Genomic DNA, 67,952 nt, shown 5'->3' on the forward strand with positions numbered 1-67,952 from the left:
GTTAAAAGATTTTTTTCCAGGTCAAAGTGTGAGGGCAGAGTCTATCCAGGGCCACAGGGACACCGAAGAATGAGGATGAGTGACTCCCATGCAGGGAAAAGTGTGGATCACTTGTTTTTTATTTGAGAAGGAGTCTTGCTCTTGTCACCCAGGCTGGAGTGCAATGGCACGATCTCAACTCACTGCAACCTCTGCCTCCCAGGTTCAAACGATTCTCCTGTCTCAGTCTCCTGAGTAGCTGGGATTACAGGCGCCCACCACCACACCTGGCTAATTTTTGTATTTTTGGTAGAGACAGGGTTTCGACATGTTGGTCAGGCTGGCCTTGTGATCCTGGCCTCATGATCCGCCCGCCTAGGCCTCCCAAAGTGCTGGGATTACAGGCGTGAGCCACCTCTCCTCGAGGCCTGGATGGGTTATAAAGCCACAAACAGAGGTGCTGAACAGAAATACATTTCCCATACAAAGGCTAGCATACAGATAGGAGATTAGATTGGCTACTATTGACTATGTCCTAAGGGGGTTGCTTAAACATTCTATTGTAAGGAGGTGACAGTCACAAGAGTCTCTGTCTCCAACAACATTTAGTCTAGGCTTGAATGAAGACTAGGAAGTCTAGTCAATGTGGAATATCTCCCCACAAAGAAAGGTCAGGGGCTGGGCATGGGGTGGCTGCGTGGCTCCCAGTGGTGGTAATCCCAGCATTTAGGGAGGCTGAGATGGGGGCATCGCTGGAGGCCCAGGTGGGGCATTGCTTGAGCCCAGGAGGTCAAGGCTGCAGTGAGCCGTGATGGCGCCACTGCACTCCAGCCTGGGTGACAGAGTGAGATCAGGTCTCAAAAAAAAAAAAAAAGAAAGAAAGAAAAGAAAAAAGAAAAAAGGCTGGGTACGGTGGCTCACCCCTGTAATCCCAGCACTTTAGGAGGTCGAGGTGGGCAGATCACTTGAGGCCAGGAGTTCGAGACCAGCCTGGCCAACAGTGAAACCCCATCTCTTTTTTTTTTTTTTTGAGACGGAGTCTCGCTCTGTCGCCCAGGCTGGAGTGCAGTGGCCGGATCTCAGCTCACTGCAAGCTCCGCCTCCCAGGTTTACGCCATTCTCCTGCCTCAGCCTCCCGAGCAGCTGGGACTACAGGCGCCCACCACCTCGCCCGGCTAGTTTTTTTGTATTTTTTAGTAGAGACAGGGTTTCACCGTATTAGCCAGGATAGTCTCGATCTCCTGACCTCGTGATCCGCCCATCTCGGCCTCCCAAAGTGCTGGGATTACAGGCTTGAGCCACCGTGCCCGGCCGAAACCCCATCTCTACTAAAAATACAGAAGGTGTGGTTGCAGGTGCCTGTAATCCCAGCTACTTGGGAGGCTGAGGCAAGAGAATCTCTTGAACCTGGAAGGCAGAGGTTGCAGTGGGCTGAGACTGTGACATTGCACTCCAGCCTTGGCAACAGAGCAAGACTCCATCTCAAAAAAAAAAAAAAAAAATTAGCTAGGAGTGGTGGCAGGTGCCTGCAATCCCAAGTAGCTGGGATTACAGGCGCCCGCCAGCAAGCCCAACTAATTATTGTATTTTTAGTAGAGAGGAGCTTTCACTGTGTTGGCCAGGCTGGTCTCAAACTCCTGACCTCAGGTGATCCACCTGCCTCAGCATCCCAAAGTGCTGGGATTACAGACGTGACCCATAGCACCCGGCCTACAATTACCTTTTTAATGTCAGGGCCCTAGGAGCTGATCAAAAGGGGGTAGTGTTGGAGAGGGGGACTTTCTGTAGGAGGGGACCTGTCAGCAGAGCAGCAATTAGCCAGGCAGAGGAGGAGAAGGTGTAAAGGCCCTGGGGTGGGAATGCACTTGGAAGAGCGTTGGGGAGGCCACAGGAAGGCGTGAAGAGGAAATGACCATAAAGGTGTAATCAAGTCCTTTGTAGGTGTGAGGAGGGAGAGAAGGGGGAGGGGGAGATAGAGAAGGAGAAACAGGAAGAGGAGGGAGGAGGGAGAGAAGGGGGAGTAGGAGGGAGGAAGGGGAGGGGAGAACTGGTTGTATTCTAAGAGGGAAGGGGAGCCAGAGCCCCATTGTAATCATGTTGTAACATCGCCCCCTGGCGGCCCAGTGGGGAGCAGGCGGGAAGACGGGGCGGTCCACTCTTGTGTCTACCCTCTGGTCCTCTTCACAGCTAGTGTAGCAGCCTAACCCCGGCCAACCGTAAGTCAGTGGCGTGTCCTCCCATCTCCCAACTCGGTTACCCCATCAACAGAATGGGAACCACAGGCTGCATGCGGTGGCTCATGTCTTTAATCCCAGCACCTTGGGAGGCCAAGGTGGGAGGATTGCTTGAGCTCAGGAGTTCAAGACCAGCCTGGGCAACATAGCGAGACTCTCTCAAAAAAACAAACAAGAAACTTAAAATGAGTCAGGCGCAGTGGCTCACGCCTGTAATCTCAGCACTTTGGGAAGCCGAGGTAGGCAGATCATCTGAGGTCAGGAGTTCGAGACCAGCCTGGCCAACATGGTGAAACCTCGTCTCTACTAAAAATACAAAAACTAGCTGGGCGTGATGGCGTGCGCCTGTAATCCCAGCTACTCAGGAGGCTGAGGCAGGAGAATCGCTTCAACCAAAGAGGCGGAGGTTGCAGTGAGCCGAGATCCTGCCATTGTGCTCCAGCTTCGGCAACACATACACACAAACTTAAGATTAAAAAATAATGGAAACAACATATCCCCAAATGATAGCCAAGCACTTCCTTTGCAGATGCGGTCTTTGGCGCTTCCCACAGATGTGCCAGCTTGATTCCTACCAAGCCCTACCGAGCAGGAGTTAATACTCTCCCCATTTCACAGAGGGAGAAATTGAGGCACAGAGGGCAGCACGTGGGATGCAGGAACCCAGGATCCCTCCTCCTTTCTTGAGCTCGACGGGTTGGACCAGTCCCTGGAGGGGGTCCAACCCCTCCCAACGGACTCGGGAAGCCACGGCCAGGCTGGGCGGAACCGTGGGTGTCCCTGGCGCCCCAAGGTGCCAATTAAATATTCGTGGCCGTCTGGGGCCAGAGCTGTGGACCGCGGCATGGCCGAGCCGGGGCCGGAGCCCGGGCGTGCCTGGCGGGTGCTCGCTCTGTGCGGGGTGGCCGTGTTCCTGGCTGCAGCAGCGGCCGGCGGGGCCCTAGTAGCCTGGAATCTGGCCGCCTCGGCTGCTCGGGGATCTCGCTGCCCGGAGCCGGGGGCCAATGCCACGGCGCCGCCCGGGGACCCGCCGCCTGAGGTCGACGAGTTGCGGCGCCTGCTGGCAGAGGCTGCCGAGCGGGAGGAGGCCCTAGCCAGGCAGCTGGACCAGGCAGAAAGTATCCGGCGAGAGGTGGAGAAAGCATTGAAGGCCTGTGAAGGCCGCCAGGTAGGTGGGCCGGGTGGAGGGGGAGCTCGGGAATCCAGAATGTTGGGATAAGAGAGGGCCTGCCCACACATCTCCAGGATTCCCTCCCTGTGCGTCGGTTTCCCCAGTTCCTAGACTTGAGAAGGCATTGAGAAGAGCGCCCTAATGCCTTCCAACCCTTAGATGTCAGTTCACCATGGAGTCTACCTTCTGATCAGAAAAGTGGATCACCTGAGGTCAGGAGTTTGAGACAAGCCTGGCCAACATGGCGAAACCCTGTCTCCACTAAAAATACAAACATTAGCCTGGCGTGATAGTGAACGCCTGTAATCCCAGCTACTCAGGAGGCTGATGCAGGAGAATCGCTTGAACCCGGGAAGTGGAGGTTGCAGTGTTCTGAGATTGTGCCACTGCACTCCAGCCTGGGAGACAGAGCAAGACTCCATCTGAGAAAATAAAAAAGTCTCATTGTCCTTTGCTATTTGCCAGATAAATGGTGTCTGGAGAAACCCCAGACCACTGGAGGCCCTCCCCCATGTGCCCACTCAGCCCCACTCCAGCCAGTTTCCAGCAGCCCTATTTAGAGAGAGGAACACACATGTCACCTGTAATTAGGAGGCTAAAGTTGGCCTCTTGGGGGAGGTACCTGCTAGGTTCTCCTTTTCCTCTGACTAACCCTTCAGACTTTTTTTTTAACCCTTTCCAGCCCTGAGCCTTTCAAAAGAACTGTCCTCAAAATCCCAGCCATTTCCATTTATGGAGTGACTACTGTCTACCTCTGGGCACACCCCCCATTCCACCCCAACCTCCCAGCCCAGCCGAGGTAGTGCAACATCTGAATATTAAAAATCAAAATGCGGCCGGGCGCGGTGGCTCACGCCTGTAATTCTAGCACTTTCGGAAGCCAGGGTGAGTGTATTAGTTGAGGTCAAGTGTTCCAGACCAGCCTGGCCAACCTGGTGAAAACCCATCTCTACTAAAAAATACAAAAATTAGCCAGGTGTGATGGCACATGCTTGTAATCCCAGGCGGAGGTTGCAGTGAGCTGAGATCCCACCACTGCACTCCCGCCTGGCTGACAGAGCAAGACCCCATTTCAAAATAAATAAATAAATAAATAAATAAAATCAATCCAAATAAATCCCTACCCCTTTTCTGCCCCCACCAAGAGAAGGGACTGGGGCAGTCGAGGTTAAGAGCAGCCTACTCTGAGTTCAAATTCTGGCTCTGGGCCGGGCGCGGTGGCTCAAGCCTGTAATCCCAGCACTTTGGGAGGCCGAGACGGGCGGATCACAAGGTCAGGAGATCGAGACCATCCTGGCTAACACGGCGAAACCCCGTCTCTACTAAAAAAACACAAAAAATTAGCCGGGCGAGGTGGCGGCGCCTGTGGTCCCAGCTACTCGGGAGGCTGAGGCAGGAGAATGGCGGGAACCCGGGAGGCGGAGCTTGCAGTGAGCTGACATCTGGCCACTGCACTCCAGCCTGGGCGACAGAGCGAGACTCCGTCTCAAAAAAAAAAAAAAAAAAAAAAAAAAAAAAAAAAAAAAAAAAAACAAATTCTGGCTCTGCCCCCTTACTGTAAGATACACTGAGGAAGCCGGACCAGTAATTTTGCAGAATGTCCAGAGGAAACCTACGCATACCCCAGAAATTCAATCGTTGTCAACCATCAAATTGCCCCCTGTTGGTTTTTGTTGTTGCTTGGTTTTGTGTTGTTTAGTTTTGTTTTGAGACGGAGTCATGCTCTGTTGCCCAGGCTGGAGTGCAGTGGCGCGATAGCTCACTACAACCTCCACCTCCTAGGTTCAAGCGATTCTCCTGTCTCAGTCTCCTAAGGAGCTGGGATTACAGGCGCCCACCACCACACCCGGCTATTTTTTTTTTTTTTTTTTTTTTTTTAGGAGAGGTGGGTTTTTCACCATGTTGGCCAGGCTAGTCTCAAACTCCTGGCCTCAAGTGATCTGCCCGCCTCGGCCTCCCAAAGTGTTGAGATTACAGGTGTGAGCCACGATGCCCGGCTCACTGTGTTGGTTTGAAATCCCGTCAGTGAGTCCCAGATGGAGCTGAAAGTGGAACTTGAATCTGACAGCAGAGCTAAGCACTCTCCACTATCCAGTGGCTTAGGGTTGGTGGCACTGGACCTGGGCAGAGATCTCCCCCCAGGCAGGCAGCTGTTACCACTCGGTGCCCCAGGCTTCAGAAGCCACTTCTGTGTTTTACAACTACAAGGCCCCAAAGGACGTTCCACACAGCTGAGGACACAGGGTTGCAGGTGGCTTCTCACTCTCCCCAAAAGGGCCAGGCCGATTCACTCCTCCCCTCCTCCGCCTACACCCCCTCCCACTTCCCCTCCACTCTTCAGAGCCGGCTTCAGACCCAACTAACGACACTGAAGATTGAGATGGACGAAGCCAAGGCACAGGAGACCCAGATGGGGGCCGAGAACGGGGCACTGACAGGTGCGTTGTGGTATAAGGGAGTGGGCAGGGATAGAGGTGGGAGGAGCCTAGGTGAATCCTAGTTATCCAAACCAGCATAATTGCAAACGTAATGCAAATAACACAGAAATAAACGCAAAAACTTATGAAACGAATGCAAACAACATGCAGAGGCCATGCAAATGTCACAAAAACAACGCAAACATTACAAAACATGCAAACGCCTTGTAAACGACTCACAAAAGCAATGCAAACCTATGAAAAGCTATGCAAATGGCACGTGGAAGCCAAGCAATGGTACGCACAAATTTAATTCAAATAAAGGAAAGCGTGCAAACGGCATGCAGACTATCAACTTGGATTCCGGCGTGCGTGGGGCGGGTGGGCGCCGGCTCTCTAGCCTGACCCCGACCCCTGCGCCCGCAGAGGCCCTGGCGCGCTGGGAGGCGGCGGCCACGGAGTCTGCGCGGCGGCTGGACGAGGCTCTGCGGCGCGCAGGCGTGGCGGAGGCTGAGGGCGAAGCCTGTGCGGCCCGGGAGGCTGTGCTGCGCGAACGCTTGTGAGTGAGGGGCGGGCCCGAGGGCGGGGGCGGATGGACGGGGAGGGCGCGACCAATGGCTGCGCAGGGCTACATTCTTTAGGCCAATCATTAATTTGGGCGTGGCATTGTGGGCGGGGCATTGTTATTTAATAGGAGGTTCCTGGAGTTGGAACCTAAAGATGGAGAGGAGAGCGGTCTCTCTTGGGATTCCAGGCTGGGGCGAACATTCTAGAAACTTAGGTCTCCAGGATCCAGCGTCGGTGGGAGCCCCGAGAGGGACGGGGAACGGAAGAGGAGGGTGCAAAGAAAAGGAAGTATCGAGGGAGAGGCTGGTGGTCTGGAGATAGAGCTTCTGGGGATGTAGCTGGGAGTCTCTAGGGAGGCGTCCCGGTAATGACTGGTGGTGGCGAACGGATGCCGGATCCTGGAGAGCGGGAACCCTGGGAGATGGGGATCTCTGGGGATGGAGTTCCCAGCAAAGGGACGCTCGGGCGGATGAGGGCTGGCGATGTCTGGGGACAGGGGACCAGAGGCTGACAGCCCCCTTCCCCCTTCCCGGCAGTAACGCCCTGGCAGCCGAGATGAGCCCCCAGCGCAGATCGCCTCGGCCGCGTCCCCGTTCGGGGTCCCGACCCCGGCCCAGCCCTCGCTCGCGCTCTCGCTCCGGACCCTCCGGGGGCTGCCGGCGGCCGGCGCGGCGCGCACGAGAGTGAGTCGACCCCCAGCCGGAAGGGGGCTTCGGCCAGGAGGACAGACATGGTGGGGGGGTGTCTGCGGGGACGTGTATAGAGGCGCCCCACGCTGGATGCGACGCTCACCTTTAGACCGTGGAGACGCCCTGAACGGAAACTTCACAGAAAGGAGCCTCAGCCCTCTCTCCCCGACCATGTAAAGTGCTTATTCTACAGACAGGGAAACTGAGGCCCAAGTGATCATGCAGTGAGCTAGTGCTTAGCTGGGATTTGAAGTCCCCTTTAACAACAATGTTACCGACATCCCACAGATACGAAGACTGGAGGTCTAGCCCTGGCTCAGGAGTAACCGGAAAGGGTCACTTTCCCTCTCTGGGTCTCAGTTTACCCTATCTGTAAAATGGGTGATTGGACTCTTGATAGGGAGTTGATTTGAAAACAAAAGCTGACAAAGGTGGCACAATAGGAAAACCGCAAATCCCTCACCCTGTGAGAAGGGTACAAAACTCCCAGATGGAATTTAAACAAAAAGAACCAAGTAACATGTTTGTTTGTTTTTGGTTTGGTTTTGAGATGGAGTTTTGCTCTTGTTGCCCAGGCTGGAGTGCAGTGGCACAATTTGGGCTCACTACAACCTTCATCTCCCAGGTTCAAGCAATTCTTCTGCATCAATCTCCCAGGTACCTGGGATTACAGGCCCCCACCACTACGCCCAGCTAATTTTTATATTTTTAGTAGAGATGGGGGTTACACCATGTTGCCCAGGCTAGTTTTGAACTCCTGAGCTTAGGTGATCCTCCTGCCTCAGCCTCCCAAAGTGCTGGGATTACAGGCATGAGCCACTGCTCACGGCCCATGTTTTTAACCTATACTGCAACAAAGGTGACTTATGCCTGAGATGGAGCAATGGTTCAATATTCCCAAGTCTGTTAATTGCTATACTAATAGATCAAATGAGGAAATTTATAAATTGTAGAGAAAAAAAAACACATCAAAATCAGTGCCAAGATGAGGACGTCCACTGTCAAGTAGTTTTTCCTCTGGGAGTACTAGCCAATGCAATCACACAAGAAAAATAAAAGCTACAACTAAAAGGAAGAGAATCTATAGGTTGAATCACAAGAAAGTGCTGTTTATATGGGTAAAAAACATTGAAATATGGACACTTTTATATTGCTCAATTTCACATGAATGTATTAGTGGGTTTTCTTGTTTTTCTAACCTTTAAACATTTTTAGCTTGTTATCTAAATTTAACCTTTATGTTTGGCATAACTTCAGACTTACAGAAAAATTGGTAGATTATTCTCCAACTTCTGAACAACACGAAGGTTATGGACGCCAGTCCCCCATGCAGTTGAAAATTCACACATAACTTTGACTCCTCCAGACTCAAGGCTGGCCAGGTGTGGTGGCTCATGCCTGTAATCCCAACATTTTGGAGGCCATGGCAAGAGAATCACTTAAGCCCAGGAGTTTGGGACCAGCCTGGGCACCACAGCAAGAACCTGTCTCTACAAAGAATATCAATAATTCGCTGAGCATGGTGACATGCATCTGTAGCCCCAGCTACTTGGGAGGCTGAGGCAGGTGGATCACATGAGCCCAGGATGTCAAGTTTGCAGTGAGCCATGATCACACCACTGCACGTCAGTGGTCTGAGTGACAGAGCAAGACCCTGTCTCAAAAATTAAAAATGAAAAATTAGGCCGGGCGCGGTGGCTCATGCCTGTAATCCCAGCACTTTGGGAGGCCGAGACGGGCAGATCACGAGGTCAGGAGATCGAGACCACCCTGGCTAACACGGTGAAACCCCGTCTTTACTACACAATACAAAATTCTAGCCAGGCCAGGTGGCGGGCGCCTGTAGTCCCAGCTATTCGGGAGGCTGAGGCAGGAGAATGGTGTGAACCCGGGAAGCGGAGCTTGCAGTGAGTGGAGATCACACCAGTGCACTCCAGCCTGGGCGACAGAGCAAGACTCCGTCTCAGAAAAAAAAAAAAAAAGAAAGAAAAATTAAAGTTAGAAAAAAATTATTAAGAAAATCATGCTGGGCACGGTGGTTCATGCCTGTAAGTCCAACACTTTGGGAGGCTAAGACAGGAGGATCTCTTGAGCCCTGAAGTTCAAGACCAGTCTAGGCAACATAGGGAGACCCTGTCTCTACAAATAATTGTTTTAAAATTCTTTGGGAGGCTGAGGCGGGTGGATCACTTGAGCTCAGGTGTTTGAGACCAGCCTGGGCAACATGGTGAAACCCATTCTCTACCAAAACACTAAAAATTAGCTGGGCATGGTGACATGCACCTGTGGTCCCATCTACTCAGGAGACTGAGGTGGGAAGATCACTTGAGCCTGAGAGGCAGAGGCTGCAGTGAGCCAAGATCATGCTACTGCACTCCAGCCTGGGTGACTGGAGCAAAACACCTTCAAGAAAAGAAAGAAAGAGAGAGAGAGGGAAAGAAAGAAAGAAGGAAGGGAGGGAGGGAGGGAGGGAGGGAGGGAGGGAAAGAAAGAAGAAAGTAGCCAGGCTTGGTGGCATGCACCTGTGGTCCCAGCTACTTGGGAGGCTGAAGCAGGAGGATCACTTAAGCCCAGGAGGTGGAAGCTGCAATGAGCCGTGATCATGCCACTGCACTCCAGACTAGGTGACTGAGTGAGACCCTGTCTCAAAAAGAAAGGAAAGAAAGAAAGAAAGAAAGAAAGAAAGAAAGAAAGAAAGAAAGAAAGAAAGAAAGAAAGAAAGAAAGAAAGAGAAAGAAAGAGAGAGAGAGAGAGAGAGAGAGAGAGAGAGGGAGGGAGGGAGGGAGGGAGGGAGGGAGGGAAGGAAGGAAGGAAGCAAAAGAAAGAAAGAGAAAGAAGGAAGAGAAAGAAAGAAAGAAAGAAGGAAAGAGAAAGAAGGAAGGAAGGAAAGAAGGAAGGAAGGAAGGAAGGAAGGAAAAAGAAAAAAGAGGCAGGGCACGGTGGCTCACGCCTGTAATCCCAGCACTTTGGGAGGCCGAGGCAGGTGGATCACAAGGTCAGGAGTTCAAGACCAGCCTGGCCAAGATGGTGAAGCCCGTCTCTACTAAAAATACAAAAAAATTAGCTGGGCGTAGTTTTTTTTTTTTTTTTTTTTGAGACAAAGTCTTGCTCTGTCGCCCAGGCTGGGGTACAGTGGCCGGATCTCAGCTCACTGCAAGCTCCCTGGGCGTAGTTTTTTGTATTTTTTAGTAAAGACGGGGTTTCACCATGTTGGCCAGGCTGGTCTCGAATTCCTGACCTCATGATCCACCCTCCTTGGCCTCCCAAAGTTCTAGGATTACAGGCGTGAGCCACAGTGCCCGGTCCCCCCGCTTTTTTTTTTTTTTTTTTTAAATGCAGGGCTTGGGGAGGTGACTTTTATCCAAATATCTCTGAAGGAGACACTGGTCACAGCCTCCCTCTCTGGGGAGCAAACCAGGGCTCTGGTAATTGGCGGGGGACATACTCTCATGTTTCTCTATGTACCCTTTGTAAAAATTGCATTTTTAAAAACCATGAACATGTATTACTTACTAAAAATTAAAAATAGTTTTTAAAAGTGTCTGGGCTGAGTGTGGTGGCTCGTATCTATAATCCCAGCACACTGGGAGGCTGAAGCAGGAGGATCACTTGAGCCAAGGAGCCAGAGACAAGTCTGAATAATGTAGGGAGACCACTATCTTTACGAAAAGTTTTAAAATTAGCCAGGTGTAGTGGTGCGCACCTGTAGTCCCAGCTACTTGGGAGGCTGAGGCAGGAGAATCGCTTGAACCCTGGAGATAGAGGTTGCAGTAAACCAAGATCACGCCACTGCACTCCAGCCTGGGCGACAGAGTGAGACCCTGTCTCGAAAACTAAATAAATAGGCTGGGCACGGTGGCTCACACCTGTAATCCCAGCACCTTGGGAGGCCGAGGCAGGTGGATCATCTGAGGTCAAGAGTTTGAGACCAGCCTGGTCAAATGGTGAAACCCCATCTCTACTAAAAACACAAAAATTAGCGGGGTGAGGTGGTGAGCGCCTGTAATCCCAGCTGCTCGGGAGGATGAGGCAAGAGAATCACTTGAACCTGGGAGGCAGAGGTTGTAGTAAGCCCAGATTGTGCCACTGCACTCCAGCCTGGGTGACAGAGCAAGACTCCATTTCAAAAAAATAAGTAAATACAAATAAAAATTAGTTGGGCGTGGTGGTGCACACCTGTAATTCCAGCTACACAGGAGGTTGTGCCAGGAGAATTGCTTAGAGAACCCTGAAGGTGGAGGTTACAGTGAGCCGAGGTCATAGCCACTGCACTCCAGTCTGGGCGACAGAGTGAGACCCCTGACTCAAAAACTAAGTGAATAAAAATAAATTTAAAACATTCCTAAGAGGCTGGTGTAGAGAGGGGATTGGAAGCTCTTGGAACTCTGTCAGAGTTCCACCCCCTTTAGCCAGTCCTGCTCATGATCCTCCCACATACCTGGGGTTTGTAGGTGCCTGATCAGGACCTTCACCTGAGAGGGGGCTCACCTGGACGCTCTGCCTATGGGGAAACTGAGGCTGCGGGAAGAGGAGATCTAGCTGTTGTGTTCCGCTAATGGCCACCAGGGGCCGCCCCAGCCAGCAGATCCGGTTGCCGCCTCCTGAGGGCCCAGAGTTTTGAGAGTCGGACAGGGTGGGTCTGAAACCCCCTCCCCCGGCCCTGGCGTCAATCCAGAAGCCGGCAGGAAATGGTTCCTCCTTCTGGAGTCAGCCAGAGCTGGAAGCCTGGAGACTGGCCTCACTCCAGCCAGGACCCTAGGGACTCAAGACCCCCTCACCACAGGACTGTGTGGTCCAAGAATTGGCCCGTGTAAAGGGCAGGGCACAGGGCTGTCCACAGGAACCAAGTCATTGTCACCATTATGCATTTATTTATTTCCCCTGCTGGCTCCATCTTGGCCATACCTGAGGGACTCCTGAACATGAGTTCTGAGCCAGCCGTGGTGGCTCACTCCTGTAATCCCAACACTTTGGGAGGCCAAGGCGTGCTGATCACTTGAGATCAGGAGTTCGAGACCAGCCCGGCCAACATGGTGAAACCCCATCTCTACTAAAAATACAAAAAATTAGCTGGGTGTGGTGGTAGGCGTCTGTAATCCCAACTACTCAGGAGGCTGAGGCTGGAGAATTGCTCGAACCCGGGAGACAGAGGTTTCAGTGAGCCGAGATCGCGCCACTGCCCTCCAGCCTGGGTGACAGAGCAAGACTCCGTCTCCAAAAAAAAAAAAAAAAAAAAAAAATCAGTTCTGGGGATGGAGGGTGACAGGGAGCCGTGGCAGATGTGTGAGTAGGAGGGGCACAAGTAGAATTAGTGTCAAAGAATGTTGGGAAGCGGGGAATTTGAGGCTGGAGGCTTTGAACCCCAGGGAAGTCATAAGACAGAGAGTCGGTGAGTATTCGAGGTGACTTGAGAAGGACAGGCCGAGAACTAGGTCTGCATTGAGGCTCCCCAGATGCCCAGAGAGGCAAACAGCACTTCTCAGTGACAACTGCCTCCCACCCTACAGAGCCAGCCACTGAGCTGTCCTTGTTCTATCTCCCTGTCTCCACCTGTCTAATGATCCCTCTTGGTTTCTGTTGGTCATCTCTCTCTCTCTCTCTCTCTCTCTCTCTCTCTCTCTTTTCTTTCTTTTTTTTTTTTTTTTTTGAGACAGAGTTTCACTCTTTTTGCACAGGCTGGAATGCATTGGTGCGATTTCGGCTCACTGCGACCTCCACACCCGAGTTCAAGTGATTCTCCTGCCTCAGCCTCCTGAGTAACTGGGATTACAGGTGTGCACAACCACACCCGGCAAATTTTTGTATTTTTTTTAGTAGAGATGGGGTTTCACCTTGCTGGCCAGGCTGGTCTTGAACCCCTGACTTTGTGATCTGCCCGCCTCGGCCTCCCAAAGTGCTGGGATTACAGGTGTGAGTCACCGCACCCCGCCAATTTTTGTATTTTTAGTAGAGACAGGATTTCACCATGTTGGGCCAGGCTGGTTTCGAACTCCTGACCTCAAGCGATTCACCTGTGTCGGCCTCCCAAAGTGCTGGGATTACAGGCGTGAGCAACAGCACCTGGCCTCTGCTGGTCATCTCTTTAAGTGTCTTTCTGTCTCTGGTTATCTCTGTCTGTCTACCTCTGTCTCCAGGGTACCATCCTGGGTAATCCCTACCCATGGCCACACTGCAGCTCCCCTCCCATAGCTGGAGGAATAGGGGTAGGGGACAAAAATGGAAAGTCCATAGTAGCCATGGCAGGAGGGGACATGGGCTAGCTGCAACCTGACCTTTCCAGCCCCCCAATCACAGGCAAGGAAGTGGGTCCCTGTTTTTCTTTTGCTATTTATTTTATTTTTATTTTTTATTTATTTATTTATTTTTTTGAGACGGAGTCTTGCTCTATCACCCAGGCTGGAGTGCAGTGGCCGGATCTCAGCTCACTGCAAGCTCCGCCTCCTGGGTGCACGCCATTCTCCTGCCTCAGCCTCCTGAGTAGCTGGGACTACATGCGCCCGCCATCTCGCCCGGCTAGTTTTTTGTATTTTTTAGTAGAGTGGGGTTTCACCGGGTTAGCCAGGATGGTCTCGATCTCCTGACCTCGTGATCCGCCCGTCTCAGCCTCCCAAAGTGCTGGGATTACAGGCTTGAGCCACCGCGTCCGGCCTTTTTATTTATTTTTTATTTTTTGAGATGGAGTTTTGCTCATGTTGCCCTGGCTGGAGTGCAATGGTGCAATCTCAGCTAACTGCAACCTCCATCTCCTGGGTTCAAGCGATTCTCCTGCCTCCTCCTCCCCAGTATCTTGGATTACACGCATGTGCCACCACACCTGGCTAACTTTGTATTTTTAGTAAAGATGTTGGTCACGGTGGTCTCGAACTCCTGGCCTCAGGTGATCCACCCACCTCAGCCTCCCAAAGTGCTGGGATTACAGGTGTGAGCCACTGTGCCCGGCCTAGGTCCCTATTTTTCAACAGGGAACACAGAGTCCCAGAGATCACAGGTTTCCCCCACCCCACAGAAGGACTCTCTTTGCCGCCTCTGTCACCTCCAAAAGCACAAAACTTAATTTCACTTCCATTAACCAAAAACCAAACACGTGCACGTAAAAGTGGAGGGTTGGCCGGGTGCAGTGACTCATGCCTATAAAGCCAGCATTTTGGGAGGCCGAGGCGAGAGGATCACTTGAGGTCAGGAGTTCAAGCCCAGCCTGGCCAATACGGTGAAACCCAGTCTCTATTAAAAATACAAAAATTGGCCGGGCGCGGTGGCTCAAGCCTGTAATCCCAGCACTTTGGGAGGCCGAGATGGGCGGATCACGAGGTCAGGAGATCGAGACCATCCTGGCTAACACATGAAACCCCGTCTCTACTAAAAAAATACAAAAAACTAGCCGGGCGAGGTGACGGGCACCTGTAGTCCCAGCTACTCGGGAGGCTGAGGCAGGAGAATGGCATGAACCCGGGAGGCGGAGGCAGTTAGCTGATCCGCCACTGCACTCCCCTGGGGAGCAAGACTCCGTCTCAAAAAAAAAAGCAAAAAACAGGGGCCGGGAGCTTGGCAGCCTGTTAGCACTTTGGGAGATCCGCCACTACTAAAAATACAAAAAATTACTCCCAGCTACTCAGGAGCTGAGGCTGGGCGACAAAGCAAGACTCCCTGCCCTCCAGGGCAACAGCGTGAGAAAAAAAAAAAAAAAAAAAAAAAAAAAAAAAAAAAAAAAAAAAAAAAAAAAAAAAAGCAAAAAACAAAAAAACCAAAACAAACAAACAAACAAAATACAAAAATTAACCGGGGGTGGTAGTGTGTACCTGTAGTCCCAGCTACTCAGGAGGCTGAGCCAGAATTGCTCTAACCTGAGAGACAGAGGTTGCAGTGAGCCGAAATGGCGCCACTGCACTCTAGCCTGGGCGAAAGAGCGAGACTCCGTATCAAAAAAAAAAGAGAGAAAGAAAGTCAGGCGCGGTGGCTCACGCCTGTAATCCCAGTACTTTGGGAGGCTGAGGCAGGCGGATCATGAGGTCAGGAGATCAAGACCATCTTGGCTAACACGGTGAAACACCATCTCTACTATAGGCACAAAAAACTAGACAGGCGAGGTGGCGGGCGCCTGTAGTCCCAGCTACTCAGGAGGCTGAGGCAGGAGAATGGCATGAACCCGGGAGGTGGAGGTTGCAGTGAACCGAGATTGTGCCACTGCACTCCAGCCTGGGCAACAGTGCAAGAATCTGTCTCCAAAAAAAAAAAAAAAAAATAGTGGAGGGTTTTCTGAACTTCACCGAAATCTTTCTTCACCAGAAATATCACTTCCTCAAGGACCTTCCTGAAGTTCTGAGTGATTTTTTTTTTTTTAACTCGTGTCTCTATGAAGACTTCAGTGTCAGTTTTCAGGGAGTGACTCGGAGCTGACTTCCTCATGACAGTTTTTCCTTCTCCACTCAAACAAACAAATGAAACCAAATCAATTGTTTTCTGTTTAGAAAAACAAAAGGGTTTAAAAAGCAAGCCTGATTGTCTGGTGCCCCTCCAAGGGAATTTGAAGGGATTCATTTGCAAAATTTCCTGTGAACATGACAAATTGTTTTCAGGAAAAAACCCAACACTCACGTCAGGGCCGATGCATTTGACTTCATGTAGATTCTCGATCAGGCGCTCACGTTCTCCCTCCAGATTTTTCTGGCCAAGGACACAAACAGAACATTTTCATAAAGTCCATGTTGGAGATTTCAGACCTTGCAGGCAAGTATGTCAATGAAAACAACCTCTTTGAAGGACAAATTGGTGACAACTATCAAAATGTAAAAATGTGCCCGCTTTGAGACCCAGTAATTTCATTCATTTCTGGAAATTTGATTTTCTTTTTTTCTTCATTTTTTTTTTGAGACCATCTCACGCTGTCACCCAGGCTGGAGTGCAGTGGTGTGATCTCGGCTCACTGCAACCTCTGCCTCCTGGATTCAAGCAATTCTCCTGCCTCAGTCTCCCAAGTAGCTGGGATTACAGGCGCCCACCACCACGCCCGGCTAATTTTTGTATTTTTTATAGAGACGGGATTTCAACATGTTGCCCAGGCTTGTCTTGAACTCTTGGACTCAAGCGATCCGCCTGCCTTGGCTTCCCAAAACGCTTTGCATTACAGATGTGAGCCACTGCACATAGCCAGGAAATTTGATTTTAAATCTTCTTTTATTTACTGAAACAAAAAACTCAGCAACAATCTCAGTGCCCATGCGTAATTTTATTGTAATGTATCTGGTGAAAACCTAAACAGCCGGCCAAAGGAGTCAGTGAATCTCAAAGACATAATACTGTGCAAAAAGAGGAAAGTCTATCTTTACCTTTTTTTTTTTTTTGAGATGGAGTCTTGCTTTGTCGCCCAGGTTGGAGTGCAATGGCGTGATCTCCGCTCACTGCAACCTCCGCCTCCCTGGTTCAAGCGATTCTTCTGTTCTCAGCCTCCTGTGTAGGTGGGAGTACAGGCACCCACCACCACATCCAGCTAATTTTTGTATTTTTAGTAGAGATGGGGTTTCACCACATTGGCCAGGCTGGTCTCGAACTCCTGACCTCGTGATCCACCCGCCTCAACCTCCCAAAGTGCTGGGATTACGGGTGTGAGCCCCTGCGCCCGGCCTACCTTTTTTGTTAGGGGGGAAAAAAAAAAAATCAGGCCTGGCGCAGTGGCTCACACCTGTAATCCCAGCACTTTGGGAGGCCGAGGTGGGTGGATCATGAGGTCAGGAGTTCAAGACCAACATGGTGGAACCCTGTCTCTACTAAAAATACAAAAAATTAGCCGGGCATGGTGGCGTGTTCCTGTAGTCCCGGCTACTCAGGAGGCTGAGGCAGGAGAATCGCTTGAACCCGGGAGGCGGAGGTTGCGGTGAGCCGAGATGGCGCCACTGCACTCCAGCCTGGGCGACAGTACCAGATTCTGTCTCAAAAAAGAAAACTGGCTATGTTGTCTTCACTTGATTTTTGTTCTGTGTTTGTTTTTGGGGGGTTTTTTTTTTGAACAGGCTCTCAAACTTGTGGGCTCAGCGATTGATTCTCCCACCTCTGGCTCCCTAATTGCTGGGATTACAGGTGTGATCCACTGCGCCTGGCTATCTCCACTTCGGACAGGAGAAAACTGAGGCCCAGGGAGGGAAAGTCACTTCTCCAAGGTCACAAAAGCTGGTAGGTGACACAGTCAGAACTCAACTCCAAAACTCTAAATTGTAATGCTGGGTTCACTCAGACTATGTTGCCCCCATTACGGAGGATGTTCTCCTCCTGCCCAGCTCTGGGGGGCTCTGGGTGGGGCTGGCCAACCTGGAGAAATGACTGGTTGGGCATCCATGGCAACCCCCAGCCCTCCTTCCCCCACTAGCAGCCGCCCACGACGCCGCTGGGAAGGGTCCGGAATCAGAATCAGGAACCACCGGGTAGCTGCAAAGGTCAAAGGTCAGACATGGATTTCCTGCCCACCCCTGGGAACTTCCTTCTTCTCAACTCTACTCTTGCCTCACTGAGCACCACCCTGGAATACCCCTCTGCTCTGTCAACGACCCCTCCCCACTCTGTTACCCTGGCTAATGGGAGGACGGGTCTACACGCCCCAGCCTTCACACTCCCCTACAGAGAACAGCAATTGCACGATTGTGACCTGTCCGGAGTCCAGTCTCCTTTCCAGCTCCCTGCTCCTGTCCCTCTAGCCCACCCTGACTCCACGGGGTGGGAGGGTACCTGTCCCAGTCTGTCTCCCAAGACTGGGAGTTGCTTGTGGCTGGGCTTGGGAATGATGCGTCTTGGAGGGGCCTGGCATCACCCAGCGTGGAGCAAACAAAGAAGGGACTCCAGGGAGCGTTTTGCTGGAGCTCCTGATTCTGGGAGATAGGCAGGACACACAGAATCCTTTGCTTCCTGGTCCCCAAGACCACTCCGGGCCCAACTGTGGGGGTGACCCACAGCGACGCCAGAAAATTCCCATGGTTTTTTGGTTTGTTTGTTTTTGTTTTTGAGACAGAGTTTCTCTCTTATCTCCCAGGCTGGAGTGCAGTGGTCTGATCTCGCCTCACTGCAACCTCCGCCTCCTGAGTTCAAGTGGTTCTCCTGCCTCAGCGTCCCAAGCAGCTGGTATTACAGGTGTCCGCCACCACACCCGGCTAATTTTTGTATTTTTAGTAGAGATGGGGTTTCACCATATTGGCCAGGCTGGTCTGGAACTCCTGACCTCAGGTGATCTGCCTGCCTTGGCCTCCCAAAATGCTGGGATTGCAGGCGTGAGCCACTGTGCCCAGCCCCGCCATAGGGTTTTGAGTGTCGAGGGAGGAATCTCGGTCCCACCTATCCACCACTTCTCATTCACCATCTCACAGAGCCCCCAGCAGTGCCTCCAGCAGGAAATGATCCTAATCATAACAACAGCCACAGAGTGACCAGGCACCGGTATACCCTGTCTCACAAAGGGGAAAAGTGAGGCACAGTCATGTGAGACCTCTCGCCCAAGCTCTCATGGGGAAAGCCAGCTCTTCCCAGCTCTAAGTTCATTATTCCTTGTGCTGCAGTTTCCTGGAGCATTTATTGAGCACCTAAGTGAACAGGGCTTTGTGGGCAATGACAGAGCTTAGGGAGCCAGCGCCACCACCATCCATGGCTCAGCCCTCCGTGATGCCCTCCTGTGCAATTACTGATCACCTACTGCTTGTCCATCCCTAGGCTAGCTAAGCGTTTCACACTTTTTTTTTTTTTTTTTTTTTTTTTTCGAGACGGAGTCTCACTCTGCCGCCCAGGCTGGGGTGCAGTGGCCGGATCTCAGCTCACTGCAAGCTCCGCCTCCCGGGTTTACGTCATTCTCCTGCCTCAGCCTCCCGAGTAGCTGGGACTACAGGCGCCTGCCACCTCGCCCGGCTAGTTTTTTGTAATTTTTAGTAGAGACGGGGTTTCACCGTGTTAGCCAGGATGGTCTCGATCTCCTGACCTCGTGATCCGCCCGTCTCGGCCTCCCAAAGTGCTGGGATTATAGGCTTGAGCCACCGCGCCCGGCCTTTTTTTGTTTTTTTGAAACACAGTCTTGCTCTGTACTCCAGGCTGGAGTGCAATGGCACGATCTCTGTTCACTGCAACCTCCACCTCCTGGGTTCAAGCAACTATTCTGCCTCAGCCTCCTGGGTAGCTGGAATTACAGGCATGCGCCACCACACCCAGCTAATTTTTGTATTTTTGGTAGAGACAGGGGTTTCACCATAGTGGCCAGGTTGGTCTCGAACTCCTGACCTCAGGTGATCCGTCCACCTCGGCCTCCCAAAGTGCTGGGATTATAGGTGTGAGCCACCGCGCCCGGCACATTTCCCACGTTTTGTGGCATTTAATCAGCACCGCCCCAGTGAAGTGGGTGCATGTCTGTAGCCAGCCTGTCTCCAGGTAAGTCAAGCCCCCTGAACTAACCGCGTGAGACCCCAAGGCAGCCCCTTCGCCTCCCTGTGCCTCAGTTTCCTCTGCCACCCAAGGGCGACAGCAACACACCTGGCATGATTCGGTGATCTAATCACAGCAGGGACTGAGAACAGCACCGGCCACCAAGTAAAGGCGAACGCGAGGCTCAAAGAGGCCGAGAATGCCTGACCAGCCAGCCAGCGCCCCACCCAGCATTAATCAGAGGGGTCCAGCCGGTGCCCTGGCTCTGCGCCCCCAGCCCCACCCCCTGCCCTCTCACAGCCAGAGTGGGAGTGTTGTGATAACCCGCAGCCCCCGTTTCCTCCGGGCCAGGAAGGAGCCAGGCAGAGGAAGTATTAAGAGGAGTAATATAAGCACTCCCCCCTGCGAGGCGGAGGCCAGAGCAGGCCGGGTGGCAAGCAGGGACGGTGCACTAGACGGCAGGAGTGAGCAAATGGGTCTGGCCATGGAGCATGGAGGGTCCTACGCTCGGGCCGGGAGCAGCTCTCGGGGCTGCTGGTATTACCTGCGCTACTTCTTCCTCTTCGTCTCCCTCATCCAATTCCTCATCATCCTGGGGCTTGTGCTCTTCATGGTCTATGGCAACGTGCACGTGAGCACGGAGTCCAACCTGCAGGCCACTGAGCGCCGAGCCGAGGGCCTGTACAGCCAGGTCCTGGGGCTCACGGCCTCCCAGACCAACCTGACCAAGGAACTCAACCTCACCACCCGCGCCAAGGATGCCATCATGCAGATGTTGCTGAGTGCCCGCCGCGACCTGGACCGCATCAATGCCAGCTTCCGCCAGTGCCAGGGTGACCGGGTAAGGCTGTGGGCAGGACACTTGTCCTGGGGACCCTGGGCAAGCCCCCTCACCTCTCTGAGCCTGAGTTTCCTCATCCAAGAGAGGGGGACAATCACAGGACAAATATTCTATTTTCTTATGAGACACCATCTCGCTCTGTCTCCCAGGCTGGAGTGCAGTGGTGCAATCTCGGCTCACTGCAACCTCCGCCTCCCGGGTTCGAGTGATTCTCCTGCCTCAGCCTCCCAAGTAGCTGGGATTACAGGCATGTGCCACCATAACCGGCTAATTTTTGTATTTTTAGTAGAGATGGGGTTTCACCATGTTGGCCAGGCTGGTCTCAAACTCCTGACCTCAAGTGATCCACCTTGGCCTCCCGAAGTGTTGGGATTACAAGCGTGAGCCACCATGCCCAGCCGACAGATTTGATTTTTTTTTTTTTTTTTGTAAGAGCCAGGGTCTCCATCTGTATCCTGGGCTGGATGGAGTGCAATGGCTATCATAGCTCACTGCAGCCTCAATCTCCTGGGCTCAAGTGATCCTCTTGCCTCAGCCTCCTGAGTAGCTAGGACTACAGGCATGTGCCACCACACCCAGCTAATATGTTTATCTTTAGCAGAGATGAGGTCTCACTATGTTGCCCAGGCTAGTCTCGAACTCCTGGGCTCAAGCAATCCTCTCACCTCAGCCTCCCAAAGTGCTGGGATTACAGGGGTGAGGCACTGCGTCCAGCTAATTTTTTTTTTATTTCTTTTCTTTTTTTTGGAGACAGGGTCTCACTCTGTCACCCAGGCTGGAGCACAGTGATGTGAGCATAGCTCACTGCAACCTTGACATCCTGGGCTCCAGCTATCCTCCTGCCTCAACCTTTTGAGTAGCTGGCACTATGGACGTGCCACTATGCCCCGGTCATTTTTTATTTTTAGTAGACATGGGGTCTCGCTATGTTGATCAGGCTGGTCTTGAACTCCTGGGCTCAAGCAGTCCTCCCTCCTGGACCACCCAAAGTGCTGAGATTACAGGTGGGCACCACCACACCTGGCAATTTTTTTTTTTTTTTAGATGGAGTCTCGCTCTGTCACCCAGGCTGGAGTGCAGTGGCACGATCTCAGCTCACTGCAACCTCCACCTCCCAGTTTCAAGTGATTCTCCTGCCTTAGCCTCCTGAGTAGCTGGGATTACAGGCACGTACAACCATACCAGCTAATTTTTGTATGTTTAGTAGAGACGGGGTTTCACCATGTTTGCCAGGCTGGTCTCAAATTCCAGACCTCAAGTGATCCATCCCCCTCAGCTGCCCATAGTGCTGGGATTACAGGCATGAGCCACCATGTCCTGCCCTGGCGCCCTGGCTAACTTCTTTTTTAGAGACAGAATCTCACTATGCTGCCGAGGCTGGTATTGAACTCCTAGGCTCAGCCTCATAAAGTGCTGAGATTACAGGCATGAGCCACCATTCCCAGCCAGCAACTTTTTTTTCTTTTTTTTACTGTAAGTATATTCCATACAATATTTGAGATATAATTTTTTTTTTTTTTTTTTTGAGACGGAGTCTCGCTGTGTCGCCCAGGCTGGAGTGCAGTGGCCGGATCTCAGCTCACTGCAAGCTCTGCCTCCCCGGTTTTTACGCCATTCTCCTGCCTCAGCCTCCCGAGTAGCCGGGACTACAGGCGCCCGCCACCTCGCCCGGCTAGTTTTTTGTATTTTTTAGTAGAGACGGGGTTTCACCGTGTTAGCCAGGATGGTCTCGAACTCCTGACCTCGTGATCCGCCCGTCTCGGCCTCCCAAAGTGCTGGGATTACAGGCTTGAGCCACCGCGCCCGGCCGAGATATAATTTCGAAAAAATTATTCGTTGTCTTTTTGGAATCCAAGTTTAGCTCTCTTCCTGTGTGTTAATTGGCAGTCCTGAGCCCGTAACTTACTATGCATAAAGCTCCCAGAATGTGGCAGCACACACTAGCTGCAAATAAGAAGTGGCTGAAGACTGGCTACAGTGGTTCACACCTGTAATCCCAGCACTTTGGGAGACCGAGGCAGGAGGACCACCTGAGTCCAGGAATTCAAGACCAACCTGGGCAACATGGTGAAACACTGTCTCTACAAAACGTACAAAAACTAGGTCAGGCGTAGTGGCTCACACCTGTAATCCCAGCACTGTGAGAGGCCGAGGTAGGTGGATCACTTGAGGTCAGAAATTCGAGACTAGCCTGGCCAACCTAGTAAAATCCTGTCTCTACTAAAAATATAAAAATTATTAGCCTGGTATGGTGGCACGTGCCTGTAGTCCCAGCTACTCGGGAGGCTGAGGCAGGAGAATCGCTTGAACCTGGGAGGCAGAGATTGCAGTGAGACGAGATCTCACTACTGCACTCCAGCCTGGGCGACAGAGGGAGACTCTGTTTAAAAATAGATAAATAAATAAATAAATAAATAAATAAATAAATAAATAAATACGTACATACAAAAATTAGCCAGGCATGGTGGCACGTGCCAGTAGTCCCAGCTACTTGGGAGGCTGAGGTGGGAGGATCGCTTGAGCCCAGGAGGTCAAGGCTTCAGTGAGCCAAGATGGTGCCACTGTACTCCAGCCTGGGAGACTGAGTGAGATCCAGAATGGAAAAAAAAAACACAAAAAAACAAAAAAAGGATGGACTGAATAAAAGTTCACAGTGTTTTGTTCCTATTCAATTCTAGCATGTATAAACAGTCCATATTTGCCGTATGCTGGGTGTTGAATTTAGAAATATTAACTCATTGCCAAATCCCAGGAAGTAGGGAGAAGCTTTCGTTGTTTTGGTTTGGTTTTTTTGAGATGGAGTCTTGCTCTGTCACCCAGGCTGGAGTGCAGTGGCACGATCTCGGCTCACTGCAAGCTGGGCCTCCTGGGTTCACTCCATTCTCCTGCCTCAGCCTCCTGAGTAGCTGGGACTACAGGCACCCGCCACCACACCCAGCTAATTTTTTGTGTTTTTAGTAGAGATGGGGTTTCACTTTGTTAGCCAGGATGGTCTCAATCTCCTGACCTCGTGATCCCCCTGCCTTGACCTCCCAAAGTGCTGGGATTACAGGCGTGAGCCACTGCGCCCAGCCCAGCTAATTTTTCTATTTTTATTTTTATTTTTATTTTTCGCGCCCGGCCAATTTTTCTATTTTTAGTAGACACCGGGTTTCACGGTGTTAGCCAGGATGGTCTCGATCTCCTGACCTTGTGATCCGCCCGCCTCAGCCTCCCACAGTGCTGGGATAACAGGCGTGAGCCACCGCGCCCGGCTGTTTTGTTTTGTTTTGTTTGACAGGGTCTCCCTCTGTTGCCAAGGCTAGAGTACAGCGGAAGGTCTTGGCTCACTGCAACTGCTGCCTCCCAGGCTCAAGCGATTCTCTTGCCTCAGCCTCCCAAGTAGCCGGGATTACAGGTGTGCCCCACCATGCCCGGCTAATTTTTGTATTTTTAGTAAAGACAGGGTTTCGCCATGTTGGCCAGGCTGGTCTCAAACCCCTGACTTGAAGCGATCTGCCTGCCTTGGCCTCCCAAAGTGCTGAGATTACAGGAGTGAGCCATTGTGCCCGGCCAGCAGAAGTTTTAAACCCTTTGCAGGCAGGAAAGTGAAGGCATGAGAGGGGAGTTGACTTTCTTTTTTTTTTTTTTTTTTTTTTGAGACGGAGTCTCGCTCTGTCGCCCAGGCTGGAGTGCAAGTGGCCGGATCTCAGCTCACTGCAAGCTCCGCCTCCCGGGTTCACGCCATTCTCCTGCCTCAGCCTCCCGAGTAGCTGGGACTACAGGCGCCCGCCACCTCGCCCGGCTAGTTTTTTGTATTTTTTTAGTAGAGACGGGGTTTCACCGTGTTAGCCAGGATGGTCTTGATCTCCTGACCTCGTGATCCACCCGTCTCGGCCTCCCAAAGTGCTGGGATTACAGGCTTGAGCCACCGCGCCCGGCCGAGTTGACTTTCTTGAAGCGTCAGAAACAGGCGGGCTCTCTGGGCACAGTCACAGATGCAAATCTGGGGTCTCCTGGAGACCTTTGCGCCACTCTCGCACCCTAGCTTGTGTCAAACATACTAGACAATTATCCCCATGTTCTCAGACACAACTTCGTCCCGGGGGTGTCCTGCCTGCCCTGAGACATTGTGGGGAGCAGGTGTGGGGCTCTCTCCTTAAGGGTGAGGTGGGTGAGAGATGGGAGGGTGGGGTGAGGAAAGGCTGAAGAGGCAGCTTCGAGGTCTTCCAAGGAGGTGACCTGGCTGGCCAGGGCCAAGGCAGTGGCAAAGACAGGCCTCCCATAGGACCTCAGACCGCCCAGCCCTCCGCACTGGGCAGGAAGGTAAGCTCAGCCCCTCAGACCTGCACAAGGCAGAACTCAGTCTCCTCACCTCAGACCCCTAATGGCAGGGCCATACTTGCACCACAACCCCCTTGCTCAGAGCCCCAGAGGTAGGGCCCTGTCTCCATCCCCAAAACCCCAGGGCAAAGCACTGTCTCCCCAGATGCCCAGAGTATGGTGGTTCTCACCTCAGCCCCCCAAGATGGGGTGGAACACCCCTCAGTCCCCAGGGCACAACTGTGCCCCTTCCCTCAGACTCTCATAATAGGGTCCTGCCTGCCCCCTCAGATCCTCAGATGAGAGCCCTGCCTCCCCTCTCAGACCAGAACCTGGCTAACTGGTGTCTTTTCTTTTTTCTTTTCCTTTTTTTTTTTTTTTTTTTTTTTGAGACAGAGTCTAGCTCTGTTGCCAGGCTGGAGTGCAATGGCACGGTCTCCGCTCACTGCAACCTCCACCTCCTGGGTTCAAGCAATTCCCCTGCCTCAGCCTCCCGAGTCGCTGGGACTACAGGCGCCTGCCAATGCGCCCTGATAATTTTTTTTTTTTTTTTTTTTTTTGTATTTTTAGTAGAGACAGGGTTTCACCATGTCAGCCAGAATGGTCTCAATCTCCTGACTTCATGAGCCGCCCGCCTTGGCCTCCCAAAATGCTGGGATTACAGGCGTGAGCCACCGCACCCGACCTGTCTTTTCATTTAAAAAAATTTATTTATTTAGGCCGGGCGCGGTGGCTCACGCCTGTAATCCCAGCACTTTGGGAGGCCGAGGCGGGCGGATCACGAGGTCAGGAGGTCGAGACCATCCTGGCTGACATGGTGAAACCCCGTCTCTACTAAAAATATTAAAAATTAGCCAGGTGTGGTGGCGGACGCCTGTAGTCCCAGCTACTCGGGAGGCTGAGGCAGGAGAATGGCATGAACCCGGGAGGCGGAGCTTGCAGTGAGCGGAGATCGAGCCACTGCACTCCAGCCTGGGAGACAGAGTGAGACTCCGTCTTAAAAAAAAAAAAAAAAATTTATTTAATTATAGTATTATTATTATTATTATTGACACAGAGTTTCACTCTGTCGCCCAGGCTGGATTGCAGTGGCACGATCTCAGCTCCCTACAACCTCTGCCTCCCGGGTTCAAGTGATTCTCCTATTTCAACCTCCTGAGTAGCTGGGATTACAGGCACCCGCCACCAAACCCAGCTAATTTTTTGTATTTTTAGTAGAGATAGGGCTTCATCATGTTGGCCAGGCTGGTCTGGAACTCCTGACCTCAGGTGATCTACCTGCCTCAGCCTCCCAAGACACTTCTTCTCTATAAAAAAAAAAAAAAAATTAAAAATAAGAAACTAAAAAATTACAGCCTTTTTTTTTTTTAGAGACAAAGTCTCACTCTGTCACCCAGGCGGGAGTGTGGTGGCACGATGATAGCTCACCACAGCCTCAAACTCCTGGGCTGAAGTGATCCTCCCACCTCAGCCTCCCAGGTAGCTGGGACCACAGGCACATATCACCATGCTCAGCTAATTTTTTTTTTTTTTTTTTTTTTTTTTTTTGAGACGGAGTCTCGCTGTGTCGCCCAGGCTGGAGTGCAGTGGCCGGATCTCAGCTCACTGCAAGCTCCGCCTCCCGGGTTCATGCCATTCTCCTGCCTCAGCCTCCCGAGTAGCTGGGACTACAGGCGCCCGCCACCTCACCCGGCTAGTTTTTTGTATTTTTTAGTAGAGACGGGGTTTCACTGGGTTAGCCAGGATGGTCTCGATCTCCTGACCTCGTGATCCGCCCGTCTCGGCCTCCCAAAGTGCTGGGACTACAGGCTTGAGCCACTGCACCCAGCCATTTTTTTTTTTTTTTTTTTTTTTTTTTTTTTTTTTAGAGACATGGTCGCATTACGTTGCCCAGGCTCAAGCAGCCTCAAGCAATGTTCCCATCTCCGCCTCCCAGTGACTAAGGCTTTTGAGAACAGAAGGCATTCCCCATGTCCCCCCAGGACATTCATCCAGGGCCAGCTTCAAAAGGACGAAGGACAGAGAGTTGCAGAAAGACAAACTCTCCTCATTCTTCATATCTTATGATATTTCTGCAGAGGGTTCTCGTCCAAAGTTTGAAAGGCACAGCTTTAGTTTGTTGAATTGTGAACACTTTCTTTAAAAACAGCCTTGCTGGCCAGGCGTGGTGGTTCACACCTGTAATCCCAACATTTTGGGAGGCCAGGGTGGGTGGATTGCTTGAGCTCAGCAGTTTAAGACCAGTCTGGGCAACATAGTGAGACCCCCATCTCTATAAAAAGTACAAAAATTAGCCAGGAGTGATGGCATGCGCCTGTAATACCAGCTACTTGAGAGGCTGAGGTGGGAGGATTGCCTGAGCCTGGGGAGGTTGAGGGTGCAGTGAGCTGTGATGGCACCACTGCACTCCAGCCTGTGTGGCAGAGTGAGACCATGTCTCAAAAAATATAAAATTAAATTAAAATAAAAACAGCTGGCTGGCCGTGGTGGCTCACGCCTGTAATCCCAGCACTTTGGGAGGACAAGGCAGGTAGCTGAGGCCAGTGGATCACTTGAGGTCAGGAGTTCGAAACCAATCTGGCCAACATGATGAAACCCCATCTCTACTAAAATACAAAAATTAGCTGGGCATGATGGTGCACCCCTGTATTCCCAGCTACTTGGGAGGCTGAGGCATGAGAGTCGCTTGAACCTGGGAAGCAGAGGTTGCAGTGAGCTGACATCACGCCATTGCACTCTAGCCTGGGCAACAGCTCAATAATAATAATAATAAGTAATTTTTAAAAACAGCTTTATTGATATATAAGTGTACAATTTGTTGATTTTTTTTTTTTTTTAGATGGAGTCTTGCTCTGTCACCCAGGCTGGAGTGCAGTGGCACGATCTCAGCTCACTGCAAGCTTCACCTCCCGGGTTCACGCCATTCTCCTGCCTCAGCCTCCCCAGTAGCTGGGACTACAGGCGCCCGCCACCACGCCTGGCTAATTTTTGTATTTTTAGTAGAGATGGGGTTTCACCGTATTGGCCAGGATGGTCTTGATCTCCTGACCTTGTGATCCACCTGCCTCGGCCTCCCAAAGTGCTGGGATTACAGGCATGAGCCACTGCGCCCGGCCAATTTCATGATTTTTTGTACATTCACAGAGTTGTACATTCATCACCATGATCCATTTTAGAACATTATTTTAGAACATTTTCACCTTCCCAGAAGAAAACCCACGTCCCCATCAGCAGTCACTCCCCATTCCCCTCCCCCAACCCCTGGCAGCCACCAACCTGCTTCCTGTCTCTATGAATTTGCCCTGTTCTGGGCATTTCATGTCAATGGAATGTCGCACAATGTGGCCTTTTGTGTCTGGCTTCTCTCACTTGCACATCATGATTTGGGGGTTCACACACATTGCAACATGGATCAGTGCTTCTTTCCTTTTTATGGCTGAATCATGTTCTATGTATGGAAGGACACATTTTGTGCCTCGATTCATCTGCTGACAGGCATTTGGGTTCTTTCCACCTTTTGGCTACTGTGAATTGAGCTGCTGTGGACGTTACTGGCAAGTTTATGTGAGAATATGTTTCCATTGCTCTGGGTATATGCTGAGAAGTAGAATTGCTGGGTCACGTGGTAACTATGTTTAACATTTTGAGGAACTGCCAGACTTTCCCAAAGCAGTTGCAACATTGTACATTCTCATTAGTACTGTCTGAGAATTCTGATTTCCGCATATCCTCATCAACACCTGTTACTGTTCATTTTGGGGTTTTATGGGTTTTTAAAATAGCCACTCTCGTGGGTGTGAAGTGGCATCTCACTGTGGTTTTGATTTGCATTTCCGTAATGGCTAATGATTTTGAGTATCTTTTGATATACTTGTTGGTCATTTGCATATCTTCTTTATTTTTAATTTTAATTTTTTTTTTTTTTTTGAAACAGAGTCTCACTCTGTTCCCCAGGCTGGAGGGCAGAGGCACAATCTCTCCTCACTGCAACCTCTGCCTCCCGGATTCAAGCGAGTCTTCTGGCTCAGCCTCCTGAATAGCTGGGACTACAGGCGTGCGCCACCATGCCCAGCTCATTTTTGTAATTTTAGCAAAGATGGGGTTTCGCCATATTGGCCAGGCTGGTGGTGGGCAGATCACTTGAGGTCAGGAGTTCGAGACCAGCCTGACCAACATGGTGAAACCCTGTCTCTACTAAAAATACAAAAATTAGCCAGATATAGTGGTGCACACCTGTAATCCCAGCTACTCAAGAGGCTGAGGCTGGGGAATCACTTGAACCCGGGAGGCGGAGGTTACAGTGTGCCAAGATCGTGCCACTGCACTCCAGGCTGGGTGACGGAGCGAGACCCTGTCTCGATAAAAAAAAAAAAAAGAAGTTTTTTTTTTTTTTTTTTTTTTTTAGGCGGAGTCTCGCTCTGTCGCCCAGGCTGGAGTGCAGTGGCGCGATCTCGGCTCACTGCAAGCTCCGCCTCCCGGGTTCCCGCCATTCTCCTGCCTCAGCCTCCCGAGTAGCTGGGACTACAGGCGCCGCCACCACGCCCGGCTAATTTTTTTGTATTTTTAGTGGAGACTGGGTTTCATTGTGTTAGCCAGGATGGTCTCGATCTCCTGACCTCGTGATCCGCCCGTCTCGGCCTCCCAAAGTGCTGGGATTACAGGCTTGAGCCACCGCGCCCGGCCGAAGATTTTTTTTTAAAAGACTCTTATTTGCCTCATGAGATGGTGTTAGCATTTGTATTAATTTGCTAGGGCTTCCATGACAAGGTATTACAGACTGGGTGGTACCAAGATCAAAGTGTTAGCAGTGTTGCTTCCTTCTGAGGCTGTGAGGGAAGGATCTGTTCCTGGTCTTTTTTTTTTTTTTTTTTTTTTTTTTTTTTTGAGACTGAGTCTCACTCCATCACCACCCAGGCTGGACTGGAGTGCAGAGACGTGATCTCGGCTCACTGCAGCCTCCACCTCCCCGAGTTCAATCAGTTCTCTGCCTCAGCCCCCCGAGTAGCTGAGATTACAGGCACCCACCAACACGCTCAGCTAATTTTTTTTTTTTTTTTTTTTTGAGACGGAGTCTCGCTGTGTCTCCCAGGCTGGAGTGCAGTGGCGTGATCTCGGCTCACTGCAAGCTCCGCCTCCCGGGTTCACGCCGTTCTCCTGCCTCAGCCTCCCAAGTAGCTGGGACTACAGGCGCCCACCACCACACCCGGCTAGTTTTTTGTATTTTTTTAGTAGAGACGGGGTTTCACCATGTTAGCCAGGATAGTCTCGATCTCCTGACCTCGTGATCCACCCGCCTCGGCCTCCCAAAGTGCTAGGATTACAGGCTTGAGCCACCGCGCCCGGCCACAGCTAATTTTTTTGTATTTTCAGTAGAGACGGAGTTTCACCATCTTGGTCAGGTTACTCTTGAACTCTCCACCTTTTGATCCACCCGCCTCAGCCTCCCAAAGTGCTGGGATTACAGGCGTAAGCCACCGCAGCTGGCCTGTTCCAGGTCTTTCTAACTGGGCTTGCAGGTGGCATCTTCTCCCTGTGTCTGCTCTTGGTCTTCCTTCTGTCCGTGTCTCTGTGTCCAAATCTCTTCTCTTTATAAGGACATCAGCCATGTTGGATTAGAGCCCACCCTAAGAACCTCACCTTAACTTAATTACCTCTCTGAAGACCCTACTTCTGCCAGGAGAGGTGGCTCACGACTATAATCCCAGCACTTTGGGAGGCCGAGGGGGGCGGATCACCTGAGGACGGGAGTTTGAAACCAGCCTGGCCAACATGGTGAAACCCCGTCTCTACTAAAAATGCAAAACTTAGTTTGGCCAGGCGCGGTGGCTCACACCTGTAATCCTAGCACTTTGGGAGGCTGAGGCGGGCGGATCACCTGAGGACGGGAGTTTGAGACCAGCCTGGCCAACATGGAGAAACCCTGTCTCTACTGAAACATACAAAATTAGCCAGGCGTGGTGGCGCAGGCCTGTAGTCCCAGCTACTGGAGAGGCTGAGGCAGGAGAATCACTGGAACCCAGGAGATGGAGTCTGCAATGAGCTGTGATCACTCCACTGTATACTAGCCTGGGCAACAGAGTGAGATCCCGTTTCTTTAAAAAAAAAAAAAAGGCCGGGCGCGGTGGCTCAAGCCTGTAATCCCAGCACTTTAGGAGGCCCAGACGGGTGGATCACGAGGTCAGGAGATCGAGACCATCCTGGCTAACACGGTGAAACCCCATCTCTACTTAAAAAAATACAAAGGCCGGGCGCGGTGGCTCAAGCCTGTAATCCCAGCACTTTGGGAGGCCGAGGCGGGCGGATCACGAGGTCAGGAGATCGAGACCATCCTGGCTAACACGGTGAAACCCCGTCTCTACTAAAAATACAAAAAAAAAAAACTAGCCGGGCGCGGTGGCGGGCGCCTGTAGTCCCAGCTACTCGGGAGGCTGAGGCAGGAGAATGGCGTAAACCCGGGAGGTGGAGCTTGCAGTGAGCTGAGATCCGGCCACTGCACTCCAGCCTGGGTGACAGAGCAAGACTCCGTCTCAAAAAAAAAAAAATAAAAAAATAAAAAAATAAAAAAATACAAAAAACTAGCTGGGCAAGGTGGCAGGCGCCTGTAGTCCCAGCTACTTGGGAGGCTGAGGCAGGAGAATGGCGTGAACCCGGGAGGCGGAGCTTGCAGTGAGCTGAGATCTGGCCACTGCACTCCAGCCTGGGCGACAGAGCCAGACTCCGTCTCAAAAAAAAAAAAAAAAAAAAGACATTCAGGGCTCGGATGGATCCTTTGAGCTCAGGAGTTCCATACCAGCCTGGACAACATGGTAAAACCGCCATCTGTAAGGAAAATACAAAAAATTGGCCAGGAGTGGTGGCGCATACTTGTAGTCTCAGCTCCTCGGGAGACTGATGGAGGAGGATTGCTTGAGCCTGGGAGGTCAAGGTTGCAGAGTGAGCTGAGATAGGGCCACTGCACTCCAGCCTGTGTGACAAAGTGAGACTTTGTCTAAAAAAAACAAAAAAACAAAAACGAGCTGGGCACGGTGGCTCAAGCCTGTAATCTCAGGACTTTGGGAGGTCGAGGCGGGCAGATCACCTGAGATCAGGAGTTCAAGACCAGCCAGGCCAACATGATGAAACCCTGTCTCTACCAAAAACACACAAAAAAATTAGCGGGTCGTGGTGGCAGGCCCCTGTCATCCCAGCTGCTTGGGAGGCTGAGAAAGGAGAATTGCTTGAACATGGGAGGCGGAGGTTGCGTTGAGCCGAGATTGCACCACTGCACTCCAGCCTGGGCAACAGCAACAAGAATGAAACTCCGTCTCAAAAAAAAAAAAAAAAAAAAAAAAATTCAGTTGACCTAAATGTGGATGTAATATTTTTAAAGTTCATCCATGTTGTAGCATATATTTATACTTTGTGTCTTTTTATTTCTAGATAGTAGTAACTGTAAAAGCTTTTGAAAATCAGACAAACATCCACTATATTTTTATTTATTTATTTTTGTTTGTTTGTTTTATTGAGATGGGGATCTCGCTATATTGCCCAGGCTGGTCTCAAACTTCTGGGCTCGAGTGATCCTCCCACCTCAGCCTCCTGAGTAATCGGGACGACAGGTGTGAGCTGCCACACCTGGCTTCCAACATCCCCTCAATAAAGGGACCGTGCCCTTGTGAATTCAGCTCACTCCGGCCACTAGGGTGCTCGATCTGGGCCCAGGCAGTCCCGGGGGCAAGACACTAAGCTCTGTCCTGCGCCCTTCCCCTCCCTTCCGGGCAGGTCATCTACACGAACAATCAGCGGTACATGGCTGCCATCATCTTGAGCGAGAAACAATGCAGAGAACAATTCAAAGACATGAACAAGAGCTGCGATGGTGAGTCCTAAGGCCGCAGGGAGCCGGGGTGGTGGACACCCCGCCCAGTGCTCGCGGCAGCCCCTAATCTTCCTGGGTCTCCTGGTCCTGTTTCCTTAGCCTTGCTCCTCATGCTGAATCAGAAAGTGAAGACGCTGGAGGTGGAGATAATCAAGGAGAAGACCGTTTGCACTAAGGATAAGGAAAGCGTGCTGCTGAACAAACGCATGGTGGAGGAACAGCTGGCTGAATGTGTGAAAACCCGGGCGCTGCAGCATCAAGAGCGCCAGCTGGCCGAGGAGCAACTGCGAAAGGTTCAAGCCCTCTGCCTGCCCCTCGACAAGGACAAGTTTGAGATGGATCTTCGTAACCTGTGGAGGGACTCCATTATCCCACGCAGCCTGGACAACCTGGGTTACAACCTCTACCATCCCCTGGGCTCGGAATTGGCCTCCATCCGCAGAGCCTGCGACCACATGCCCAGCCTCATGACCTCCAAGGTGGAGGAGCTGGCCCGGAGCCTGCGGATGGATATCGAACGCGTGGCCCGCGAGAACTCGGACCTCCAACGCCAGAAGCTGGAAGCCCAGCAGGGCCTGCAGGCCAGTCAGGAGGCGAAACAGAAAGTGGAGAAGGAGGCTCAGGCCCGGGAGGCCAAGCTCCAAGCCGAATGCTCCCGGCAGACTCAGCTAGCGCTGGAGGAGAAGGCGGTGCTGCGGAAGGAACGAGACAACCTGGCCAAGGAGCTGGAAGAGAAGAAGAGGGAGGCGGAGCAGCTCAGGATGGAGCTGGCCATCAGAAATTCGGCCCTGGACACCTGCATCAAGGCCAAGGTGGGCATGCGGGCCCCAGAGGGAGGCTGCAGTGGAGTTAGGTCCAGATGCCAAGGGGGTGGTGGTGACGTTGAACTTGGAGTTGGCTTTGAGGATGGCTTCCTGTTCTAGGTTGGGTGAATTACGACTCTCTAGGATCAGGCATTAAGATCAGGATAGAGCTTGGAATGGGAATGGGCATTGCGAAGAGTGTAGGGTTAAGAATGGAATTAGAGTGCCGGGCGCAGTGGCTCATGCCAGCAATCCCAACACTTTGGAAGGCCAAGGCGGGTGGATCGCCTGAGGTCAGGAGTTCGAAACCAGCCTGGCCAACATGGCGAAACCCCTTTTTTTTTTTTTTTTTTTTTTTTTTGAGACGGAGTCTCGCTCTGTCACCCGGGCTGGAGTGCAGTGGCCGGATCTCAGCTCACTACAAGCTCCGCCTCCCGGGTTTACGCCATTCTCCTGCCTCAGCCTCCCGAGTAGCTGGGACTACAGGCGCCCGCCAACTCACCCGGCTAGTTTTTTGTATTTTTTAGTAGAGACGGGGTTTCACTGTGTTAGCCAGGATGGTCTCGATCTCCTGACCTCTTGATCCACCCGTCTCGGCCTCCCAAAGTGCTGGGATTACAGGCTTGAGCCACCGCGCCCGGCCAGCGAAACCCCTTCTTTACTAAAAATACAAAAATTAGCAGGGCGTGGTGGCAGGTGCCTGTAATCCCAGCTACTCAGGACTCTATCTCAAACAAAACAAAACAAAACAAAACAAAACAAAACAAAACCTGGAATTAGAGGTAGGGTGGATATCGGGTCTAGGGTTGGGTGAGGGGGTGGATCTAGAATTTCTGTTGCCTTTGGGTTTGGGTTGAGTTGAGGCATGGAGGGCGGATTTAGGATGGATGCTGGGATGACCTGTTGGTGGCTATCCACTCTACGGATGGTTATAGGATTGTAGTCATGTGGATGGAGAAGTTTGTTGGCATTAGGATTGGGGTAGAGTTTGGAATTAGGAATGACATTGAGGAAGGATTAAGAATTGAGGCTGGCTGGGCGTGGTGGCTCACACTTGTAATCCCAGCACTTTGGGAGGCTGAGGTGGGAGGATAGCTTAAACTCAGGAGTTCAGACTAGCCTGGGCAACACAGCAAGACCCCCACCCCAGGCTGGGTGTGGTGGCTCACGCCTGTAATCCTAGCACTTTGGGAGGCCGAGGTAGGTGGATTGCCTGAGCTCAGAGTTTGAGATCAGCCTGGGCAACACGGTGAAACCTCGCCTCTACTAAAATACAAAAAATTAGCTGGCCATGGCAGCGTGTGTCTGTAATTCCAGCTACTCGGGAGGCTGAGATAGGAGAATCTCTTGAACCCAGGAGGCAGAAGTTGCAGTGAGTCAAGATCACACCATTGCACTCCAGCCTGGGTGACAGAGCAAAACTCCGTCTCAAACAAACAAACAAAACACAAAACCCCATCCCTACAAAAAAAAAAATACAAAAATTAGGCCAGATGCAGTGGCTCACGCCTGTAATCCCAGCACTTTGGGAGGCCGGGATGGGTGGATCACGAGGTCAGGAGATTGAGGCCATCCTGGCTAACGTGGTAAAATCCCATCTCTACTAAAAATACAAAAAAAATTAGCCAGGTGTGGTGGCAGGTGCCTGTAGTCCCAGCTACTCAGGAGGCTGAGGCAGGAGAATGGTGTGAACCCGTCAGCCAAGATCATGCCACTGCACTTCAGCCTGGGCGACAGAGCAAGAGTCTGTCTCAAAAAAAAAAAAAAAAAAAAAAGAAGAAGCCAGGTGTGGCAGCACACACCTGTAATCTTGGCTACTTGGGAGGCTGAGAAGTGGGAGGATTGCTTGAGCCCAGGAGGTTGAGGCTGCAGTGAGCCGGAATTGCACTACTGCACTACAGCTTGAGTGAAAGACCAAGACCTTATCTTAAAAAAAAAAAAAGGAAAAGGAAAGAATTGAGGCTGGCATTAAAAAAAAAAAAAAAAAAAAAAAGGAAATCATGTCCTTTTCAGCAGTACGGATGCAGCTGGAGGTCATTATCCTAAGAGAATTAATGCAGAAACAGAAAATCAAATACCATATGCTGTCACTTATAAGTAGGAGCAAAATATTAGGTACAAACAAGGATGGGAACAACAGACACTGGGGTTCCAAAATGGGAAAGGGAGGGAGGGAGGCGGGAAAAGGTTAAAAACTTACATTTTGGGGACTGAGTTCATTGCTTGTTCAATGAGACCATTGGAAACTCAGACTTCTATGATCGGGTGCGGTGTCCCACACCTGTAATCCCAGCACTTTGGGAGGCCAAGGTGGGTGGATGACCTGAGGTCAGGAGTTCGAGACCAGCCTGGCCAACATGGTGAAACCCCGTCTCTACTAATAATACAAAACTTAGGGCCGGGCGTGGTGGCTCAAGCCTGTAATCCCAGCACTTTGGGAGGCCGAGATGGGCGAATCACGAGGTCAGGAGATCGAGACCATCCTGGCTAACACGGTGAAACCCCGTCTCTACTAAAAAATACAAAAAACTAGCCGGGCGCAGTGGCGGGCGCCTGTAGTCCCAACTACTCGGGAGGCTGAGGCAGGAGAATGGCGTGAACCCGGGAGGCGGAGCTTGCAGTGAGCTGAGATTCGGCCACTGCACTCCAGCCTGGGTGACAGAGCGAGACTCCGTCTCAAAAAAAAAAAAAAAAAAAAAAAACTTAGCCAGGCTTGGTGGCAGACGCCTGTAATCCCAGCTGCTTGGAAGGCTGAGGCATGAGAATCACTTGAACCCAGGAGGCAGAGGTTGCAGTGAGTCCAGATCGCGCCACTGCACTCTAGCCTGTGTGACACAGCAAGACTCCGTCTCAAAAAAAAAGAAACCCAAACCTCTGCATCATGCAATATACCCAGTGTAACAAACCTGCATACATCCCCACTAAATCTAAAATAAAATAAAATCTGCTCCAAATCCTAAAAGAGAAAAGTGAAAGAATTGAGGCTGGGTTTGAGTGTAGGGAGCTGGTGGGTTATTCTACTGTTGGGATTGGGATTGGGGTTAGGGTCAGAGTTAAAATCATGTATTTGAGTTGAGTTGAGGAACCAGGGGAGTTGGTTTAGCGTTGGGAGTGATACTGGGGTGAGGATGCCTAGAGGAAGAGTTGATGTGAAGGTTGAACTCGTGTTTAAGTTGGGCTGAGATGAGTTTTTGGTCACTGCTGTGTCTAGAGTTGACTTGAGTTAAAGTCAGGATTTCACTTAGGATTTCGTTGATTTTAGAAGGGGGTTGAATTTGGAATTTGGATGGTGAGAAAAGCTTGCAAATTGAGTCAGGGATGCTTGTAGGGGGTGAGGTTGGGTGAAGAATGATCTAGGATCTCATTTGCTTTGGGACTGAGTTGAAGCACTGAAGTCGGATTTGAGGCTCTGGTAGTTGGAGGTGACTGGTGCATCTAGAAATGCTTAGAGGTTGCAGCCAAGGGTGAATTTCAGATTTCACTGGCATTGACATAGGGATTGGTATTGACAATGGGTTAGGAGTTGAGCTCGGGTTGGTTTAGGGTGACTGGTGGAAGGCTGACTGGGCTTGCAGTTGAGTTGAAGGATTGGGTGACCCTGGGTTATGGCTGGGGAGACACTGGGGTTGAGTGACGATCAGGGCTGGGTTGAGAGTAAAATCTGGGGTAGATGCCAATCTCGGCGTGGAACTGGGTTGAGGTGGATTTGGGGTAACTGACCAGCTTAGGACGGTTTCCGGTTAATATCAGGGGCTCGATAGGGCCTTAGGATTAGGGTGAAGTTTGGATTGGGATTGGAACTGAGTGTGGGTTTAGGATGGGAGCTAGGTAGAGGCTGGGATCTGGGGTTGAGTGGGTGCTGAGCATGACATTGCACAAGTATTTGTAGGAGGGCATGGTGGAGGCCAGGGCTGGGGCTGGGGAAATGGATATTTTCTCTCCTTTTTTTTGAGACGGAGTTTCGCTCTGTCGCCCAGGCTGGAGTGCAGTGGTACAATCTCAGCTCACTGCCACCTCCACCTCCCAGGTTCAAGTAATTCTCCTGCCTCAGCCTCCCCGAGTAGCTGTGATTGCAGGTGCCTGCCACCACGCCTGGTTGATTTTTTTTTTTGTATTTTTAGTAGAGACGGGGTTTCGCCATGTTGGCCGGGCTGGTCTCGAACTCCTGACCTCAGGGGATCCGCCCTCCTCGGCTTCCCAAAGTGCTGGGATGACGGGCGTGAGCCAGCACGCCCTGCTGGAAATGGGTATTTTCATAGTGGTTGGGTCAAGAGAATGGTTGGAGTCAGAATGAGATCTGAAGATATGGTCAGATCCAGTTTATAATTAGGACTGGGTTTAGGTTGGGGCTTGATTCTGAGATTGACTTTTCATGTTGGGATCAGATTTTAGGTAATTGAGTTCAGAATTGGCCTTGGATTTCAGGTTTTGGGGGATTGGCTCAGGGATATTCCAGGGGTGGCATTTAGGATCGGGGTCCAGCTGGTCTACAGGGTAGGCTGACTTCAGCCTGAAGGGGGCTGTGGTGGGTGAGTAGACTCCGATGGGGTCATGGGTTGGACCTGGATTCACCCTGAGGCTCTGATGGAGATAAGGGTAGACCAGCTGTGCAGCATGGGGCCTCGGGACTGCTGAGGTGAGCAGTCCCACAAGTCCCCAAGCCATCTGAAGTCTTGTGGTGGGTGCAGGTGATTCTATGTTCATGACCATGTGTGTCTTTCTACATGGGGTCTGTTACGCTGCCCTGGAAGGACTTTAGAGACACTGGTCTTGAAGGGCATGAAAGGGCAGAACCCGGCCGGGCACAGTGGTTCATGCCTGTAATCCCAGCACTTTGGGAGGCCGAGGCAGACGGATCACCTGAGGTCAGGAGTTCGAGACCAGCCTGGCCAACATAGTGAAACCCCACCTCTATTAAAAATACAAAAAATTAGCCAGGCATGGTGGCGCGTGCCTGTAGTCCCAGCTACCCGGGAGGCTGAGGCAGGAGAATCGCTTGAACCTGGGAGGCCGAGTTTGCAGTGAGCCAAGATCATGCCACTGCACTCCAGCCTGTGCAACAAAGCGAAACTCCATCTCAAAAAAAAAAAAAAGGCAGAAACCTGTCTGGGAAGCCCTGGCTTCTACCAACCTCCCTCCATCTTTCTTTCACAGTCGCAGCCGATTATACCAGTGCCACGGCCCATGGGCCCTGTCCCCAACCCCCAGACCATCGGTGAGTGACAAAAGACAGAGCCAAGTAGGGGAGGGGCCCCTTTCCACCTCGAACCCCACCCCAGCCTCACTCTCCCACTCCCCTGGGCTGCCAGCCCATCCCTAGCCCAGGGGCAGGGGCTACTGAAGCTGTAGGTCAAGCCTCACCTCTCCCTCCCTCCACAGACCCAGCTAGCCTGGAGGAGTTCAAGAGGAAGATCCTGGAGTCCCAGAGGCCCCCTGCAGGCATCCCTGTAGCCCCATCCAGGTAAGGCACTGGGCAGGCTGCAGTTGTTCAGTCTTAGGGCTGTGGGCAAAGCTAGGACAGGACTGAGGGTGGAGGGAGGCTGATCTCATACTTGCTTCTTCCTTAATTGAGCACCTGCTGTATACATGTATGGTTGGGTGTGAGGGACACAGTAGTATCCAAGACACACCCAGTTCTGTCCTCATGAAACTCCCTGAATAGTGGGTGAGACAGTGTCATGATGGGACTACCAAGGAGCCTATAAGTATTAGGCACCTACTGTGAGCCCCACGCAGTTCTAAGTACTTTGCAAGATTAATTCATGTAATCTTCACAACTAAACAACAATAGTAGGGCAAACCACTATTCTACCCACTTTCCAGATGAGGAGAGTGAGGCACAGAGAGGGCATGCATTGTACCCCAGGGAGCACAGCACAACTGGGACACGAACCCAGGCCATCGGACCCCAAACAGGCAAGAGAGAGCCTTGGTGAGGAGGAGCTGGAGCATACGGAGCTGGCCTTAGGGAAAGCAGGGGGAACAGTGTTCCAGGCAGCAGGAACAGCCAGGTCAAAGGCCTGGAAGCTGGATAGGGGTGAGGGAAAGTAATGAGCAAACGGAGAGAGGGGGGAGTGGCATCCAGGAGTGATTCCTGACCTTTAATTTCTAGAAAATGAGTCTCAGCTGGGCATGGTGGCTCATGCCTGGAATCCCAGCTACTCAGGAGGCAGAGGCATGAGAATCGCTTGAACCTGGGAGGCGGAGGTTGCAATGAGCCGAGATCATGCCACTGCACTCCAGCCTGGACAACAGAGTGAGACTCTGTCTCAGAAAAAAAAAAAAAAAAAAAAAAAGAGGCCAGGTGCGGTGGCTCACGCCTGTAATCCCAGGCCGAGGCGGGCGGATCACAAGGTCAAGAGATCAAGAGCATCTGGCCAACACGGTGAAACCCCGTCTCTACTAAAAATACAAAAAGTAGCTGGGCATGGTGGCGGGCGCTTGTAGTCCCAGCTACTCTGGAGACTGAGGTAGGAGAATCACTTGAACCCGGGAGGCAGAGATTGCAGTGAGCCAATATCACGCCATTGCACTCCAGCCCAGCAACAGAGTGAGATTCCATCTCAAAAAAAAAAAAAAAAAAAAAAATCCAGTTACGGTGGCTCACGCCTGTAATCCCAGCACTTTGAGAGGCCAAAGCGGGTGGATCACCTGAGCTCAGGAGTTCAAAACTAGCTTGACCAACATGGTGAAACCCTGTCTCTACTAAAAAAAAAAAAAAAAAAAAAAAAAAAAAGGAAAAAAAATACAAAAATTAGCCAGGTGTGGTGGTGGGCACCTGTAGTCTGAGCTCCTCAGGAGGCTGAGGTGGGAGGATCGCCTGAGCCCAGGAGGTGGAGGCTGCAGAAAGCCAAGATCGCATCCCTGCACTCCAGCCTGGGAGACAGAGTGAGACCCTATCTTGGAAAAAAAAAAAAAAAGACAGTGTCTGAAGTCAAGGGCCTGGAAATGCTTTGCTAATTGCAAGGTGCCATCCAAAAATGGCCAGAGCAAGGGGCTAGGGGCCTCTCTAGGAAGCAGCAAGGGCTCCTGGCACATGCCCACGTCATGGCTTGAGGCCTGTGCCCCCGGCCTCCTCCCAGAGTCAGTCACTTCTCAGAGGGCGGCCTGTGCGTCACAGGGATGGTGACTCAGGCCACCGCCCCAAGAACTGCCTGTGCTCTCCCTGGGGTCCTGCTGCACCACTGACGGAGTCAGGGCTGGCACTGCCATTTGCAGTTTAGGACCCGAGGCTCAGGAAGGCACCAGGACTTTAAGTCAGATCCCTTTGACCCCAAACACTGTGCCAATGACCATTTTGCCACGGGGCTATTGTCAATCTGGGTCTATTGCAGCCTCAGAGGGATAATACGGGATTTCTGGCCAAGTAGATTTCCGAAAGCTTTGCCGCCAACTCCCCAGGATGCAGCATGTCCAGCTCCATTTCCACCTCTTCTTTTTTTTTGTTTTTTGTTTTTCCTTCTTGCATACCCTCTCCAACAGGGAGCTCACTCCCTTGCCAGGCTGTCTCTCAGCCCCTTTGCTCTAGATGGCTCAGTTCTCAGCCCTGAGCAGCCCACAGGGAGGGAAACAAAAAGGTGAGGAGGAGATTCCCCACTCCAAGCAAACACAATTTTCCTCTCTCCATCTTGGCCCAAAGCCCTCATGGCAAGGAAGGAGGTTCTATTATTATCCCCACTTCTCAGAGGAGGAAACTGAGGCCCCAGGGAAGTGAGCAGCCCGGGGTCACACGGTGGAGAATCAGGGCCAGGCCCGGGCTCCCAGCCCAGGACTGTCAGGGCCTCGGCTGAGAACCGGGGAAGCTCTTGACATTGTTTACCCCAAAATGACGTCCATCTGCTGAGAAAACAATGTGTGCTTAAGCCTGAATCTCGCCACCTCCTCTCCTCACGGTTGCAGGAAGGGCCTCTGGCCTGCTGGCTTCTGCCTTTGACTCCCCCTCCCCTGAGAGACTCTGGGGGCAAGTGGGCTGGGGTTGTCTGCTCTGGGTTCACTGGGCAACTTGGGGAGAGTCACTGGAATTTTATTTATTTATTTATTTATTTTTATTTTTTTTGAGACGGAGTCTCGCTCTGTCCCCCAAGCTGGAGTGCAATGGCACCATCTCGGCTCACTGCAAGCTCCGCCTCCGGGGTTCATGCCATTCTCCTGCCTCAGCCTCCCGAGTAGCTGGGACTACAGGCGCCCGCCACCGCGCCCGGCTAATTTTTTGTATTTTTAGTAGAGAGAGGGTTTCACCGTGGTCTTGATCTCCTGACCTTGTGATCCGCCCGCCTCGGCCTCCCAAAGTGCTGGGATTACAGGCGTGAGCCACCGCGCCTGGCAATTTTATTTTTTTAAATCATTATTTCTTTTTTTTGAGACAGGGTCTTGTTCTGTCACCCAGGCTGGAGTGCAGTGGCATGATCATAGCTCACTGCAGCCTTGAACTCCTGGGCTCAAACAATCCTCCTGCCTCAGCCTCCACAGTGGTTGAGCCTATAGGTACACTCCACCCTGCCCAGCTAAATTGTTATTTTTTTGTAGAGACAGGGGTTTTGCTATGTTGCCCAGGCTGGACTCGAATGCCTGGCCTCAAGTGATCTTCCTGCCTCGGCCTCCCAAGTAGCTGAGTCACTAGAATTTTAGATGCACCTAATGAGGTGCTGGGACAAGACTCAGCATTAAATCACCCTCCTCATGCATCAGGAGAGTTGATTTTTCCTTTTCCACTCCTTTTTTTTTTTTTTTTTTTTTTTTTGAGACAGAGTCTTGCTCTGTCGCCCAGGCTGGAGTACGATGGCACAATCTCGGCTCACTACAAGCTCCGCCTCCCGGGTTCACGCCATTCTCCTGCCTCAGCCTCCCGAGTAGCTGGGACTACAGGCACCTGCCACCACGCCCGGCTAATTTTTTGTATTTTTAGTAGAGACGGGGTTTCACCGTGTTAGCCAGGATGGTCTCGATCTCCCAACCTTGTGATCTGCCCGCCTCGGTCTCCCAAAGTGCTGGGATTACAGGTGTGAGCCACCACGCCTGGCCTTGTGTGTTTTTTTTTTTTTTTTTTTTTTTTGAGATGGAGTCTCACTCTGTCCCCTAGGCTGAAGTGCAGTGGTGCAGTCACAGCTCACTGCAACCTCTGTCTCCTAGGTTCAAGCAATTCTCCTGCCTCAGCCTCCTGAGTAGCTGGGATTACAGGAGTGTACACATCACACCAAATTTTTGTATCTTTTTTTTACAAAATTTGTAAAAATTGTGGGGTTTCACCATGTTGGCCAGGCTGGTCTCAAACTCCTGGCCTCAAGCAATCTGCCCTCCTCGGCCTCCCGAAGTGCTGGGATTACAGGTATAAGCCACCCCCTCCGGCCTCCACTCTTATTCTTTCTTGTTTTTTTTTTTTTTGTTTTTGAGACGGAGTTTCGCTCTTGCTGCCCAGGCTGGAGTGCAATGGCCCGATCTCGGCTCACCGCAACCTCCACCTCCCAGGTTCAAGCGATTCTCCTGCCTCAGCTTTTCAAGCAGCTGGGATTACAGGCATGCGCCACCATGCCTGGCTAATTTTGTATTTTTAATAGAGACAGGGTTTCTCCATGTTGGTCAGTTTGGTCTCGAACTCCTGACCTCAGGTGATCCGCCCACCTTGGCCTCCCAAAGTGTTGGGATTATAGGCGTGAGCCACCACACCTGGCCCACTCTTATTCCTTCTAAGCCTTGATAAATCTCATTTTAGCGGGACGCAGTGGCTCATGCCTGTAATCCTAGCACTTTGGGAGGCTGAGGAGGGCAAATCGCTTGAGTCTAGGAGTTCAAGGCCAGCCTGGGCAACATAGCAAGTCCTCGTCTCTAAGAGAGAAAAAATAAAATCCTCATCAATATAGTATAGTGTTTAGTTTAAAAAAATAAAATAGACAAAGCCTCAGCTGGTATTTACTTGCTCTAACGGCTTCCAGACACTTGCGCGTCTCCCATGTTCCCAAATCGATGGCCGACGCAGGACCCCGCTTCAGCTGGGATTCAGCACGAGGTCTTGCTCTTATGGAAAAAAAATATTTATTTTTCTTTTGAGATGGAGTCTCGCTTTGTCACCAAGCTAGAGTGCAGTGGCGCAATCTCTGATCACTGCAACCTGTGTCTCCCGGGTTCAAGCGATTCTCGTGCCTCAGCCTCCCGAGTAGCTGGGATTACAGGCACGTGCCAGCATGCCCGGTTATTTTTTGTATTTTTTAGTAGAGACAAGGGTTTCGCCATGTGAACCAGGCTGGTCTCGAACTCCTGACCTCAGGCAATCCGCCTGCCTTGGCCTCCCAAAGTGTTGGGATTACAGGCATGAGCCATGGTGCCCAGCCTATGGAAAATTTTAAAGTCATTTTCTGTTGGTGGTACATGCACCAGCTTTCCTTTACTTGATGAGACTGAGTGTCCCTTCCTGAAGATCACTTGAGGCAAAGGAAAAACAAACAAACAAAAAAAACAAAAAAGAAGAAGTAGAGACTGAGTGTCTTTGGAAATCAATGTAAGTTTCTTTAAACACGATATAAAGACAATAATGGCTGGGTATGTTGGCTCACACCTGTAATCCCAGAACTTTGGGAGGCTGAGGCAGGTGGATCACGAGGTCAGGAGTTCAAGACCAGCATGGCCAATACGGTGAAACCCTGTCTCTACTAAAAATACAAAAAATTAGCTGGGCATGGTGGAGCGTGCCTGTAATCCCAGCTACTCGGGAGGCTGAGGCAGGAGAATTGCTTGAACCAGGACCTGGGAGGTGGAGGTTGCAGCGAGCTGAGATCACACCACTGCACTCCAGCCTGGGCTACAGAGCGAGATTCCGTCTCAAAAAAAACAATTAACCAGAACTAATGGCATGCACCTGTAGTCCCAGCTACTTGGGAGGCTGAGGCAGGAGGATTGCTTTAGCGGAGGAGGTCAAAGCTGCAGTGAGCTATGATCACGCCACTGCACTCCAACCTGGGTGACAGAGGAAGACCCTGCCTCTAAAACTAAAACGTTTTTTTTTTTTTTTTTTTTTTTTTTTTGAGACGGAGTCTCGCTCTGTCGCCCAGGCTGGAGTGCAGTGGCCGGATCTCAGCTCACTGCAAGCTCCGCCTCCCGGGTTCACGCCATTCTCCTGCCTCAGCCTCCCGAGTAGCTGGGACTACAGGCGCCCGCCACCTCGCCCGGCTAGTTTTTTGTATTTTTTAGTAGAGATGGGGTTTCACCGTGTTAGCCAGGATGGTCTCGATCTCCTGACCTTGTGATCCGCCCGTCTCGGCCTCCCAAAGTGCTGGGATTACAGGCTTGAGCCACCGCGCCCGGCCTCTAAAACGTTTTTTAAAGGGCAAATATTAAGTAAATCTTGGTCCAGGAGCAATGTGGCTGAATATGGCAAAAATTGCAATGGGAAGAGCTTTTTTAAAAAAAGATTGTATTATTTATTTTATTATTATTATTATTATTATTATTATTATTTTGAGATGGAGTCTCACTCTGCCACCCAGACTGGAGTACAGTGGTGTGATCTCAGCTCACCATGACCTCCACCTCCCAGGTTCGAGCGATTCTCCTGCCTTAGTCTCCTGAGTAGCTGGGATTATAGGTGCCCGCCACTGCGCCTGGCTAATTTTTTTGTATTTTTAGTAGAGATGGGGTTTCCCCACGTTTACTAGGCCGGTCTTGAACTCCTGATCTCAGGTGATCTGCCCGCCTCAGCCTCCTAAAGTGCTAGGATTATGGGTGTGGGCCACCACACCTGGCCAAGATTTTATTTTTATTTTATTTTATTTTAATGTAATTTTTTTTTTTTTTTGGAGACAGAGTCTCGCTCTGTGTTCCAGGCTGGAGTGCAATGGTGCAATCTCGGCTCACTGCAACTTCTGCCTCCCAGGTTCAAGTGATTCTCCTACTTCAGCCTCCCAAGTAGCTGAGATTACAGGCATAAGCCACCACACCTGGTTAATTTTTGTATTTTTAGTAAAGACGGGGTTTCTCCATGTTGGCCAGGCTGGTCTCAAATTCCTGACCTCAGGTGATCTGCCCGCCTCAGCTTCCCAAAGTACTAGGATTACGGGTATGAGCCACCACCGCGCCCGGCCTTTTTTTTTTTTTTTTTTATCTTTTTTATTTTTTGAGAGAGTCTTGCTCTCTTGTCCAGGCCACAGTGTGGTGGTGTGATCTCGGCTCACTGCAACCTCCACCTCCCAGGTTCAAGTGATTCTCATGCTTCAGCCTCCCAAGTAGCTGGGATTATAGGCATGCACCACCACGCCTGGCTAACTTTTGTATTTTTAGTAGAGATGCGGTTTCACCACATTGGCCAGGCTGGTTTTGAATTCCTAGCCTCAAATGATCCGTCCGCCTCGGCCTCCCAAAGTGCTGGGATTACAGGTGTGAGCCACTGCGCCTGGCCATATGGGCTTAAGATGGGAGTCCAGGCCTGGCTCTGAGCCGGGCACATGGTTAATGTTGTTCAAGTTCCTGTTACGACTCTCATAATTTGTTTGTCCATTCGAGCCGTATTTATTGAGCAGCTGCTGGGAACTGGGCATGGTATTAGGTGCTGGGAACAAGGCACAGAAACCGCTGCCCTCAAGGGGCTCACAGTCTAGTGGGAGAGATGGATGACAAATCAGATGAATGGGTCACTCGAGGGACCTTTGGTGATGGGGAGACAGAGAAGGGGCAGGAAGCGTCAGAAGGTTGGAACTTTCTACCAGAGACAGGGCAGGCTACACCGAGGAGGTGATATTGAAGCAGAGACCCAAAGGAGGTGAGGGAGGAGCCATGGAGGGATTCCGGGAAGGGTGCGCCAGACAGAGGACACAGCCAGGGCAAAGGCCCCAAGGTGGGACCGTGCCATGTGTGTTTGAGGGGAGGAGGCCAGTGTGGCTGGAGCGGAGTGATTGAGGGGAACAGGAGGAGGAGGTAAGGGCAAGGAAGTGATGGGAGCTGATCAAGCCCTGTCTGTGGCTGCTGTGAGGACCTGAGCAGACGGGGGATGTGCATGACCCAGTTCAAGCATCCACAGGTTCCTCTGGTCACTGTTGGGGAACAGACTGGGGGACAAGGAGCTGGGGACCAGGACAGAGGCGGTTGCACTAGTTCAAACAATGATGGGGGCTTCGATGCCTCCGTCTCTGAAAGATGGAGCCTTGCAGGCTGGCAGCAGGGACCAGAGCTGGGTAAATGGTGGTTGAGGATGGAGTCTGGGGCCAGGGCCAGGGACCAGAGCCAACCAAGGAACGTGAGGCCGCTTGGGCCCCAGGGAAGAGCCGGGGAAGGAAGGGAGAGGACCAGCGGAAGCGGGACTTGGCCACAGCCCCCTCCTCCCCCAGCAGGAAACAGCCTCTAAGCCAACCCCTGACCCCTCACAGGAACCTCTGCCAGGCCCAGGAGGGGGGAGGGCATCCCGGATAGCAAGACAACTCCGCTCGTGCAAAGGCAGCGGGACTGGGGGTGCGGAAGCAGTGTGATGGCCCTTGGAATTGTTGGGTCTTTGGCATAGTAGGAGTCCCTGATGGGGATGCCTGGGAGGGGCAGAGGGGTGGAGCCCTGAATGCCGTGTTGTAAGGCTTGGACTTTGTCCTGAGGGCACTGGGGAGCCACGGAGGACGTGTGAGCAGGAGCAGGCAAAAGAGGGAGACTGAAGCCTTGCCTTGGCAACCAGCGTAGGTGTCTGGGGGAGCGGAGGCTTTGGGGTAAATTCTCAGTATCCCCAGAATGTTGGGAGGCACTGGGGAGAGTCGAACAAGCTGTAGCAGAGGCTTGGGGCTTGGAAGTGGCCACTCTGAACCTAAGTATCTTCGTCTGTATAATGAGGAGGAACACACCGCAGTCTCACCATCCTGGGGAGGTTCAACACATGCGACTTTCATGGCGAGGCTAAACCCGAAGGAGCACTGGGGTCCTGAGGAACAAGTAGGGGCCCAGGGTGGGAGGAGGCAGGGCCGGGGTCCCCAGGATGTTGTGCCCCCACTGAGGACGAGCCTCCAGGGCCCGGCGAGGTTTGCCCTTCCCTCTGTCTGACACTCTGTTGTGTTACCATCCCCTTCCTGCCCTAGTGGCTGAGGAGGTTCCAGGCCTGAGGACCAAGGGATGGCCCAACTCGGCGGTTTGCGGAGGATGCAGTGAGATGCTCACAGCGCCGGACACTACCCCCTCCCGCCGCCCCCAACCACCCAGGGCCACCATCAGACAACTCCCTGCATGCAAACCCCTAGTACTCTCTCACACTCGCACCCGCGCCTCAAGATCCCTCGCCCAGAACACACAGCCGCGGAGATGACGTCACGCAAGACCCGGCGCTGACGTCACATATCACCGTGGTGATGGTGTCACGTGGCCATGTAGATGTCACGCGGCCATGTAGAGGTCATGAAGAGATTTAGCGATGGCGTCGCGCAGATGCGCACGTCGCACACAGACATGGGGGGCGTGGCATGACGTCACAATAAGATGCAGCAATGACGTCACGGGCCACGTTGACGTCGCACGTCATGTCAATGTCACATAGAGGCGGCGATGGCATCACACAGATGGTGATGATGTCATACACAGACACAGTGACAACACACACCGTCACAACGTCACCTATAGATATGGCACCAACATCACATGCCCGCATGTCCTTTCACACACTCTTTCTACCCAATTCTCACCTAGGGTCACGTCCCCCCGACCCTGGCACACGGGCCAAGGTATCCACAGCATCCCACCCCCACCCGCACAGCCCTGGGCCCCAGCACCTCCCCTCCTCCAGCTTCCTTGCCTCCCAGCCACTTCCTCACCCCCAGTGCCTGTACCCGGAGGTGAGAAGAGGAAGCTATTCACCTCCGCTTCTTGAGTGTGAGTGCTTCCAGCCCCCGCTTGGGGCCCTGATCCGGGGGTGAGGGTCACCTGCTGTCGGGAGGGGAGCCATTCCTTCTCCGCCCACTCCCAGCCCTGCCTGTGGCCCGTTGGTGGCACTTAATAAATATTAGTGAATCCTTCAAAGACTCCAGAAGTGCGATTTCTGCTTTTAAAGGTACCACATGGTTTCTGGGCAAGGTGGCTCAGGCCTGTAATCCCAACACTTTGGGAGGCCAAGGCGGGAGGATCACTTGAGGCCAGGAGTTTGAGACCAACTTGACCAACATGAGAAACCCCATCTCTACAAAAAACACAAAGCGAGGTGTGGTGGTGCGTGCCTGTAATCCCAGCTACTTGGGAGACTGAGGCATGAGAACCTCTTGAACCCTGGGAGTCAGAGGTTGCAGGGAGCCGAGATCATGCCACTGCACTCCAGCCTGGGCAACAGAGCAAGACCCTGTCTCAGAAAAAAAGAAAAAAGAAAAAAGAGAAAGAAAGTTCTAGGTTTGCAAAGAATTCTCCAGAAAAGGTACCAGTGTCCAGTTTAAAGACACTTTGGCTCACTGATATCACTAAATTAGCCAGCAGTCAGGGAAAAGCAAATCGAAAGAACACAGGGAAATCACATTGCACCCAGCAGACTGGGAAAATGTCTTTTTAAGGCCATAACACGTAACACCTACTAAAGGTGTAGAAAAAAAGGGCTTTTTCCTACAAGACTAGTAGAAATTCAAGTCCTGTAATGGCCCTTCCAGAAACTAGTTTAGTGAAACGTAATAAAATCAGGCTGGGTGTGGTGGCACATGCCTGTAATCTCAGAACTTTGGGAGCCCTAAGTAGGAGGATTGCTTGAGCTCCAGAATTCGAGGTCAGCCTGGGCAACATAGCGAGACCTCGTCTCTATGAAAAATTTAAAGAAAACCAGGTGTGGGCCGGGCGCGGTGGCTCACGCCTGTAATCCCAGCACTTTGGAAGGCCATAGGCGGGTGGATCACGAAGTCAGGAGATCGAGACCATCCTGGCTAACACGGTGAAACTCCGTCTCTACTAAAAATACAAAAAATTAGCCGGGCATGGTGGTGGGTGCCTGTAGTCCCAGCTATTCAGGAGGCTGAGGCAGGAGAATGGCGTGAACCCAGGATGGGGAGCTTGCAGCGAGCCGAGATCACGCCACTGCACTCCAGCCTGGGTGACAGAGCAAGACTCCGTCTCAATAAAAAAAAAAAAAAAAAAGAAAGAAAGAAAAAGAAAGAAAACCAGGCGTGTGATAGTGCGCTCCTGTAGTGCCAGCTACTTGGGAGGCTGAGGTGGGAGAATTGCTTGAGCCAGGAGTTGAAGGCTGCAGTGGGCTCTGATTCCACCACTGTGCACCAACCTGAGTGACAGAGCAAGACCCTGTCTCAAATGCACAAATGCACAAACCTTTGACTCAGCAACCCCATCCGTGGGGCTTTATCTCTAACAAGTAAAAACTTCAGGACACAAAGCCAATGGCTATCAGGAAAAACAGGCTTAAAATCGCTGTCTAGGGCCAGGCACGGTTGCTCATGCCTGTAATCCCAGCACTTCAGGAGGCCGAGGTGGGCAGATCATTTGAGATCAGGAGTTTGAGACCAGTCTGACCAACATGGTGAAGTCCCATCTCTACTAAAAATACAAAAAAATTAGCCAGGCGTGGTGGCGCATGCCTGTAGTCCCAGCTACTCAGGAGGCTGAAGCAGGAGAATCACTTGAACCCAGGAGGTGGAGGTTGCAGTGAACCAAGACTGTGCCATTGCACTCCAGCCTGGACGACAAAGCAAGACTCCATCTCGAAAAAAAAAAAAAAAATCCGCTGGCTAGGATCTCAGCTTGTCTCCTCCCCCCACACCTCCCATCCTCTCAATCACTCAATTCCCTCCCAGCCTGGGGTCCTGGACTGGAACGGATGAGTCACAAGGACCTGGGAGCTGGCAGCGCCACGCTTAGGGCAGGCTAGTCTGGAGGGACAAAGGAGCGATATTTCCGGGATACGGAAACAAGGGCGAGAGATGGTCACCGCAGGAAGCGCTCAGCTGGGGCTCTGCCAAGACAGAGCAAGGGGGTCAGCCTGGCCAGACTGCCCAGACACGCTGAGCTGGAGGCCCCAAGGAAGTGGGGACGTCCCTGCCCCTAAGCCTACTGCCCAGACAGCCCAGAGTCCTTACGGGGAGACATTGATGCCAGTCAGTCCTAGCCACTCCAGAAGACCTGATTTAGGATTTTAGAGCCAAACATCCCCGGATTTGAATCTTGGCTCAGTCAGTCCCAGCCTCCACGTTCTCATCCAAGCATTGGATGTAATAATAATTCTAAGGCCAGGCATTGTTTTTGTAAATAAAGTTGTATTAGGGGTGGGTACAGTGGCTCATGCCTATTATCTCAGTGCTCTGGGGGGTTGAGATAGGATCACTTGAGCCCAGGAGTTTGAGATCAACCTGGGAAATTTAGCAAGACCCTATGTCTACCAAAAATTTAAAAATTAGCTGGGCATAGTGGTATGCACCTTTAGTCCCAGCTACTTGGGGGGCTGAGGCAGGAGAATCACTAAAGTCCAGGAGTTGGAGGCTGTAGTGAGCTAGGACTGTGCCACTATACTCCAGCCGGGGCGACAGGGCAAGACCCTATCTCTAAAATAATAATAGTAGTAATTCTAAAGTCTCCAGACACATGGGCACAGGCCTCCGGTCCTTTGTCCGTTTTGCCTTTCAGAGCATTCCAGGAGCCATCATCCCTCTAACCGAACCCAGTGACCTGGCTCTGGCCCAGCCCCTGCACACTTGCACCTCAGCCGCTGCCTCTGGTATGGCTCCTGTGCTGGTCCAGAGGAGTCTTTCCATTACAGACTCTGTCCAAGTCCCTCTCCTGCTCACACTCCACGGCTCCCTATTACCCTTAGAACAAAGTCTAACTCCTTAGCACGTCTGTGACTCCCCTTTTGCCTCCTGTTATCCTGGACTTTTTAATTCTCTGAAAAAGACTCAACATGCGTTAATTCGTGCTGTGCCCTTGGATTAGAAAGCCGTTTTCATGTCTAATGAACCCTTCTTCTTCAGAAGCCCAGCTCCAGAGACCCACTCCTCCAGGCAGCCTTTCTTGATGCCCCAGGTATAGCCCTTGCTTCCCCTTTTGGAAACCCCCCCTCCAGCCTTATCCCTACCTCTTTCCAGCCCTGACCTTAAAGCTCTGACTGTCCCAGGCTGGTGGTTCCTCAGGAACCGGGTGGCGGCTGAATACAGGGGTGGGGGTCGAGCAATTGGCGGATCAGGCCCCCTTCCTGACCCTGAGGTCCAACTGCCTGGCGAGTCTCAGACTCTTTGGGGATTTCCTGCAGCCTCTATAAATAACCCCCATGGCTGCTTCCCACAAACCACCTCACCCTTCTTGGAAAAAAGGGATTGTGGCCAAGGACCTCAGGCCAGCTGTGTGCCAGGGCCCCGGGGAAGGCAGGCGGGGCCCCAGCATCCTGTCCAAAGAGCATCTCCAACCCTATCCAGACACAGGCCCAGCTCACCCCTCCTGGGAGCCTTCAGGACCCTCCCCGCTTGGAGCCCACCCCTCACCCGCAGATCCACGTTATTGCTTTTCTTCTCTGGGCATCGGTTTGGTTTCCTGATGGGGGCAATAGTAACATCCGTGGACTCAGTTCATGGTGTGACCCTTTCCACTCTGGCCACCGCCCCTCCAGCCCCAATTTGTTGATTTGGTTGAACAAGCAAGGAAATGAACAAATAATGACATATTGCCAGGAACCCTGTAAATAAAATCAGGCCTGGGTCTCCTCTAGTTGGGTGGTTGGGAAACTCTGGTGGCCTCGTTAGGCCCTTGTCACGCCCTCTGTCTGCCCGGGATGTTTCCCAGGCTCTGTGTCCCCTGAAACCAGAGAGTTTCTATCGTCAACCTCTGGAGGTGGAGATATTTTTCTTTTTTTTTTTTTTAATGTGAGATGGAGTCTCACTCTGTTTCCCAGGCTGGAGTGCCGTGGCACCATCTCGGCTCACTGAAACCTCTGCCTCCCGGGTTCAAGCGATTCTCCTGCCTCAGCCTCCCGAATAGCTAGGATTACAGATGTGCACCACCACGCCCGGCTGATTTTTGTATTTTTAGTAGAGACGGGGTTTCACTAATGTTGGCCAGGCTGGTTTCCTGACTTCAGGTGATCCACCCACCTTGGCCTCCCAAAGTGCTGGAATTACAGGTGTGAGTCACCGCGCCCGGCCCTGGGGTCTCCTTTAGTTGGGTGGTCAGGAAACTCTGCGGGCCTCCTTAGGCCCTTTTCATGCCCTCTGTCTGCCACGGATGCCTCCCAGGCTCTGTGTCCACTGAAACCAGAGGGTTTGTATCTTCAACTACTGGAGGTGGAGATCTTTTTCTGATTCCAGAAAAGATCCTGATTCTCTTCGAGACTCAGTTTCCACCCCGGTCAGGGGAAGTTAACCATTCACATGCCACCAGGTGGGTGCCAGAGGCCTAGATCCGCTCTCTGAGGGTGGGGCACCCGGAGCCTTGATGGGAGGATCGCCGGGGACCGCCTCTGTTAGCGCGAGGCGCCCTCTGCTGGTCGGTCCCTGCCACGTCAGGCTCCCCAAAGAATCTCAGACGAACCCCTGCTTATCAGATTCCTCCATCCCTCCTCCAATGGTCTCCCTCCTCTCTCTCCTCCCTTCCTCTGCTCCAGCCACTCTGACCACCTCTGGCCGGGCGCCGTGGCTCTCGCCTGTAATCCCAGCACTTTGGGAGACCGAGGACAGATCACTTGAGGTCAGGAGTTTGAGACAAACCTGGGCAACATAGCAAGATCCTGTCTGCACGAAAAAATTAAAAAATTAGCCGGGCGTGGTGATCGTGGTCCTAGCTATTCAGGAGGCTGAGGTGGAAGGATCACCTGAGCCCAGGAGGTTGAAGATTACAGTCAGCCGTGATTGTGCCACTGCATTCCAGCCTGGGTGACAGAGTGAGACCCCACCCCAACCCCCCTCCCCCCCAAAAAAAGGCCAGGCATGGTAGCTTACACCTGTAACCCCAGTACTTTGGGAAGCCAAGGCAGGAAGATCGCCTGAGCCCAAAAGTTTAAAACCAGCTTGGGCAACATAGTGAGAACTCATCTCTAAATTAGCCGGGCGTGGTGGCGCATGCCTGTAGTCCTAGCTATTCAGGAGGCTGAGGTAGGAGGATCACCTGAGCCCAGAAGATGGAAGCTACAGTGAGCCATGACTGAGCCACTGCAGTCCAACCTGGGTGAAAGGGAGAGGCCTTGTCTAAGAAAACAAAACAAAAACAAAAAAACAAACAAAAAAAACGGTCGGGTGTGGTGGCACACGCCTGTAATCCCAGCTACTCAGGAGGCTGAGGCAGGAGAATCGCTTGAATCTGGGAAGCGGAGGTCACAGTGAACCACAATCACGACACTGCATTCCAGTCTGGGCAACAGAGCAAGACCCTGTCTCAAAAACAAAAACAGACAAACAAACAAACAAAAACAAGCAAACAAACAAAAACCCTGACCATCTCACTATTCCTTGAACACACTGTGAAGTTCCTGCATCAGTGGGATATGTAATCCAGCGAAATATGTGTCAGTGGGATATGCACATGAAGGGATTTGCATATTCAGTGCCCTCTGCCTGGGGTGCCTTCCCCAGCCTCCTCCATCTGGCATCCTCACCATTCAGATCACAACACTCATCACCTCTGCCAGGCAGCCCACCCTAAGTTGCCTGACTAGGTCACGTCTCCTCTTTATGAGCTCACAAAGCAGCCATCAGGCCAGGTGTGGTGGCTCCCACATGTGATCCCAGCTCTTTAGGAGGCTGAGGTCTGAGGATCACCTGAGGCCAAGAGTTTGAGACCAGCCTGGGCAACACAGCAAGACCCCCATCTTTACTTAAAAAAAAAAAAAAAAAAAAAAGGCCAGGCACTGTGGCTCATGCCTGTAATCCTAGCACTTTGGGAGGCTGAGGCAAGTGGATCGCTTGAGGTCAGGCATTCGAGACCAGCCTGGCCAACATGGTGAAACCCATCTCTACTAAAAATACAAAAATTAGCCGGGCATGGTGGCACACACCTATAGCCCCAGCTACTAGGGAGGCTGAGGCAGGAGAGTCGCTTGAACCCGGGAGGCAGAAGTTGCAGTGAGCCGAGATCATGCCACTGCACTCTACCCTGGACAAAAAAGCAAAGACTCCATCTCAAAACAAAATGCAGCCATCAGACCTCACTGTAATGACCTCTTGTCTCTTCTTTTTGTTGTTGTTGTTTTGAGGTGGAGTCTCGCTCTGTCGCCCAGGCTGGAGTGCAGTGGCGCAATCTCCACTCACTGCAACCTCTGCCTCCTGGGTTCAAGAGATTCTCTTTTCTCACCCTCCTGAGTAGCTGGGACCACAGATGTGCTCCACCATGCTCAGCTAATTTTTGTATTTTTTGTAGAGATGGGGTTTCACCACGTTGGCCAGGCTGGTCTCAAACTCCAGGCCTCAAGTGATCTGCCCATCCTGGGTTCCCAAAGTGTTGGGATTACAGGCGTGAGCCACCATGCCTGGTCTCTTGTCGCTTCTTTAATGTGAAAAGGTACCAAGCCTGTTGCTCCCCTCTGTGACTCCAACACCCTGCCTGCTCCACAGGAGGCCCTCAGCAAACTCAGATTTGGAGTCAAACAGACCTGTGTTCAAACCCCAAAGTTGGGGGAACTCCAGGAAGTAACAACTCCTGTAAGCCTCAGTTTTCTCATCGGCAAAACTGGGAGAAAATAGCCCCAACATCGTGCTGTGGTGAAGATTCAATAAAATGGTGTGTACGAAGCTGGATGCAGGAATTTGATGAATATTCATGGAGTGAATGAATGAATTAATAAAGATTCAGCTTGTAGAGGAAGAAAGTCCCCTAGGTTTTGCCAGTCAGATTTTTGTTTATTTGTTTGTTTTGAAACGGAGTCGGAGTCTCCCTCTGTCACCCAGGTTGGAGTGCAGCGGCACGATCTTGGCTTACTGTAACTTCCGCTTCCTGGGTTCAAGCAATTCTCCTGACTCAGCCTCCCAAGTAGCTGGGACTATAGGCGCGTGCCACCACACCCAGCTTATGTTTTGTATCTTTAATAGAGACGGGGTTTCACCATGTTAGCCAGGATGGTCTCGATCTTCTGACCTTGTGATCCGCCCGCCTATGGCCTCCCAAAGTGCTGGGATTATCGGCATGAACCATTACGCCCGGCCTTGCTAGTCATTTTTAAGATACAAGAGGTTGTCCTGGTGTGGTGGCTCACACCTGTAATCTCAGCACTTTGGGAAGCTGAGGTGGAAGGATTGCTTGAGTCCACGAGTTCAAGGCCAGCCTGGGCAACAGAGGGAGACCCCATTTCTATAAAAAATAAGAAATTAGCTAGACATGGGACATGGTAGTTCGTGCCTGTGGTCCCAACTACTCGAGGGGCCAAGGCAGGAGAATCCCTTGGGGCTAAGAGTTTGAGGCTGCAGTGAGCCATGAATGCGGCATTACACTCCAGCCTGGGCAACAGCATGAGACCCTATCTCAAAAATCATTAATTAATCAATTAATAATTGAACTAATTACAATTTTTTTTAAAGATACAAGAGGCAAGGTTGGGCACTGCGCCATGTGCATGTAATCCCAGTGCTTTGGGAGGCCAAGGTGGGAGGATTGCTGGAGCCCAGGAGTTCAAGACCATCACTGCAATCAAGCCTATGACACAGAGCAAAACTCTGTCTAAAAAAAAAAAGATAGAAGATGCAAAATGTCCAGACTAATCCTACATTTTTCATCCACTGAGGTACAGAGTAAAAAATAAATTAACTTAATTTTTTTTAAAAAAGGGTGGGTGTGGGCAAGGGGCGGTGGCTCACACCTGTAATCCCAGCACTTTGGGAGGCCAAGGCGGGTGGATCACGAGGTCAGGAGATCGAGACCATCCTGGCTAACACGGTGAAATGCTATCTCTACTAAAAATACAAAAAAATTAGCCGGGCATGGTGGTGGGTGCCTGTAGTCCCAGCTACTCGGTAGTCTGAGGCAGGAGAATGGCATGAACCCGGGAGGCGGAGCTTGCAGTGAGCCGAGATCGCGCCACTGCACTCCAGCCTGGGTGACAGAGTGAAATTCCATCTCAAAAAATAATAATAAATAAAAGGGTGGGTGTGGTGGCTCACATCTGTAACCCCAGCACTTTGGGAGGCCAAGATAGGCAGATCTTGTGAGGCCAGGAGCTTGAGACCAGCCTGGGCAACATGACAAAAATCCCATCTCTACTAAAAATACAAAAGTTAGCCAGGTATGGTAGGGCACACCTATGATCCCAGCAGCTTGGGAGGCTGAGGCACGAGAATGGCTTGAGGCCAGGAGGCAGCGGTTGCAGTGAGCCAAGATCGCGCTACTGCACTCTAGTTGCCCAGGCAACAGAGTGAGACTCTGTCACACACACACACACACACACACACACACACACACAGAAAAAAATAAAATAAAGAAAAGAAAGACTAAAGACTAAAAAAGGAATGAGCCAGGCACAGTGGCTCACACCTGTAATCCCAGCACTTTGGGAGGTCAAGACAGCAGGATGGCTTGAGTCCAGGAGCTCAAGACCAGCCTGGGCAACCTAGTGAGACCCCCATCTCCATAATTTTGTTTTTTAAAAAAGAAATAACAATTTGTAGAACAATGAACACAACACCATTTATATATAAATCACAAGACAAACATATTTGAAAGATACATCCACAAGTATGTAAACATTCAAAGTTCTAGAAAGAGGCACATTAAGCCATGACAACTGGAGAAGGGCTAAGGAAATTTTTCATGTTGAAATACTTCTGGGGCCAGTCGTGGTAGCTCACGAGCCTGTGATCCCAGTACGTTGGGAGGCCGAGGTGGGCAGATTACCTGAGGTCAAGGAGTTCAAGACCAGCCTGGTCAACATGATGAAACCTCGTCTCTACTAAAAACTCAAAAATTAGCCGGCCGTGGTGGCCCGCACCTGTAGTCCCAGCTACTCAGGAGGCTGAGGCAGGAGAATCACTTGAACCTGGGAGGCAGAGGTTGCAGTAAGCCGAGGTCGCACCACTGCACTTCAGCCTGGACGACAGAGTGAGTCTCTGTCTCAAAAAAACAAACAAACAAAAAAAAATAAACAACAACAACAACAAAACCAAAAACTAGCCAGGCATGCTGGCACATGCCTGTAATACCAGCTACTCAGGAAGCTGAGGCAGGAGAATTGATTGAGTCCGGCAGGTGGAGGTTGCAGTGAGATGCACCACTGCACGCCAGGAAGGAAGGGAGGGAGGGAGGGAGGGAAGGAGGGAGGGAAGGGAGGGAGGGAAGGAGGGAGGGAAGGAAGGGAGGGAGGGAGGGAGGGAAGGAGGGAGGGAAACACTTCAGCACCTGAGTTTTTTTTTTTTTTTTTTTTACATTCCTTTGGTATTTGCAAAATAAATTGAAAACCATGAAACAAATATCCGGAGATCCTCCTGTCTCCATCCCAACACGGATGCCCCAGCATCCAGGGTCCAACGGGACCTCCATTCAGCCCCATTCCAGGGCCTGAATCTCCAGGGAGCCCCTGCAGGGAGCTCACTACCTCTCAGCTGTGTTGCTTCATTGTTTGAGAATCAAGTTCTTTCCCAGGTGAAAGAGAATCCCGATTGGCCTAAACTGTTTCCAGATCCCCCGGGTCTCCTGGGTCTCCGCGCAACTTGGGTGCGACTTCCCTGGATCCCGTCACTTGCCCACGCAGAAGTCCCGGAAGATGATGTCCAGGATCTCCTCGGTACCCCCTCCACCTGTGAGCCGGGTCAGGTGACCCCGGGCCACCCGCAGCGCCTCTGCCGCCAGGGCCAGGTCTTTTGACGGCTTGTAGTGACTGAGGGCATCCAGGCAACCCTGGAGGTGGTGCTGGTGCCTTGCGCGGGTCAGGAGCGGGGAACCGGTGGACGGGTCCCCACACCTGGAAGAGACAAGAGACATGGTCCCTCCTAACCTTTTACAACCATCCCTTGAAGGGGAAATGGTTGCACCCATTTTGTAGGTCCAGAAATTGAAGTTGAGGGACAGGCACGAGCCCAAAGCCAGTGGGCCAGCCCACACTTGAACTGTGGATCAGGGGAGGCTGGGAGTGGGAGGGGGGGCTCACACTGCAGCTAGCTCCTTCCTCAGCGCCTCCAGGAGGCCGTCCAGACCCTCTCCCGTCAGACAGGACAGCAACAGGTGCGGGGGCAGGTCAGGACGCGGACCTGGGCCCTCTGGGGACAGCAGGTCCGACTTGTTCAGCACCAGGAGGAGGCGCTGGCTGCTGTCACTGGGGCTCTGGGCTCCCACAGAGGCTACGACGGTGGCCAGGAAGTTGCAACTGGAGGGAGAGGCCAGGTCAGAGGCGTCCAGCATGGCCAGAATGAGGTCCGCCTGCTCCAGCCTGGGGGAGCAAGGTCAACTGAGCGGGAGTCCAGTTGAGCAACTGAAGAAGGCACTGGGTAGAGAGGGACAGTGAGAAGGGCCAGGCAGAGCACGGAGGGAGCGGTAAAGCTTGAGGTGGGGAGGGTAGGAGTAGAGTACCAGGGGACTGGCAGAGTGTTGGGGGTCCAAGCCGAGCACAGAAGGTGGAACAGAGCAAGAGAGGCGGGGCACAGTGCAAGGGGCAGGGCAGAGCAAGAGGAGCGGGACACGGTGCAGGGGGCGGGGTAGAGCAAGGGCTGGGACAGAGCAGGAGGGGTGGGACACAGTGCAGGGGGCAGGGCAGAGCAAGAGGAGCGGGGCACGGTGCAGGAGGGGTGGGGCACAGCACAGGGGGTAAGGGCAGAGCAAGAAGGGTGGGACACAGTGCAGGGGGCCAGGCAGAGCAAGTGGGGCAGGGCACAGTACAGGGGGCGGGGCAGAGCAAGAAGAGCGGGACACAGTGCAGGGGGCAGGGCAGAGCGGGAGGGGCTGGGTACACTGCAGGGGGTGGGGCAGGGCAGGAGGGGTGGGGCACAGCACAGGGGGCGGGGCAGAGCAAGAGAGGCGGAGCACAGTGCAGAGGGAAGAGCAGAGCAAGAGGGGCAGGGCACAGCACAGGGGTTGGGGCTGAGCAAAAGGGGCCGGGTATAGCACTGGAGTGGGGCGACCATGAGTGGCGGGGCAGACACACCACAGGGGACGAGGTGGAGCACGAGGGGCGCGGCAGAATGTAGGGGGTGGGCAGAGCACAGGGGATGGGGTAGACCACGAGGGGCAGAGCGGAGCGCCAGGGCGGGACAGAGCACGATGGGGCGGGGCAGAACGTGAGGGCTGGGTGGAGCGCTTAGGGATGAGAAACATGTCCGCAGGGCCGGGGGCAGGATTTAATCAGAACCAAATTACTGCCCGGGCACAGTGGCTAACGCCTGTAATCCCAGCACTTTGAGAGGCCAAGGCAGGTGGGTCACCTGAGGTCAGGAGTTCGAGACCAGCCTGGCCAACATGGTGAAACCCCGTCTCTACTAAATATACAAAAAATTAGCCTGGGGGCCGGGCGCGGTGGCTCAAACCTGTAATCCCAGCACTTTGGGAGGCCGAGACGGGTGGATCACGAGGTCAGGAGATGGAGACCATCCTGGCTAACATGGCGAAACCCCGTCTCTACTAAAAAAAATACAAAAAACTAGCCGGGCGAGGTGGCGGCGCCTGTAGTCCCAGCTACTCGGGAGGCTGAGGCAGGAGAATGGCGTGAACCCGGGAGGCGGAGCTTGCTGTGAGCTGAGATCCGGCCACTGCACTCCAGCCTGGGCGACAGAGCGAGACTCCGTCTCAAAAAAAAAAAAAAAAAAAAAAAAAAAAAAAATAGCCTGGCATTGTGATGGGCGCCTCTAATCCCAGCTACTCGGGAAGCCGAGGCAGAAGAATCGCTTGAATCCGGGAGGCGGAGGTTGCAGTGAGCCGAGCTCGTACCACTGCACACTCCAGCCTGGGCAACAAGAGCGAAATTCCGTCTCAAACAACAACAACAACAACAACAACAACAACAAAAACAGGCCAGGTGCGGTGGCTTATGCCTGTAATCCCAACACTTTGGGAGGCCAAGGCAGGTGGGTCACCCGAAGCTCAGGAGTTAGAGACCAACTTGGCCAACATAGTGAAACCCCATCTCTACTAAAAATACAAAAAAACAGCTGGGCGTGGTCGCTCCCGCCTGTAATCCCAGCTACTTGGGAGGCTGGAGAATTGCTTGAACCCGGAAGATGGAGCTTGCAGTGAGCTGAGATCGCGCCACTGCACTCCAGCCTGGGCAACAGAGCAAGACTCGGTCTCGGAAAAAAAAAAAAAAAAAAGAACCAAATCACTGAGATCACTGTTTGAAAGGGCATAGCAGGTTCTCTGAGATTCAGGAAGAATGAAAAATAAACGCAGCAGGGAGAAAAGGCAGAGAAAGGGCCCCGCGTTCCCCTCCCATCACCACCCTCTCCGCCCACCTCTCCCGGGCGCGCCGAACGCCCTCCTGCTCCACCGGCCCCACGCCCTCCCGCAACCCAGCCGTGTCGCTCAGCAGCACAGGAAATCCGGCCAGGTCGACGGGGGTCTCCAGGACGTCACGGGTGGTCCCTGGCTCTGGGGACACGATGGACACAGGTTTCCGACCTGGGGGAGGGTCAAAAGAAGAGGAGAGGGTGGAGACAAGGGAGCTTCTTCCCCACGTTCTACCCCGTGTCTGGAGGGCGCTTTAGACCAGAGCAATTCAATTACCCAGCTCCTGACCCCGCCCCTGGCACTAGGCCCCGCCCCCTCCCCCTCCCACTCACTGAGCAGGTTCACTAGGCTGCTCTTGCCGGCATTGGGGGGTCCAGTGACCACTACGTGTGCCCCTGAGCGGAGTCTCTGCCCGCGCCTGGCATCTCGTAGATGTGCACCCAGGGCCACCTCCAGTGCCCGTACTTCAATGTCCGCTGTGGGTGAGAGAAGGCAGGCAAAGAGAGACAGTGAGGGGAGCCTTTGAGGGCTGATACAGGTGTCTTCCTCCCCCACCACTAGGTAGACCCACCTTGCTCCAGGACCCCCTCCTCCAGGTTGTCATCCTCGCCAAAATCGATATAGGCCTCCACGTGGGCCAAAGCCTGGCGGGACAGGGAGACCAGAGGTGGTGTGTGCACCCAGAAACCCACCTTCCCACACCCAATTTATCCAGCCCGACTTCAGGGGCCAGATTGGCGGCTCATAGGCCGGAAGATTTCACGCAGGGAATGGATGAGGGATTGAGGGGGGGTCTCATGCAAGGGTTGCACAGATGGGGTCTCTGAGAGAGAGAATGGACAAATGGGGAACTTGCTTTGGTGAGGGTCTCGGCCCAGCCACGGCAGAGGTGGCCCAGCTCCCCGTCCAGCTGCCTGAGGGCCTGCCGCCGCTGCGCCTCGGTTTCTGCGTGGATAAGGTCCGCCAGCCCCTCCACTTCGGTCAGGTTCAGCTTCCCATTGGCAAACGCCCGCCTGGTGAACTCGCCTGCCTCCGCAGGTCGAAGCCCTGGCACGCTGCCTGCAGGAAGGTCCCAGTCTGACGCCCCCTGGTCCCCACCCAGGCCCATCGGGAGGACCAAGCATCTCACCCAAGGCTGCAACTCACCCAAGGCCTGCAGGACGCCGCTCACCACTGCCGGGCCTCCGTGCACGTGGAACTCCACGCAGTCCTCACCGGTGAAACTCCGGGGACCTAATGTGGCAGAGAGCTGACAGTCAGGAGGACAGCACAGCCAGTGCAAACTCTTAGAAGGGGGAAACTGAGTCATGGGGCCTACAGGAGGCTCGGAATCTGGGGACCCTCACCTGGGAACCAGAGGACCAGTGCGCGGTCCAGAGGCTCCCCGGAGCGGGGGTCGCTGAGGAGGCGCAGGCTGGCGTGGCGAGCAGGGGGCAGGTCTCGGGCTGCCGTGAGAATCCGGAGGGCGTGGCCGCTGGAGGGGCCGCTGGTCCGGATCACCGCGATGCCGCAGCGGCCTTGGCCAGAGCTTAGCGCGAAGATGGTGGCGCCGGAGCCGGGGGCTGCTGCGCCGCTGCTCCGGCGCGTGCACAGTCTGGAACCGGAGGGGAGGCGAATCAGCGCATCTGGGAGACTCAGTCTCAGTGTCAAGTAAACCAAGGGCTTGATGATCGCGAGATGCCCCAGTTGCGGGGGGTTCTGCGGCTGGGGGATGCATAAATTGGATGTTCTGAAGGCCGAAGGGTGACCGGATTAGGGACTGTGAGGCCAGAAGGCGACCCAGATGTGGGCTCTGCGGCAAGGCGAATGGACGATTTAGGCACGGAAGAACGCGAATGATTGCTCTGCCGCAGGGAATTGGGCCACTAAAACCCTGGGAGTGGGTCTGAGGTCCAAGTAGCACCCCAAGCTGTCACACCCCTTCCCTTGTAGCCCCACCTGCGAGGCCCACGTGCCGCTTGGGCCGCCAGGGTCCAAAGCCCCCGCCACATGGATTTACAACCTGAGACCTCCCTGCCAGACCTGCCTGTGTGGCTTCAAGTCTGGGCAGGAGGCCCCGTCCACTCCGAGGCGTGGCTAGTAAAGTGCTCAACTATTCTCGATCATCATTGGGTACCTTAGGATACGTCCCGCCCACCGTCTGAAGATCTTCGCTTCCATTGGCTGGTGCAAGGTAGAGAGGGAGGCGGGGGCTCTATGGAGGTGGGTGTAGCGAAATGTTGTTCCCCGGGCAACATGAGACCGAATTTTTAGGGTCCTAGCGCAGCGAGACTGACAATAGGAATAAGGAATGGAAGAAAGGACAGAGCGAGCTTGGCACAGGGCAGTGCAAATTACAGCGAGGGGAGGTTTTGAGTTCCGCATTTTCCATCTGATCACTCCGCAGCCTTAGGCGTGGCAAGGACCGATGTGCGCTCACTTTTTCAGTTCAAGAAAGGAGGGACTACACCTCTTTACGTTCAGGTTCAGACTGGAAACGCAGAGCATCTCAGTGACCGGGGGGGATTAGTACTGGAGAACCCACGCCCTGGCCCAGGGAAAATCTTGCCCAAACTTCTGGAAAGAGTCCTACTTGCTTTTACCGGAACTCTCGAGATTCTCTCCCCTCCCTAGCGTTCCCTCCTGCCGTTCCCTTGGCTTCGGATGCCCTTCCTCATTTGACAAACTCATTTTCAAGGCCTAGCTCCAAGATCCCCTTCTCCGGGAAGTCTTGCTGGAACCCTCAGCACAGCCCTCTCTCCACTGTGGACTTCCTTGGCTCTCTCTCTCTCTCTCTTTGGCCCAGGTCTGCACCTGCAGAGACAAGTGTCCGGTCAGTCTCTGCCTCCCCGAAAGCCAGAAAGGGGAGCATCGGAGATTGCTTTCAGGTTAACCCAGGACAGCACTGAACCTCAGAATAAAGCGCTGATGGTGGAATTCCAGGCACTGGCTGGGCGGGGTCTCCGGGAGCGCCTTCGCACGGCCGATTCTCTGGTTCTGGATCAGAGCGGGCGGGCGGCGCACTTGCGTGTTAAGAAAAATCTGTCGGACAGAATAGAGTTCTAATACCCCCTTACCTCACCCTGCTCAATATTTTTATTTACTTTATTATTTTATTTTATTTTATTTTATTTTTGAGACAAGGTCTCACTCTGTCGCCCAGGCTGGAGTGCAGTGGCGCGATCGCTGCTCTTGCAACCTCCAAATTTTGGGCTCGAGGAATCCGCCCGCCTCAGCCTCCTGAGTAGCTGGGACGACAGGAGCAAGCCACCACGCCCGGCTAATTTTTTAAGTGTGTTTTTTTTGTTTGTTTGTTTTTTGTTTTTTGGGGTTTTTTTTTTGGCAGACACGGGGATCTCACTATGTTGCCCAGGCTTTGTTTTTTGTTTTTGTTTGTTTGTTTGTTTTTGTTTTTTGTTTTTTGTTTTGAGACGCAGTCTCGCTCTGTCGCCCAGGCTGGAGTATAGTGGCACGATCTCGACTCACTGCAACCTCCGTCTCCCAGGTTGAAGCAATTCTCCTGCCTCAGCCTCCCGAGTAGCTGGGATTACAGGTGCACCCCGCCCCGCTAACATTTTTTTGGGGGGGTGGGGGACGGAGTCTCGCTCTATCGCCCAGGTTGGAGGGCAGTGGTGAGTTCTCGACTCACTGCAAGCTCCGCCTCCCGGGTTCACGCCATTCTCCTGCCTCAGCCTCCCGAGTAGCTGGGACTACAGGCACCCGCCACCACACCCGGCTAATTTTTTGTATTTTTAGTAGAGACGGGGTTTCACCGTGTTAGCCAGGATGGTCTCGATCTCCTGACCTCGTGATCCACCCGCCTCGGCCTCCCAAAGTGCTGGGAGTACAGGCGTCAGCCATCGCGCCCGGCACATTTATTCTTTTCTCTGAAATTTACGTTTAACTAGGCGGACTGTATTTTTATTCGCTAAACTTGACAACTCTGTGGGATCCTCTCCGAGGTTACATCCTGAAGGGAGTCGGTGTTAACCGGACGAAGAGTGTATGAGGAGTGTTCTGGGCAGCTAAATGGTGCTAAAGTTCCTAAGCAGGTCTTGCTGTAATTATCTATCACAGCTCTACTAGGGTGGTTGAAATTATTGTCATCAGGAATCTTCCCCAACCAGGCCCGCCCCTCCCACGTCCCTCCTTAGTCAAATTACGCCCATCTCACATTCCAAACCGGGTCTCCAGGGTCTGGAGTTTGCAAATGGGGAAACTGAGGCTCCGAGGCGGGGACCAGAAGAAAGCGTGGGTGGGGACAAGTTGGAGAATGCACCATCAGTGCGGGCGGGGACCAGCAGCAGAGAGCGAGGTGGGCGGGCGAGAAGGAAACCCAGAAAACAACACGGGCGGAGACGCGAACCAAAGAGCTAGGCGGGCGAACTCAGCTGAGAACCCGAGAGTGACGTGCACCGGGCCGGGAAGGAGAATCGAGGTTCGGCTCGGGCGGGGACGAGAAGCAGCGCTCGGGCGAGCGAGGACGGCGGCCGGCGCGGGCGGGCGCGGCCTTTGTCTCCTCCTCCCGCGCGCTCGTCGGCGGCACCGGCCCCATGAGCCCGCGGCCCCCCGGCGCCCGGGCCTTCCGTAGCCCCTGACCTGACCTGTCCTCGCCATGGCCGAGGCCGCCTCCGGCGCCGGGGGCACGTCCCTGGAGGGCGAGCGTGGCAAGAGGCCCCCGCCGGAGGGCGAGCCTGCAGCCCCGGCGTCCGGAGTTCTGGGTATGTGTGCGGCGGCTGGACCAGACTGGGTTGCAGGTGCCTGGGGAGCCCGCGTCAACTGCACGGGGAGGAGGATCGGGGTCAAACGTAACCTGGTGTGGTGTCTGGACTAGGGGCCGGCTCCTCCCGGCACTGCGGTTGCGGCCCGGCGGGCGGGGCTGGGACGGTGCTTTGGGCTGGGGTCTCAGCGCGGAGACCAGGACACGCCCCTCCGAGAGCCCCAGGCTTGGGCTGAGCCCTGCTACGCCCGGTCTGCGGGATCGCGGCGGGCCAGGGATGCGCTTGAGAGAGCCTCTCCGCGAAGAATACAGAATCATACGGTCCTGGGTTCAAATCCCAGCTCGACTGTGTGACCTTGGGCGCGTGACTTAAACGCTCTGGGCCTCAGTTTCCTCACCTGTGAAATGGGGGTAAGAACCGCACCCAGTTCCTGGGGCTGCTGCAAGGACGGCGCTGTCATAATGTGGTGAAGCGCTCAAGGCTGCTAGTGAGCGCCCCATCGATTGTGGTTTTGGAGGCGGAGCTGGGCCTCAAGAATGAGTAAGATTTGTAAGGGAGGATCTGGGGGGATGGGCATTTCTGGAGGAAGGCTGGCTGGTGCAAGGACGTGGAGGGAGGAAAATAAGCCAAGCCCAGAGCTCCCGGGGCCTTGAATACCAGGTGGAGTGGTGAGGAGCCCTGGCGGGGGCCGGAGGGGCCAAGACTGGAGGCTGGGTTCGGAACCTAGAGTGGCCTGACCTGGGCCTGCTACGCTGCCCCCCAGATAAGCTTTTCGGGAAGCGACTCCTGCAAGCGGGTCGCTACCTGGTATCCCACAAGGCGTGGATGAAGACAGTGCCTACAGAGAACTGCGATGTGCTGATGACCTTCCCAGGTACCCATGCCTGCCCGCCCGCCCAGTGCCTAGATGCGGCTCTCCTGAGCTCCGCTTCCCAGAGCGGGAATATGTAGGAGGCCTTGGGCCCCCTCGTGGCAAGAGCCATCGGTCCCTGTGCCCCTTGGCAGACACGACCGATGACCACACGCTGCTATGGCTGCTGAACCACATCCGCGTGGGCATCCCCGAGCTCATCGTGCAAGTCCGCCACCACCGCCACACGCGTGCCTACGCCTTCTTTGTCACCGCCACGTATGAGAGGCGAGTCCCCTGTCCCTGGCCTCTCGCTGAGCCTGCCACCTGGCTCCCCGCTCTACCAAGTGCCAACCATGCTATCCAGCTGCCCTGCGTTTGTCCCAAAGGCTTCCAGGTGCACCATCCTCAGCTCCAGGATGGTGGGCCTGGGCCTCCCTGTGAGCCTACCTCCTCCGCCTTGTTCACAGCCTACTCCGAGGGGCCGACGAGCTGGGTCTGCGCAAGGCAGTGAAGGCCGAGTTTGGCGGGGGCACCCGCGGCTTCTCCTGCGAGGAGGACTTTATCTATGAGAATGTGGAGAGCGAGCTGCGCTTCTTCACTTCCCAGGTGAGGCCGGCTCTGGGCCCCCGCATGCATCCTGTGCCTATGAGTTACCTGAGCTCACGCCCTCTTCCTCGCAGGAACGCCAGAGCATCATCCGCTTCTGGCTGCAGAATTTGCGTGCCAAGCAGGGAGAGGCGCTCCACAACGTGCGCTTCCTGGAGGACCAGCCAATCAGTGAGCAGGGCGGGGCCAACACCAATCACAGGCAGAGAGTTGGGTGGAGCTCTTCAAAGACAGCTTATCGGAGCAGGAGGGCGGGGCCTAGTCCAACCAGTCACAGGTTGGCAAAGAATGATGTACCCAATAAGTTAAAGGGGCGTGGACTTAGCAAAAGGGTGGTGCTTATCTCCTGAGTTGGGTGGAGCTCTGAGAGGACAGCTTATCATGGCAGGAGGGCGGGGCTTATGTCCAACCAGTTAGGGGTTGGCAAAGAGTTGGGAAACCAAGGAGCTGAGGGGGCGTGGCTTTAGTCAAAGAATGGGACTTATTTCTGGGACTGGGGTCCAGGAGAGCCCCTTTCTGGGTCTGGGATAAGGTGGAGGCAGGGACCATGGACAGCACTCCACCTACAGAGTGGTATGACTCTGGGCGTTGGACTTCCCTCCAGGAAACTAGCCACCCAAGTTCACCTTCCAACAGCAACTTTTTACCATTCCTCAGACGTTCGGGTTCACAAACTGAGCTTTATTTAAAACATGGGAACAGGCGCAGTGGTTCCCAGTACTTTGGGAGGTCGAGGCGGTAGCCTCACTTGAGCCCAGGAGTTCGAGTTAGCAGTGAGCCATGGTAGCGCCACTGCACTCTGCCCAGCCTGGGTGACAGAGCGAGACCCTGTTTCAAAATAAGCAAATAAATACATAAATAAAGAAAAAGATGGCCGGGCGCGGTGGCTCAAGCCTGTAATCCCAGCACTTTGGGAGGCCGAGACGGGTGGATCACGAGGTCAGGAGATTGAGACCATCCTGGCGAACACCGTGAAACCCCGTCTCTACTAAAAAATACAAAAAACTAGCCGGGCGAGGTGGCGGCGCCTGTAGTCCCAGCTACTCGGGAGGCTGAGGCAGGAGAATGGCGTAAACCTGGGAGGCGGAGCTTGCAGTGAGCTGAGATCCGGCCACTGCACTCCAGCCCGGGCTACAGAGCGAGACTCTGTCTAAAAAAAAAAAAAAAAGAAAGAAAAAGAAAAAGATAAGACCGAGCGCGGTGGCTGACGCCTGTAATCCCAGCACGTTGGGAGGCTGAGGCGGGCGTATCACGAGGTCAGGAAATCCAGACCATGCTGGCCAA

At 52.8% G+C, this 67,952-nt stretch overlaps 4 protein-coding genes across 8 annotated transcripts in view; 3 read left to right on the forward strand and 1 right to left on the reverse strand.

The window, feature by feature from the left end:
• Positions 1-3,057: 3,057 nt before the first annotated feature.
• CCDC194 (coiled-coil domain containing 194) lies at positions 3,058-9,222 on the forward strand. Its single transcript, XM_050769812.1, has 4 exons — positions 3,058-3,381; positions 5,726-5,822; positions 6,228-6,360; positions 6,905-9,222. The coding sequence occupies exons 1-4, from the start codon at positions 3,058-3,060 to the stop codon at positions 7,053-7,055; spliced, it is 705 nt and encodes a 234-aa protein (XP_050625769.1). The 3' UTR covers positions 7,056-9,222.
• A 10,609-nt stretch (positions 9,223-19,831) lies between these two features.
• PLVAP (plasmalemma vesicle associated protein) lies at positions 19,832-48,208 on the forward strand. The gene is made up of 6 exons (XM_050769615.1): positions 19,832-20,282; positions 32,346-32,442; positions 32,542-33,254; positions 38,400-38,460; positions 38,625-38,706; positions 47,282-48,208. The coding sequence occupies exons 1-6, from the start codon at positions 19,914-19,916 to the stop codon at positions 47,286-47,288; spliced, it is 1,329 nt and encodes a 442-aa protein (XP_050625572.1). The 5' UTR covers positions 19,832-19,913; the 3' UTR covers positions 47,289-48,208.
• Positions 48,209-56,746: 8,538 nt separating this feature from the next.
• Positions 56,747-64,770, reverse strand: GTPBP3 (GTP binding protein 3, mitochondrial). 3 transcript variants are annotated; one of them, XM_050769644.1, is made up of 9 exons: positions 64,652-64,770; positions 61,856-62,103; positions 61,656-61,742; positions 61,366-61,568; positions 61,081-61,153; positions 60,842-60,985; positions 60,515-60,680; positions 58,225-58,503; positions 56,747-58,038 (listed from the first exon to the last, which is right to left on the reverse strand). In XM_050769644.1, the coding sequence occupies exons 1-9, from the start codon at positions 64,768-64,770 to the stop codon at positions 57,813-57,815; spliced, it is 1,545 nt and encodes a 514-aa protein (XP_050625601.1). In that variant the 3' UTR covers positions 56,747-57,812. The 3 variants fall into 3 exon arrangements, with proteins under 3 accessions (XP_050625601.1, XP_050625600.1, XP_050625599.1); XM_050769643.1 differs by lacking the exon at positions 64,652-64,770 and adding an exon at positions 62,448-62,559 and having other exon boundaries at positions 58,225-58,440; XM_050769642.1 differs by lacking the exon at positions 64,652-64,770 and adding an exon at positions 62,448-62,559.
• A 134-nt stretch (positions 64,771-64,904) lies between these two features.
• ANO8 (anoctamin 8) overlaps positions 64,905-67,952 on the forward strand; it is an 11,974-nt gene continuing 8,926 nt past the window's right edge. For 2 of the 3 annotated variants that reach the window (XM_050769453.1, XM_050769454.1), the window contains exons 1-5: positions 64,905-65,209; positions 65,973-66,083; positions 66,215-66,347; positions 66,530-66,668; positions 66,743-66,839. In XM_050769453.1, the coding sequence (XP_050625410.1) occupies positions 65,104-65,209; positions 65,973-66,083; positions 66,215-66,347; positions 66,530-66,668; positions 66,743-66,839 (586 nt within the window). In that variant the 5' untranslated portion in view covers positions 64,905-65,103. Of the gene's footprint in view, positions 65,210-65,972; positions 66,084-66,214; positions 66,348-66,529; positions 66,669-66,742; positions 66,840-67,952 lie in introns of those variants that run through there. The other variant, XM_050769455.1, reaches the window with a different exon arrangement.

Source organism: Macaca thibetana, chromosome 19 (genome assembly GCF_024542745.1).
Source record: "Macaca thibetana thibetana isolate TM-01 chromosome 19, ASM2454274v1, whole genome shotgun sequence".
In the NCBI taxonomy this organism is placed as follows: Eukaryota; Metazoa; Chordata; class Mammalia; order Primates; family Cercopithecidae; genus Macaca; species Macaca thibetana.

Coding starts and splice junctions, on each gene's coding strand:
- CCDC194 (XM_050769812.1), top strand. CDS start 3,058: ATGGCCGAGCCGGGGCCGGAGCCCGGGCGTGCCTGGCGGGTGCTCGCT. Junction 5,823..6,227: donor CGAGAACGGGGCACTGACAG/GTGCGTTGTGGT, acceptor CTGCGCCCGCAG/AGGCCCTGGCGCGCTGGGAG. Junction 6,361..6,904: donor GCTGTGCTGCGCGAACGCTT/GTGAGTGAGGGG, acceptor CCTTCCCGGCAG/TAACGCCCTGGCAGCCGAGA.
- PLVAP (XM_050769615.1), top strand. CDS start 19,914: ATGGGTCTGGCCATGGAGCATGGAGGGTCCTACGCTCGGGCCGGGAGC. Junction 32,443..32,541: donor CATGAACAAGAGCTGCGATG/GTGAGTCCTAAG, acceptor CTGTTTCCTTAG/CCTTGCTCCTCATGCTGAAT. Junction 33,255..38,399: donor ACACCTGCATCAAGGCCAAG/GTGGGCATGCGG, acceptor TTTCTTTCACAG/TCGCAGCCGATTATACCAGT.
- GTPBP3 (XM_050769644.1), bottom strand. CDS start 64,770: ATGGTGCATTCTCCAACTTGTCCCCACCCACGCTTTCTTCTGGTCCCC. Junction 62,104..64,651: donor GTTTGGAATGTGAGATGGGC/GTAATTTGACTA, acceptor CTCCGGTTCCAG/ACTGTGCACGCGCCGGAGCA. Junction 61,154..61,365: donor GGGCCGAGACCCTCACCAAA/GCAAGTTCCCCA, acceptor CTGTCCCGCCAG/GCTTTGGCCCACGTGGAGGC.